The following is a 72089-nucleotide window of genomic DNA, read 5'->3' as shown; positions in this document are numbered from 1 at the left end:
CTTACAGGGACTAAATTCGACAAACTGCGAAAGTATGTCAATTTGTACTGTAACAGACCTTCCGGAACCTGATCATAAGTTAAGTATGCCCTAAATATTCTTTACATAGCTTAGAAATAGGCTTTGAGGTGTTTGGTGCGCAAAAATAAACTTTATGCTCATTCAGGGACTAAAAGCGTCAAAAAGTGCATAAGTTTGCATTTTCGCGCATATTTTACGTTCTGAATACTTCCGGACTTCCTAAGCATTAAAATATTTTATTTTAGTGTTTGGTATGATAAATTCCATTCGTCGCTTAATTTGGATCGTTTTTGCGTTCGTTACGACTCCCGTCGTAATTAAGCGAATAATGCAACCGTACGACCAAACGAACAGACATCCGTGATGTCTTTGAGCATATTTTAAGTTCCCTATACTTTAATATCATTTTAGAGCCTTGAAATGAGGTTAAACGGGTTTAAAAGTGCCAAAAAATCAAGTTTTACAAGTGTAGGGACCATTTTTGAAATTTCTGGCAGATTCAATGAACCTAGTCCATTTTGAAGTGTTAATGGTTTTCACCCATGGTTTTACAAAACCATGGGATGGTATTCAATGAACATAGTCCACATTAGGGGCTCCCATGGTTTTTGAAAACCATGTGCCCACATGTAAGGTCTAGATCAAATCACGTTTTTCGACGAGCGATCTTAACGGTTCAAGGAAATCTATAAATACCCCTCACCCATTTCATTCTTCCTCACATTTGAATCTGATTCTACACTCTCTAAGTGGAAGTATATGCTTCCTACCTGAGAGTGAATCGGGTTCGAATCTTGCAGGGACCTTCTGTAAGTATTCTTTCGCGTTTTTCATTCGTTTTAGCGTTAAAGTCAAACTGCGTTTGACATTCTGCATTAACCAGTTTATGGTCAATGCGAAGTTCGTTTGAACTTCATAACGTGAGCGTAATCACGATGGTTATAATCCCTAGTAACTATACCTACTGATTACCACGTTATCTAGACTTAGTGACGAGTCGTAGTTTCGGCCAAAATGCGTTTTCTCGCGTATTTTGTAACCAAACTACTCTAGGGTATTAAAACCGTTTGTTTTAATACCAAACCTGTTTTCTAACTTTACTAAACATGTTCTAGCATGTTTAGCTCATCGCTTTTAGATTTGTGCTTGTTTAGGGTCGTAAAGGTAAGCGATCTAATCAATCGCTTATGCTTACGAACCCGACCCATTGGTCGATCTTTAGGATCCGACCAAACACATTAGGTGACCATAGTTGTATAGGGAATAACCTTCCCAGGTTATACCTTATGGTCACGACGTTTAGTTAGTTATATGATAGGTAGTTTATATGCCTTAGGTTAATTACCAAAATGCCTTTTTTACGCATAAATTCATTTTAAGTCTATGTAACGAAATTTTTGACATCTAAACTGATTTAACAACAATATTAAACATGTTAAGGCATATCTTGCTTGTCATAGGACTAGTTAGGCATTCCAAACGCGTTTTACGCAAACGACGCGTTAAAGTGGCGTAAGCTACCTAAACGGGTCGTAATGGGTCAAAAGCACTTAGGATAGGTTTCGTTTTAGTACGTAGGCTTTGTTAAACCATATTACATAAGTTCCCATACTTATTTGGTTTACGAACCCTTGTACTACCCGATCCTCCGATAGGTCCGTTTATTAATGTAGATATCTATATAGGTGCCGTTTGATTCCGTGATCTTCTAGCTTTGCTTGGTGGTTATCCTAAGACTTCTAAGCACCCTCAAGTGAGTACATAGACCCCTATTTTACTGTTTTTCAAACATTTTGGGGTGAAACACATGTGCTTACTTGTTACTTTCGTGCTTTCCATGTTTTCATGTCATATACTTGCTATGTTCGTTAGTACACTATCAGTACATGATTTCATTATGTTTTTGCTATGTATGCCCATTGTGTGCATACTTAGTACATCGTTTTACATAACATTTCATGCTATGTATGTTCATCATACTTAGTACATTTTACATCACATGCTATGTATGCCCATTGTGTGCATACGTAGTACATCGTTTTACATTACATTTCATGCTATGTATGTTCATCATACTTAGTACATCGTTTTACAAGACATCTTATACTTGGTATCATGCTATGTATGTCCATCCGTCGCATACTTAGTACATTGTTTGTGCATTCTTACCTATGGTTTGGTTGTTACATATTTCACTTGCCATACATGACATTTTGTTTACACAATACTTGATTGACATTTGACAATGGTTTAGACATTGGCAATTAACATTGGTGGTTTATATGGGTAAGTGATTTGAGTAACGAGACGTGTGTAATATGATACAAGCATGGTGGATACGCCGCTGGTACTTCCTATATATAAGTGCTTGTATTATATTACATGGCGTAGCGTTATTTAAATCATTCATTTGGATTTATACATTTTTACACAAATAACATATTTTTCACAAGACATTGTTTTACAAAACAGTTTGTTTTATACAAACTCATTTTTACTTGGTTATTCATTTAACCTTACATCATTCTTTTAACTATACATATCTATCATCGATTTTCAAACGTTTTATAAAAGCAAACACTTAAATTGGATTCATGACAAGTTTTTGGTTAAACATTTTCTTAAACCTAAGTCATGGATCCTATTTTTAATAAAACCTATGTACTCGTCGGCATTTTTATGCTGACGTATTTTCACATGTGTTTCAGGTACAATAGTTGATGATATTTGATGATGATATTGATGCATGCTCACATAGGATTGGACGAGACCTTAGTGACATTAAAAGATGCAAGACTAGTTAATTTTTGTTATGTTTCTTTATTGTTAAGACATTGTAACTCATTTAATTCAATAAAACGAAATTTGTTTAATCCATGGTTGTGAAACAATGATTCTGTTACAACACTCCCCGACGTTTCCGCCACGTTTTGTTGTTTTACGTGGTCAGGGTGTGACAGAAAAGTTGGTATCAGAGCCAATGGTTATAGAGAATTAGGTTATTAGTAATGCTTTGACCTAGACTATAACCTTCCTAGGACCCTAACGCGAGTTTACTTGCGTTTAGTCATAAAACAATACCGTCACTTATCCTTAGTTGACAACCACAACAAGAACATAAATTTGATCTGCTTTGAAAACTAATCATCTGTTCTAGGATGATTGATTACTAGGTTTTGAACCCTTTGTTATAAGGTTTCGAACCCTTTAAGTTTTCAAAATTTCGTCAAAGTTTGGGTCTAAATAATGTGAACACGTGCAAACTGGAAGAGTGGGTGCCTGTACCCTGAGTTTTCTGTCTAAGGCTAGAGTGTTCGTACAAATCCGCAGTATCGGACCAGTCACTCTTACCTGGGAACTCTTGGGGTGAGTGTCCACTTATAGGCGAGCATGTCTTCGCGATACATTATATTGACCCGCTTACTTTGATTAGTCACTATCTCATTTGTTTGCCTTTGGTAACAAACAAATGGTCACAATCTTCATGCGTTGTCATTCTCTTTTGACTATCTTTTGCTTGTTTCCTCCTATGCCTTCCATTGTCTTCAAGATGCCTCTTCATCGCAACAATACTCAAATGTGTAAACCTGGTGCTGCAATTACCCAGCGAATAGGCGTCGTACTCAAGAGGACCGTTGATTTAGCTACCACCATGACTTGCCTCAGGGATGAAGCTGTATAAGGGAACTGCTCCTTGGTGCAATCAATGCCACCGTCATCATCCGAATCAAATACCCTGTTTTAAGTGTACCCACAGTGGACGATGGGGACATTTGGTTAACATGTGCCGCTTTGCAATCCAAAGCAAAGCTGTTACAATCTTGCTGCTGCTTAACCTTCAATTTCTGCTTCATATGTCGCCTTGGCATATCTAGCGCCTCAACCTCATGAACTTTCTACCTTGTGTATCGACGTAAGCACGCCTAGTGCAGCACCTCTCGTTACACAAACTCCAAAATCCATATAGGATCTTTCTATCCTCATAATTAGATCCTTGTGGGTGAGTAACTTCATCGGAGTCCTTAATTAAATTCTCTGTATGATTCAATACGTACATTACAATTCAATAAGGACAAAGCCGAATTCCTATTAAGATTTTTCTATCTTCATAGATAGATTCTTGAAAATGATTAAAGTGCCAAATGAAATCCACGGATTGGATTCCTGGTGTACTTTAAGTATCCGCGTCCAAAGATAACAAATTAATAACTGAGTTAAGCAACTATGTGATTATGTGCTTATGTGTTCCCTTTTATGCTTTTGGTGTAATCCAAGTTTTTGTTATCCAAATCCTTGTAGAATCGTCCATATCATTCGTATAAGGGATTCATAGTAGGATATCCAAAGGTACTATATTAAATCCTCAATGGGCTTTTACGTAATAGTAAAGACCCTTGGATTATATTGTACTATTCCATAATTAGACCCCTTGAGTGGTCTAGTTAAACAGATTGATCCAAAAATCTAGTTAGGAATATCATGTGATGATATAGCTGAAAGGACTCCTTGGTGGCCTAGTTAAAAAGATCATCTGTCGATCTAATTAAAAGGACCCTATGGTAGTCTAGTCACCCTCATCACAAGTTTGATATTCTTCCCCAAAACATTACAAAACAAACTGTGCGGACTGTGCAAGGAATTACGTAATTATGGATGCATACATAATTATGGAATTTAGTGCACAGAAACCACAGCAAGTTTTGTCGTGTATCTAGAGTTAACCCTGTTCATTTTCGTATCTGAAGAAATTATGGAAAATGACTCATTCCGTTCATTTTCGTATCTGAAGAAATTGTGGAAAATGACTCATTCCGTTCATTTTCGTATCTGAAGAAATTGTAGAAAATGACTCATTCCGTTCATTTTCGTTTCTGAAGAAATTATGGAAAATGACTCATTCCGTTCATTTTCGTTTCTGAAGAAATTATGGAAAAGGACTCATTCCGTTCATTTTCGTTTCTGAAGAATACCCATTAAGGAAAATGACTCATTTCGTGCATTTTCATTTCTAAAGGATACCCATTAAGGAAAATGACTCATTCCGTGCATTTTCGTTTCTAAAGGATACCCATTAAGGAAAATGACTCATTCTGTGCATTTTTCGGTTCTGAAAATTTTCCCTCGAAGGGAAATGAATATCCCTGATCTTTCCTTCATTTCCGTTTCTGAAGAGTCTCCGTTAAGGAAATGACAGGATATTGCCTTGCATATCTTTGGTGGCTTTTTGACACAAAGTCACAGATAGACTCCTACGAATAAATTTCGGGACGAAATTTCCTAAAGTAGGGGAGACTGTAACACCTGTGTCACCACCACCATCAAACAAATACCAAGCCAATGAAATATTGTATTTCATACTTGGGATCTGTATAAATATGTGTATCTTTTGCACGTATCAATTCTTGTTCGATTTCGGGCTTTAAATCGCTTTCTGGAAGGTTATACGCGATCTGATGCGTAAATATAACCAGTTTAATGCAACAAACACTCCGGAATAGTGAAATAGGCTTAACGTACCTTAAATAACCATTACATAACTTAGAAATAAGTTTTGGATGGTTTGGTATGCCGAAATCAAGTTTATTCGCTTACAGGGACTAAATTCGACAAACTGCGAAAGTATGTCAATTTGTACTGTAACAGACCTTCCAGAACTTGATCATAAGTTAAGTATGCCCTAAATATTCTTTACATAGCTTAGAAATAGGCTTTGAGGTGTTTGGTGCGCAAAAATAAACTTTATGCTCATTCAGGGACTAAAAGCGTCAAAAAGCGCATAAGTTTGCATTTTCGCGCATATTTTACGTTCTGAATACTTCCGGACTTCCTAAGCATTAAAATATTTTATTTTAGTGTTTGGTATGATAAATTCCATTCGTCGCTTAATTTGGATCGTTTTTGCGTTCGTTACGACTCCCGTCTTAATTAAGCGAATAATGCAACCGTACGACCAAACGAACCGACATCCGTGATGTCTTTGAGCATATTTTAAGTTCCCTATACTTTAATATCATTTTAGAGCCTTGAAATGAGGTTAAAGGGGTTTAAAAGTGCCAAAAAATCAAGTTTTACAAGTGTAGGAACCATTTTTGAAATTTCTGGCAGATTCAATGAACCTAGTCCATTTTGAAGTGTTAATGGTTTTCACCCATGGTTTTACAAAACCATGGGATGGTATTCAATGAACATAGTCCACATTAGGGGCTCCCATGGTTTTTGAAAACCATGTGCCCACATGTAAGGTCTAGATCAAATCATGTTTTTCGACGAACGATCTTAACGGTTCAAGGAAATCTATAAATACCCCTCACCCATTTCATTCTTCCTCACATTTGAATCTGATTCTACACTCTCTAAGTGGAAGTATATGCTTCCTACCTGAGAGTGAACCGGGTTCAAATCTTGCGGGGACCTTCTGTAAGTATTCTTTCGCGTTTTTCATTCGTTTTAGCGTTAAAGTCAAACTGCGTTTGACATTCTGCATTAACCAGTTTATGGTCAATGCGAAGTTCGTTTGAACTTCATAACGTGAGCGTAATCACGATGGTTATAATCCCTAGTAACTATACCTACTGATTACCACGTTATCTAGACTCAGTGACGAGTCGTAGTTTCAGCCAAAATGCGTTTTCTCGCGTATTTTGTAACCAAACTACTCTAGGGTATTAAAACCGTTTGTTTTAATACCAAACCTGTTTTCTAACTTTACTAAACATGTTCTAGCATGTTTAGCTCGTCGCTTTTAGATTTGTGCTTGTTTAGGGTCGTAAAGGTAAGCGATCTAATCAATCGCTTATGCTTACGAACCCGACCCATTGGTCGATCTTTAGGATCCGACCAAACACATTAGGTGACCATAGTTGTATAGGGAATAACCTTCCAAGGTTATACCTTATGGTCACGACGTTTAGTTAGTTATATGATAGGTAGTTTATATGCCTTAGGTAAATTACCAAAATGCCCTTTTTACGCATAAATTCATTTTAAGTCTATGTAACGAAATTTTTGACATCTAAACTGATTTAACAACAATATTAAACATGTTAAGGCATATCTTGCTTGTCATAGGACTAGTTAGGCATTCCAAACGCGTTTTACGCAAACGACGCGTTAAAGTGGCGTAAGCTACCTAAACGGGTCGTAATGGGTCAAAAGCACTTAGGATAGGTTTCGTTTTAGTACGTAGGCTTTGTTAAACCATATTACATAAGTTCCCATACTTATTTGGTTTACAAACCCTTGTACTACCCGATCCTCCGATAGGTCCGTTTATTAATGTAGATACCTATATAGGTGCCGTTTGATTCCGTGATCTTCTAGCTTTGCTTGGTGGTTATCCTAAGACTTCTAAGCACCCTCAAGTGAGTACATAGACCCCTATTTTACTGTTTTTCAAACATTTTGGGGTGAAACACATGTGCCTACTTGTTACTTTCGTGCTTTCCATGTTTTCATGTCATATACTTGCTATGTTCGTTAGTACACTATTAGTACATGATTTCATTATGTTTTTGCTATGTATGCCCATTGTTTGCATACTTAGTACATCGTTTTACATAACATTTCATGCTATGTATGTTCATCATACTTAGTACATTTTACATCACATGCTATGTATGCCCATTGTGTGCATACTTAGTACATCATTTTACATAACATTTCATGCTATGTATGTTCATCATACTTAGTACATCGTTTTACAAGACATCTTATACTTGGTATCATGCTATGTATGTCCATCCGTTGCATACTTAGTACATTGTTTGTGCATTCTTACCTATGGTTTGGTTGTTACATATTTCACTTGCCATACATGACATTTTGTTTACACAATACTTGATTGACATTTGACAAGGTTTAGACATGGGCAATTTACATTGGTGGTTTATGTGGGTAAGTGATTTGAGTAACGAGACGTGTGTAATGTGATACAAGCATGGTGGATACGCCGCTGGTACTTCCTATATATAAGTGCTTGTATTATATTATATGGCGTAGCGTTATTTAAATCATTCATTTGGATTTATACATTTTTACACAAATAACATATTTTTCACAAGACATTGTTTTACAAAACAGTTTGTTTTATACAAACTCATTTTTACTTGGTTATTCATTTAACCTTACATCATTCTTTTAACTATACATATCTATCATCGATTTTCAAACGTTTTATAAAAGCAAACACTTAAACTGGATTCATGACAAGTTTTTGGTTAAACATTTTCTTAAATCTAAGTCATGGATCCTATTTTTCATAAAACCTATGTACTCGCCGGCATTTTTATGCTGACGTATTTTCACATGTGTTTCAGGTACAATAGTTGATGATATTTGATGATGATATTGATGCATGCTCACATAGGATTGGACGAGACCTTAGTGACATTAAAAGATGCAAGACTAGTTAATTTTTGTTATGTTTCTTTATTGTTAAGACATTGTAACTCATTTAATTCAATAAAACGAAATTTGTTTAATCCATGGTTGTGAAACAATGATTATGTTACAACACTCCCCGACGTTTCCGTCACGTTTTGTTGTTTTACGTGGTCGGGGTGTGACAGTTACGGTATTTAAAATACCGCTTGGTCGGGCAATTGACCCCAACTCATTAGTAGTTCGGTGATTTCAATGTGACCCGTTTAAAAATTGGTTTTGTTGGCTTTACGATTTTGGGAGCTTAAGGACCATGTCCCGGATATCCTTGGCATCATTTTACGAAATGGCCACGGCCCCAACACACGGGTGTAGGCGTACACCCGTAATGTGTCTATATTATTAAAGGTATAACCGTTGGTTTTCCCGCCACGGCTTTATGCTTTGTGGCGTGTCTATTAACCTTAAACCCGGCACGACCCGGGTGACCGAACGCATAGTAAACATGTAATTCTTTTACAAGATTTAATTATAAATTATCCCAAGTTATAAGGAGTTTGTGCCTTGTGCATTCAAATCAATTTTATCAAACATTTTACAAAAGTGTCGGTTGAATGTATTTACCAGTGTAAACTGACGTATTTTCCCCAAAAAGATTGATGCAGGTTCTACTCGTAATAGGCTGGCCACTCCTTAGCATCGTTAGAGTCTCGCAAGCTTGGGATGCCAGTATCTGTTGAACAATACCTTATGTTTTATTTTGATCTCCTGTGGATTTGTTTCGACTAATCGTGATACTTGGATATTACAATCAGTGGTTGAAATATAATTTATCTTTATGCTTCCGCTGTGCATTTATATATTGTGTGGTTTGACTATATTGTAACTACGTCACGGTAATCCCCCACCGGGCCCACCGGTGATACACGTGGAAATCGGGGTGTGACAAGTTGGTATCAGAGCCAACGTTGAGTGAATTAAACACTATCCTTATGTGTTTAATCTCAATGACACAATTTGTCACACCCTGGCTTTGCGGAAGCGTGGTTAATTTGGTGTGACTTCTTAATACCATAGCTTAATCATAACAAGCTATATGAATTAAAAATATGCAAGATCATCCGTTAAAAGTAAAAATACCAAACATTGTCTTAACGGGTTAACACCCAACAACCATAACTTGTCTAAACATTACAAATGCAAACTTAACATAAACATGATTCAAGGACTGTGACTTGTCCAGGAAAGAGTCACAAGCCTCGAACCCTGGATGACCTCGGGCCTAATGCAGCGGAAAACAAGCCATACCGCGCCAGATCGTTAATTTCCTGAAATACATGTAAGTTGAAAAATCAACAATAATGTTGAGCGAGTTCATGCGAAAGTGCGTAAACAAACCTTTATCTTCATCAAAAACCTGGTATGTAGCAAATAAGGAAAAAGAGATCACCAATGGTTTGCAAGGCCATTGATATGTGTGAAGTGCAAGTAGGGATGACTCAAACCTAGCGGATTTATGCGTCGGGCACTAAGTCACCCCGAGGTCCGTTATGCTGGACCTGGGGCTGGGCTCGCTACACCCAGATAGATCTACCGCTCCTGTCCCTCGGTCCTACTACGAGGATTAATGGCCTCAAGTTGTGCCTACCCACTCACATGATCTGAGTAACAAACCTCCTTACGCTAACCATACCATGTATAAACATATTCATAATCATTGTAACATGTATTTCACCCCCGCAGTTTATAAAACTGAAAACAGTTAAGAGAAAAGGGGGACATGAACTCACAGTGAGTGCGTCACAATACCAAGTAATCCAAATATCCAACTGCTGCGCAACGACCTACATGTGCTAATTCTATTAGACGGATGGCCGTGCCTTAGCTTTATAGTTTAATTTTTCGGGAAACGGTTAGACAACCGTTCCGTGTATATACTTGGTAGAAGATCTCCTTCCCAAGGATGGGGGAATTAATACATGCGTGTTTATAATATTAAGTCTCACTTAATATATTTTATTTCTCATTCCAAAATATAATTATTTTTCTCAAAAATAATATATTTTCTTTTTACATAATACTTTCCAAAATAATACGTTGACAAGATACGCATTCATGAATATTTCTGTATAAAGCGTAAGTTACGTTTTGGCGATTAAGTGGTAATAGTAATTACCGTTGTAACTTATATGTTTGTCGTGTAGGCGTTTGTATTATTTTGGGTTCGACAAAGTTAGTAAATATTATTTTTACTCTAAAAATAATATTTATACATTTTCAAAATAATCATAAACAGTGTTGTGAAAAATATATTTATCGAATAAATATTCATCACGTTTAGTTTTTGTGAAAATCCCACCTCCGATTATTTAATAAATAAAGTCATGGCGAAATATAGTTTGAAAACATCTCAAAATAGTTTAACACTTGTAAATAATTCTAAGTGTTATATTTTTAGAAAATTTCGCCAGAGTTTCCCCTGTAACTGGAGGTGGCCACGCTTTCAAGCGTATCATTTTCTTTTACAAAATCATTTCAACAATTCTTCAAATCAACCAAATCAATTTCCAACACTTCAAACCAGTTTCAATACATCAAACGTGTAGACTAGTATGTAAAATCACAATATTACATGAACTTGTAGTTTTTCTAAAACTATTGTGTAGATCTCGTTACATTTAGTGGATCTATGTATAAAATAGTTTAGTCTTGCAAAAACCCCGTTTTTGGAACAAATCACTCTTTACAACTTCCCGACAATTTTTATAAAAATTGTTATTTTGTCGGATCTTTCGTTTCACAAGTGTTTATACACTTGTAGTTTATAAAAATCACCTTTGTAAACATGTTATCCAACTTATACAAAAACATGATTTTCTCGACACTTGGTTCTACGAATGTACCACTTGTACATACGTAGATCGGCTCGTTTTAAACACTATTTTGCATGTCAAAACACTTTTACACAAGTTCATGTTTCCCGTGTGGTGGAGTTTCACTTTTTAACCCTTGTACAAGAGAAACAAGTGTATGTCAAGATTCGGGATCTTAACAAAGTCGGGTTAAACGATGATAAGGGCCACCACATCGTAGATCGGGTCTCTACAATCAACATATTCAAATACTACGACATTTACACAAGACATGACCTTTTATCCAACGATATTCGAGTTTTTGTAGACTTTAAAGATTCAAAAGATGGGTTACCGACTTTTAACCGTTAAAAATCCTTTTAACCACTTTAGATACGTTCAAGAACTAGTTTTAAATGTTATACCTCTAGCTCGGGGCTAGGGAAGATCTTTGGCGAAAACGACGTGGATAAAAGCAAATGAGCGAGGTCCTTCAACTTCCGTTTGCTTCCGGCTTCCTCGTATGTGATCCCCGACACTAGTATATGCTCGGAATGGCAAGACACGAACCGAAAAATGGATGGATGGTTGTGGGTATGTTCGGCCGAGAGGGAGGGGCAAGGAGGGAGAGAGAGAGTTGTGTGAGTTTGTGTGGTGTGGGTGTGTGTTTATATAGAAAATTCAAGTGCCTTCGTCCATCGGTTTATATCGTCTAGATGTCCGCGTAATCTAATAAAATAATCAAAAGTTGTACTTGTCTTGTCCTCTTGGTTGGGCCGATCCCATTAGGGGGAATGCCATCCGGTTCGATCTCGATCGTTCAGTTAGTGTTTAGTTTGGTTAAGTCGGTTATTTTTAGAGATTAACCCCGTTAGTCGTTTAATGTGCTATAAAGCGGGTGTTAGGGTAATCAGGGACCCTAACTGGCTCAGAAAAATACCAATAATATTTCTGGCAATATTTTTATGTTCCGGGTATAGTCCGGTTGTTCGGTTGGATAGTAATCCGTTAATGTGCTTAAATAATCCTTTAAGCGTCGTAAATAATATTTTTAGCGACACAATTTATTCTGCAAAGTGTCAGGAATAATTCCTCATATTTTGGCACTTTATTAATTAGCTAGAAGCTAGTGTGTTGATAAAAGTGCTGTGTTTTGTGCTTAGAATACGTTTTAGGCACATCCAATCTCTATATCTTATTCCTAGAGACGCAATTATACAACCCTTGTATCCCTACACACACTACGGGTGTAGTAAGATATTTTTGGCTCATTCAGGCCTTTAGAGGCAGTGTCTGCCTGATGCTGGCTATATCAGCATGTCCAATAGGTTATCCGTTCAAATGCTACTGTGCTTTTGTGCATCATGTTTGTCACTAGAGTTCAGTAAATAAATAATGTAGTGACGGAAAAATCAAAGTATGATGCAAACATGTACAAGTATCAAAAATCAAGTAGCAGTTTATCAGAAATCTCAGTTAAGCACAGTAATTAGGCAACAATTAATAGTTAATTAAGTCGTACGGATACCTGGTTTAGTGAGGGTTGTCACATTCTCCCCCCGTTAAATAAATTTCGTCCCGAAATTTTAAATTCTGCTTGTAGAAGCAGGGTTCTCAGGAAATAAATGGGGGTATTTCTCTTTCATTTGGTCTTCACGCTCCCAGGTGAACTCAGGACCATGTCTAGCATTCCAGCGAACTTTGACGAGCTTGACACCGCTCCGGCGGGTCTTGTTAATTTTCCAATCCGTGACCTCGACAGGTTCTTCAACGAAGTGGAGCGTGTCGTCAATATGGATTTCGTCGGTAGGAATGGCAACGTTAACTTGAGTTGGACTTCTCTTCAGATTGGATACATGAAATGTATCGTGAACATTATTCAGTTCGGCGGGTAGATCCAACTTGTATGCTACGGTCCCAATTCTTTCCAAAACCTTGAAAGGACCAATGTAGCGCGGATTCAACTTCCCACGCTTCCCAAAGCGTGCCACACCCTTCCAAGGTGATACCTTCAACAAAACCATATCCCCAACCTCAAACTCTTGAGGTTTCCTTTTCAGATCTGCGTAGGTCTTCTGACGGTCACGAGCCGCACTGATGCGATCTCGGATTTGCGCAATCTTATCTGTAGTTTCCTGAACTACATCGGGACCTACCAATTGTCTATCACCTGCGTCAGACCAACAGAGCGGCGACCTGCACTTGTGCCCATATAACGCTTCGAATGGCGCGGCACCAATACTGGTGTGGTAGCTGTTGTTGTATGAAAATTCAACCAGGGGTAAATGCTTATCCCAGCTACCGCCTAAATCCATCACACATGCTCTCAGCATGTCCTCCAACGTCTGAATCGTCCGCTCACTTTGGCCGTCGGTCTGCGGGTGAAAAGTTGTGCTCATATTCAGCTTTGAGCCAAAAGCTTCCTGGAAGGATTGCCATATCCTCGATACGAACCTCCCGTCTCTATCAGAAATAATCGAGAGAGGTACTCCATGGCGTGTAACAATCTCTCTCATGTAGATTTCAGCCAATTTGCTTGTATGATCCTTCTCGCGGATAGGCAAGAAGTGTGCTGACTTTGTTAAGCGATCCACTATCACCCAGATAGTGTCATGGCCTCTTGGCGTCCTTGGCAACTTCGTAATAAAATCCATGGAGATTTCTTCCCACTTCCACTGGGGAATTTTTGGTTGCTGCAGAAGTCCCGAAGGCTTCTGGTATTCCGCCTTAACTTTGGCGCAAGTTAAGCATTTGCTCACGTATATAGCAACATCGCCCTTCATCCTAGGCCACCAGTAATAATCTTTAAGATCCTGGTACATCTTATCCGCTCCAGGGTGGATAGAGTACCGTGACTTGTGAGCTTCTTCAAAGATAACCTCTCTTAAACCACCAAACAGAGGAACCCAAATCCTTTTCCCAAAACACAATGTTCCTTCCCTGTTTGGCACCAACATCTTCTCCATCCCACGGAGATATTCTGCCTCAAGATTTCCTTCCTTGAGAGCTTCCTTCTGTGCTGCACGAACGCGCGAGGAAAGGTCGGTCTGAATTATCATTTCCATAGCCCTAACCCTTATGGGCTTGATTCTCTCTTTACGACTTAGGGCATCAGCGACCACATTCGCCTTCCCTGGATGATACTTGATCTCGCAGTCGTAATCGTTCAACAACTCGACCCATCGCCTTTGCCTCATATTCAACTCCTTCTGATTGAATATATGCTGGAGGCTCTTGTGATCTGTGAAGATTGTACACTTTGTACCGTAAAGGTAGTGTCTCCAGATCTTCAAGGCAAAAACCACTGCGCCTAGCTCCAAATCATGTGTGGTATAGTTCTTTTCGTGCTCCTTCAGTTGGCGTGATGCGTAGGCGATAACCTTCTGACGTTGCATCAACACACAACCCAATCCTTGACGAGATGCGTCACAGTATACCACAAAATCGTCGGTACCTTCCGGTAGAGCTAAGATCGGCGCGTTGCAAAGCTTATCCTTCAATGTCTGAAACGCTTCATCCTGTTTGATTCCCCAATCAAACTTCTTATCCTTCTGCGTGAGGAGTGTCAACGGTTGAGTGATCTTTGAAAAGTTCTCGATGAACCTTCGATAATAGCCAGCCAAACCCAAGAATTGCCGAATCTCGGTTGGCGTCTTTGGCGTTTCCCAGTCTTTGATCGCCTCGATCTTGGTTGGATCCACGTGGATTCCATCTCCATTCACCACGTGTCCAAGGAATTGCACTTCCCTTAGCCAAAACTCACACTTAGAGAATTTGGCGTACAACTGTTCCTTCTTCAGCAGCTCCAGAATGGCTCTAAGATGTTGCTCGTGCTCGGCCTTCGTCTTTGAATAAATCAAGATGTCGTCGATGAATACAATCACGAACTTATCCAAGTACGGCTTACAAACTCGGTTCATCAAATCCATGAACACTGCAGGCGCGTTTGTCAAACCAAACGGCATAACCAGAAACTCGTAGTGTCCATAACGAGTTCTGAAGGCTGTCTTCGGGATACTCTCCTCCTGTATCCGTAGCTGATGGTATCCAGATCGAAGATCGATCTTTGAATAGAAGCTTGAACCTTGAAGCTGGTCGAACAGATCATCGATTCTTGGCAGGGGATACCTATTCTTGATCGTCAGCTTGTTCAAAAGACGAGAAGCTTGGTCGGATAAAACCCTTGTCTAACAACTCTTGAAGTTGTGTCGACAGTTCTTGCATCTCAGATGGAGCGAGTCTATAAGGTGCCTTAACCACAGGCGCGGCGCCTGAAACTAAGTCGATGCGAAACTCCACTTGCCTTTGAGGTGGCAAGCCAGGCAAGTCTTCTGGAAAGACTTCTGGGTATTCCCTCACGACAGGGATGTCTTCGATCTTTGGCTCAGCAGCCTTCTTATCCACAATGTGTGCTAGAAAAGCAACACATCCTTTCCTCAAACACCTTCTTGCTTTCAGGCAGCTAATCATCCTTAACGGCGGCTCACGCTTCTCCCCATGAACAACAATGGTCTCACCATCATCGGTCGGGATACGAATAATCTTCTCGTGACAAACTATCTCCGCTTTGTTACTCGATAACCAATCCATCCCTACTACCACGTCGAAGCTTCCCAACTGGACTGGTAGTAGATCGAGAGCAAACTCACGCTCTCCCAGCTCGATTACGCAACCTCGAATCACCTCATTAGCTTCTACTAACTTCCCATTCGCTAATTCGATCGAGTATGGAATATCTAACTTACTAGCGGCTAATCCAAGCATGTTTCTAAATTCTAGCGATACGAAGCTATAATCGGCACCAGTATCAAACAAAACGGATGCATAGCGTTGGTTTACAGGGAACGTACCAGTGACAACGTTGGGATCCTGGCGCGCTTCCCTGGCTTCCATGTTAAACACTCTTCCGCGTGCCTGGTTTAATTCTGGGCAATTCCTCTTGAAATGCCCTTGGTCTCCACAATTAAAACATCCGGGCCTCTGTCCGTTCCCACCATTGTTTCCAACTTGATGGTTTCCCTGGTTCCGATTCATGGCGCCTGCTTGGTTAGCATTGTTGGCACGGTTCCCATCACCTCCCAGGTTTCCTTGTGGGCGGTTTCCATTACCACCACGGTTATTCCTATTCCCATTTCCTCCTTGGCCTCCCCGGCCAGCATTTGCCCAACAAAAATCTTTCGTGTGCCCAGTCTTCCCACAAGATTCACAAACTCTCAGACTGCAACGACCAGAGTGATGTTTTTGGCATGAGTTGCACTTGGGGTGTGCACCCATGTATCCCTTCCCTTTCTTTCTTCCACCAGCTGAATCCTGAGCTGGCGCACTCGATTCTCCCTTCTTAACCACCATCCCGGTGCTCTGCTTGAAACTCGAAAACTTTCGCTTATTACCACCAGATGACTCCACATGAGTCTCTTTCTTCTTGGGCTCAACCCCATCAAACTTGTTCAACCGAATCGCCTCTTCGGTGAGAGCCACACTCAGATCAATGGCTTCTGTGATGGTTGCAGGTTTGGAAGAAGTCACCATGCTGATTATCTGAGGAGCCAATCCCCAGATGAAGCGTTCAATCCTCTTGAACTCCGGTGTAACCATGTAGGGTACCACGTGCGACAAATCGTGGAACCTCTGAACATACTCAGCTATCTTGGAACCTTCCATCTTTAGGTGCCAGAATTCGGTCTCTAACCTCTGGATTTCAGCGCGAGAACAGTACTTCTTGCGCATAAGTTCTTTCAACTCAGTCTAGGTCAGTGCGTAAGCAGCGGCTTCGCCAAGGGTCTGGACCTGTAGATTCCACCAGGATAGGGCTCCATCCACAAATAGCCCTGAGATGTAAGTGACTTGTTGATCCAGCGCGCACTTGCTCATGCGAAGTACGGACTCTGTCTTCTCTGCCCAGCGGACGAAAGCAACAGCACCACCTGTGCCGTCGAAGTTTATGGGCTTACAGTCCAAAAATTGTTTGTAGGTGCACCCTGCACATATATTACATCATAGGAACAGCATTAGCATCTGCTAAAGGAATCCATTTAGGCCATGGTATGTCTTAATGACTTAGGGTTACCATGAGGAGGATTTTGGTTGCCGTTGATGTTCGAGCTACTTCCGCTTGGTCCTCCTTGCGAGGCAGCATATTGAGCAATGGCGGCAGCAATAACTTGCTGTAGTTCTTCAGGAGTAGTGGGCATCGGCTGAGGTTGTCGTCTTGGCGCCATCTTCTAAAGATGCGTACGTCGATTAGGCCATAATAAACATACGTATATAGTAATAGTATATAACATCTCATGTTATCAATATATCACACACAACATCCCATGTCCCAACATCCCATGTCACAAATATCATACACACAACATCCCATGTCCCAACATCCCATGTTGCAAATATCATACATACAACATCCCATGTCCCAACATCCCATGTTGCAAATATCATACATACAACATCCCATGTCCCAACATCCCATGTCACAAAACATAAATAAGCAATCAAGTGAATCAGATATGGTGAGAATACGGCGATTGTTATATATATCGAGACCATAATGCGGTAAGGGTATCAGTACGTCACTGTATCATACAATCACAAATCAAATAGGGCTACATCACCCCTGTCAAAAACAATATCACATCAGTGTCACATACATCCAGTACATCAACAAATATCAACAAAAATCAGTATCGTCAGATGGTCTCCAAAAGGCTGTGCAGTCACAATCGCGGTCGTCTCACCATCGTCTACCACTATGGCACCAATGAGCCCTATGCGGATGGGGGTGGAGGAGGGGGAAAGTGAGCGTAAAGCAAGCGGCGTAAATGAAGCCAATCCTCCTCCATCGCCTGCTGAGTGCGAATAACAGATGCAATATGCTGCTCCATAGTCGAAAGTCGGGCAGCAAAGTCAGGAGGTAATGATCGAAAGGGCTGAAAAGATGAAGATGTCTGACCAAGATATGGACCAAAAGATAGCTGAGCTCTCTCGAGCTCCTGGAGTCGCTGAGTATGGGACTCATGCTGATGGACAAAGGACATCAAGACGTCCTCAATGGTATGTCCCATATGGAATGGATGATATGGATCAGTGGGTGGCATCGGTGAGGAAGATGACCAAAGCAGTGGCATGCTGGTGGGATCGAATGGTGCTACATGAACAGAAGATGGAACAGGTGTCATCTGAGGTACGAAAGGCATAGGCATCGGTATGTGCCCAAAGGGGTGGGCTGAAGAGCCCTCTCCAGGCCCTGCTGGAGGTACAAACGGTGGGATCTGAAACGAAAAATCAGTATGATGTGCCTCAGTGTGGTGTGGTGGAAGCGGTGGAACATCCTCGTCAGCCGGTATCCAACCGTGCTGAGCCTCCTCATCGGGTGGATCCATATGCTCTGCAAATAGAGCGTGCTCAGGCTCAATGTGTACAGGATCAAAAGGAGCAATGACAGGATCAACATGATGGTCAACAGGGACGTCAGCAATCAAAGGTGGGTCAACAAAAGGATCAACAGCATGATCAGCAACTAACAGAGGGACATCATCAACAGGAAGATCGCCAACAGGCGGGTCAGCCAAAACGGGCTCAACAGGATCGTCAGCATGTACCAAGTCATGCTCATGTACAGGATCGAGAGCAGCTGCCTGCTCTGGGGCTACGGCAGGCTCCTGGTCGTCAAAAGCCATGTCAAAATCAAACTCTGGATCAAAGGGATCGATAGGATCGACGGGATCAACAGGGTCCTCCATATGATGGTCCATAGGAATATACTCAATGTCGCGGTCAGGATCAAATCCTGGAGGAAAAACGGGATCGGAGTCCTCAATAACGTCGTGCTCAAATACAAGGCTCGGAATGGGGGCGGCAGAAGATGCCTGATCAGGGTCCGAGTCATGAACAAAATGCTGAATGCTCACCTCGTGAGACGGAGCAGAAGCCACAGACTCAAAAGAGTCTGGGACTGGTGAGTGGACGGGCGAGTCTCCAGCTGGGGCATCAGCTATCATCAAGAGACCGCCAGCGGGTAAAGGGGCTGCATCAGGATCCTCGTCCTCAAAAGGCTCGTCCTCGTAGAGATCAATGTCGCCGTCAGCCTCGGCGTCTAGTAATAGCTCGTGTGCTGGGTATGAAGCAAGAGGAATCGGAGCTGGAATCACAACAAGGGGAAGATACTCAGCAGGATCGCCATCAATAGGCTCATAGGCACCCTCAGGTAAAGCGAAGGGCAAGGAGTCATCAGCATGCTCATCAATGCCGTCGGGTAGAGCGAACGGCTGGAAGTCATCATCATCCGTGCTCGTGTAGTCTGAGGTATGCACCTCACGCTCCGATGACACAATGTCATCCGACACTATGGGTAGAGGTCCAGTGGTATCTGAGTCTCCGGTGTCTGATGTATCCATGTGTCTGTAACACAATCACAAGTATGCACAAATAATCAGTAAATCAGGTAATCACATAAGTTACCAAATAATAGTCACATAATTCTCCTAGTCCCACTAGCCTCCCAGCCTCCCAGACTGTCCTTCCTAGTCCCACTAGCCAACTTTCCCAGCCTCCCAGACTGACTCCCTAGTCCCACTAGCAAACTTTCCCAGCCTCCCAGACTGACTCCCTAGTCCCACTAGCAAATTCTCCCAGCCTCCCAGACTGACTCCCTAGTCCCACTAGCAAATTCTCCCAGCCTCCCAGACTGACTCCCTAGTCCCACTAGACAACTACCTCGATCCATTAGATCGAGCCTCGGCCTCCCAGACCGAGCCTCAGTCTCCCAGACCGAGCCTCAGCCTCCCAGACTGAGCCTAATAATAAATAAAATATGCTCAACATTTGTTTATAAAAAGGTTTTGGATCTGAACTTAAGTGGTATGCAGTAAAAATGTTTTCGTGAGAGCCCTAGTGATCATAGTCTAGACTCGAGAAGGAATCCTAGTTCGCTATGATCAGAGCTCTGATACCAAGCTGTCACACCCTGGCTTTGCGGAAGCGTGGTTAATTTGGTGTGACTTCTTAATACCATAGCTTAATCATAACAAGCTATATGAATTAAAAATATGCAAGATCATCCGTTAAAAGTAAAAATACCAAACATTGTCTTAACGGGTTAACACCCAACAACCATAACTTGTCTAAACATTACAAATGCAAACTTAACATAAACATGATTCAAGGACTGTGACTTGTCCAGGAAAGAGTCACAAGCCTCGAACCCTGGATGACCTCGGGCCTAATGCAGCGGAAAACAAGCCATACCGCTCCAGATCGTTAATTTCCTGAAATACATGTAAGTTGAAAAATCAACAATAATGTTGAGCGAGTTCATGCGAAAGTGCGTAAACAAACCTTTATCTTCATCAAAAACCTGGTATGTAGCAAATAAGGAAAAAGAGATCACCAATGGTTTGCAAGGCCATTGATATGTGTGAAGTGCAAGTAGGGATGACTCAAACCTAGCGGATTTATGCGTCGGGCACTAAGTCACCCCGAGGTCCGTTATGCTGGACCTGGGGCTGGGCTCGCTACACCCAGATAGATCTACCGCTCCTGTCCCTCGGTCCTACTACGAGGATTAATGGCCTCAAGTTGTGCCTACCCACTCACATGATCTGAGTAACAAACCTCCTTACGCTAACCATACCATGTATAAACATAGTCATAATCATTGTAACATGTATTTCACCCCCGCAGTTTATAAAACTGAAAACAGTTAAGAGAAAAGGGGGACATGAACTCACAGTGAGTGCGTCACAATACCAAGTAATCCAAATATCCAACTGCTGCGCAACGACCTACATGTGCTAATTCTATTAGACGGATGGCCGTGCCTTAGCTTTATAGTTTAATTTTTCGGGAAACGGTTAGACAACCGTTCCGTGTATATACTTGGTAGAAGATCTCCTTCCCAAGGATGGGGGAATTAATACATGCGTGTTTATAATATTAAGTCTCACTTAATATATTTTATTTCTCATTCCAAAATATAATTATTTTTCTCAAAAATAATATATTTTCTTTTTACATAATACTTTCCAAAATAATACGTTGACAAGATACGCATTCATGAATATTTCTGTATAAAGCGTAAGTTACGTTTTGGCGATTAAGTGGTAATAGTAATTACCGTTGTAACTTATATGTTTGTCGTGTAGGCGTTTGTATTATTTTGGGTTCGACAAAGTTAGTAAATATTATTTTTACTCTAAAAATAATATTTATACATTTTCAAAATAATCATAAACAGTGTTGTGAAAAATATATTTATCGAATAAATATTCATCACGTTTAGTTTTTGTGAAAATCCCACCTCCGATTATTTAATAAATAAAGTCATGGTGAAATATAGTTTGAAAACATCTCAAAATAGTTTAACACTTGTAAATAATTCTAAGTGTTATATTTTTAGAAAATTTCGCCAGAGTTTCCCCTGTAACTGGAGGTGGCCACGCTTTCAAGCGTATCATTTTCTTTTACAAAATCATTTCAACAATTCTTCAAATCAACCAAATCAATTTCCAACACTTCAAACCAGTTTCAATACATCAAACATGTAGACTAGTATGTAAAATCACAATATTACATGAACTTGTAGTTTTTCTAAAACTATTGTGTAGATCTCGTTACATTTAGTGGATCTATGTATAAAATAGTTTAGTCTTGCAAAAACCCCGTTTTTGGAACAAATCACTCTTTACAACTTCCCGACAATTTTTATAAAAATTGTTATTTTGTCGGATCTTTCGTTTCACAAGTGTTTATACACTTGTAGTTTATAAAAATCACCTTTGTAAACATGTTATCCAACTTATACAAAAACATGATTTTCTCGACACTTGGTTCTACGAATGTACCACTTGTACATACGTAGATCGGCTCGTTTTAAACACTATTTTACATGTCAAAACACTTTTACACAAGTTCATGTTTCCCGTGTGGTGGAGTTTCACCTTTTAACCCTTGTACAAGAGAAACAAGTGTATGTCAAGATTCGGGATCTTAACAAAGTCGGGTTAAACGATGATAAGGGCCACCACATCGTAGATCGGGTCTCTACAATCAACATATTCAAATACTACGACATTTACACAAGACATGACCTTTTATCCAACGATATTCGAGTTTTTGTAGACTTTAAAGATTCAAAAGATGGGTTACCGACTTTTAACCGTTAAAAATCCTTTTAACCACTTTAGATACGTTCAAGAACTAGTTTTAAATGTTATACCTCTAGCTCGGGGCTAGGGAAGATCTTTGGCGAAAACGACGTGGATAAAAGCAAATGAGCGAGGTCCTTCAACTTCCGTTTGCTTCCGGCTTCCTCGTATGTGATCCCCGACACTAGTATATGCTCGGAATGGCAAGACACGAACCGAAAAATGGATGGATGGTTGTGGGTATGTTCGGCCGAGAGGGAGGGGCAAGGAGGGAGAGAGAGAGTTGTGTGAGTTTGTGTGGTGTGGGTGTGTGTTTATATAGAAAATTCAAGTGCCTTCGTCCATCGGTTTATATCGTCTAGATGTCCGCGTAATCTAATAAAATAATCAAAAGTTGTACTTGTCTTGTCCTCTTGGTTGGGCCGATCCCATTAGGGGGAATGCCATCCGGTTCGATCTCGATCGTTCAGTTAGTGTTTAGTTTGGTTAAGTCGGTTATTTTTAGAGATTAACCCCGTTAGTCGTTTAATGTGCTATAAAGCGGGTGTTAGGGTAATCAGGGACCCTAACTGGCTCAGAAAAATACCAATAATATTTCTGGCAATATTTTTATGTTCCGGGTATAGTCCGGTTGTTCGGTTGGATAGTAATCCGTTAAAGTGCTTAAATAATCCTTTAAGCGTCGTAAATAATATTTTTAGCGACACAATTTATTCTGCAAAGTGTCAGGAATAATTCCTCATATTTTGGCACTTTATTAATTAGCTAGAAGCTAGTGTGTTGATAAAAGTGCTGTGTTTTGTGCTTAGAATACGTTTTAGGCACATCCAATCTCTATATCTTATTCCTAGAGACGCAATTATACAACCCTTGTATCCCTACACACACTACGGGTGTAGTAAGATATTTTTGGCTCATTCAGGCCTTTAGAGGCAGTGTCTGCCTGATGCTGGCTATATCAGCATGTCCAATAGGTTATCCGTTCAAATGCTACTGTGCTTTTGTGCATCATGTTTGTCACTAGAGTTCAGTAAATAAATAATGTAGTGACGGAAAAATCAAAGTATGATGCAAACATGTACAAGTATCAAAAATCAAGTAGCAGTTTATCAGAAATCTCAGTTAAGCACAGTAATTAGGCAACAATTAATAGTTAATTAAGTCGTACGGATACCTGGTTTAGTGAGGGTTGTCACACAATTGCACATACTTGAGTCTAGACAAGAACATAGGACAAATTCGAATTGTTATTCCAGTTTGTCTTTTATTGTATATTGTTGATTTAAAAGTTTTGAAAGCAGGAAATTATGCCACCAGCAATTAAAAGAGGAGGAAGAGGCAAAGGGCCGATCACTACTCACAATGATCACGAGGCCGGACCTTCGAACATGCGAGCTCCTTCCAGCACGAGGAGCGAAGAACCTCAGAGACGTAGAAGAAACCTCTTTGAGCCCGCAAGACGGTCTACCTCACACAGTTCGACACCTTCATACCGTCACTCTTTGGGACCAGATTCGGAGAACAATCCCAGAAACCCTCAACCTTCGTTTATACCTCTCCAGCGATCTGCTTCGCACCGTTCCTATGGAGATCCTACTCCTTTCTTTCAAGGCCGATTTAACCCGGTTGATTATGTCCAAGAACCAATAGGTTATAACCCTTTAGGACCTGAAGACTATTTCTCTGAAGATAATGCGGTAGATATGGATGAAGACACGGATCCCATAGAACCTGCAAGAGGTACTCCCAACCATCCAATCGAGATCTCTGATGGGTCATCCTTCCATGGAACACCCTATCAAGGTCCCGACAGTTACCAGGCGAGGTTTAACGAGTGTGATTGGTACTTCACACCTTCTCATCACTTCTCGCCTCATGAGCAACAGCAGCAACAAGATCCTTCCGAGGATTCGCGTTTCGTGGCAGTTACGCCACCGCCTCCTCCGCCACCAGTTCAACCAGCACCTCCTGATCCGCCAAGGCGTAGGAGATCAGGCGCGCGAATGTCTACCCGAGGGGGGAATTCCACTTCAGCACCCCTCGCCACTCGAGTGCAAGTCACTTTCCGCCAGTGCCTGAAGAACCACAGTTAGGGGAACCTTCTGGTCACCCTGCAGAGGTGAATTCTGCACCAGTTGCACCACCTCCGCCACCATTCGGATATGACAATCCGATACCAGCGTACGCCGGTTCCATCGCGTACAACCCGTTTGAGCAGCCGACTCACACGCACTACAACTATAATTATGATGCCGACCCATACGTGGTAGCAGCTAATTACAATGCCCTCCATCCCGACAGACCTTATGGAAACCTTTGGAGACCAGATTACTCAGCTCATGGGTATCCAGCACCTCCTAGACCTCCGGTTCAGCAACCGTCGCAGCAGCCACGTTTTTCCCCACCGGAGCAGGAAGAAATCCTCCACCGTCTAAACCGAGTGGAACGAGACTTTGAGCAAGAACGTAAAAGTAATCGTGGATTCCTCAAAGGCCTAGCAAACCTACTAAAAGGGATGAAGAAACGAGATCATTAGTCTCTTTATGTACTATAGTATTTACTATTACAATCATGTCCCTGCGAGGACATTTGTCTTAAGTATTTTAGTCCCTGCATGGACATTTATCGCGTTTAGTCCCTGCGTGGACAATTTCATTTCAGTCCCTGCGTGGACTTATCTTTTAGTCCCTGTGTGGACATCTATCTATGTATTTGGTCCCTGCGTGGACTTGTTTTCTGTAAACCTCTGCGTAGGTACTTATTTATTTAAAGGTCCCGTTCAGGGCAGTATGTAATCATTGTTATGATTAATGGAATATATGTAATAAATTTCATTTTCATTTATATACATTGTTATATGAAATGAATCAAAGATCATTCTTTTTTTTTTAAATTAATCTGCCTAAATAAAGAATCTAAATGGTGAAACCTAGCCTGGTGTCATTATAAGACCCGGCCAAGATGGTAAGACTCAATTAAAAGATTCAGATTCCAGTTAACCTCTGTAAACACGTTAACATCCTTGGCAGATGTGATTCGTTAAAATCACACGCGTCATTCTTATATAAGAATCCTCCAAAGGATTCCAAGACCCAAATTAATGATTTATAAATCATGGGCTAAATCGTCAATAAAGATGACCATTTATTAAACATCCATTGGTGATGTAGTGCCTACGGGCCAAACTTATTAAGCATCCATTAGCGATGTAGTGCCTACGGGCCATACTTATCGTCATATAAGACAAAAGACAGTTGTAGTCCGTGACTCCTTGTCAAGAAAAAGTAAAAGGACTATGGTTCAAACCTTCATGCCTTGATTCTCTGTAATCCCGGTTTATAATATAAAAACATCCTGGTGACTAGGCTTTGTGCCACTAAGTATATTGTTTGTAAATAGGATAAGTTATATTCAAATCCTAAATAAAAGTGAGTAACAAATTAACCAAATATGGTCTATGTTTACCATGGTTAATGAATTGCCATAAAAGACAATTCCATAATAAACTCCTAAATAAAACTTTTTCATTATCTTCTGTGGCAGATTCGAGTTACAATGGCTGAACCAAGTGGAGTTAATAGTCATTCGAAGGAGGATGACAATGATAACGCTCAGATTCATTTAACGGGCGCTGAATTGAAAGATCTAGTAGACGGCGCTGTTAAGGCAGCCTTGGACCGACAGTACGAAGAATACACCGAGTCCCGAAGCAGAACCCTATCTACACCACACTCAAAGCCAAAAACCCACTCTAAATCTCACAGCAAACCACCCTCGACTCCGTCTAAGCCTAAAAAGGACGACGATAGGTACTCATCCAATAAGAATAGTGTCCTCCCTAAGAAGAAAGTGGTCGATGATGCACCTCGCGCCAGGGGTTGCACGTATAAGTATTTCGTATCTTGCAAACCCCGAGATTTTACTGGGGAAAAGGGCGCGGTGGATTGTATGACCTGGTTAGACGAGATGGACACTGTTGTGGACATCAGTGGTTGTGCTGAGAGAGACTTGGTGAAGTTTGTTTCACAGTCGTTCAAGGGTGAAGCCCTAGCCTGGTGGAGATCTCTGGTTCAAGCCTCTAGGAAGGCTGTTTTGTATAGCATGACATGGGAGGAGTTTATGGCTCTCATCAAGGAAAATTACTGCCCTCAGCACGAGGTTGAGAAGATAGAGTTTGACTTCTTATCGTTGGTCATGAAGAACCTGGATTACCAGGCATATCTCACAACTTTCAACACTCTGTCGAGATTGGTTCCGTATCTTGTAACACCGGAACCCAAACGGATCGCGCGCTTCATTGGGGGTTTGGCCCCAGAAATAAAAGCTAGCGTGAAGGCTTCTAGGCCTGCTACCTTCAGATCTGTGGCAGATATATCTCTGTCACTCACGCTTGATGCAGTGAGGCAGAAATCGTTGAGAAATGCCGATAGCGAAAAGAGGAAACGTGAGGATGATGATTCACGTAGATCCAGCAAGAAGCATCCGGGCAATCGTGATCACAAGAGGGGGTCAGAGAACAAGAAAAATGACCGATAGTCGGGCGATAAGCCCTTGTGCAAGGTTTGTCAGAAGCACCACTTTGGAAGGTGCAGGTTTGAAAAGAAATCCCCACCGAAGGCGTGTGGGATATGCAAGTCCTCTGAGCATAGGACTCCTGAGTGCAAGAAACTCAAGGATGCAACTTGTTACAGTTGCAATGAGAAGGGGCATATCAAGACGAACTGCCCGAAGATAGTGAAAAGGGCTGAAGATGGGAAGAAGACCAATGCGAGGGTCTTTCAGATGGATGTTAAGGAGGCTATCCAGAACGACAATGTCATAACCGGTACGTTCCTTATTAATGATGTTTTCGCAAGAGTCTTATTTGATTCTGGAGCAGATAAATCCTTTGTGGATGATAAGTTCTGCGAGTTATTAAAATTGCCTGTTAAAACCTTGAATGTAAAATACGAAGTAGAACTAGCTGATGGGACTATGGGAACAGTCTCAACTGTTTTAGATGGATGTGTTATATCCATTAGGAATCACTCATTTCCTTTATCCCTGTTACCCTTTAAATTAGCTGCTTTTGACGTAGTATTGGGTATGGATTGGTTATCGCATAACCAAGCCCAAATCGTGTGCAACCAGAAACAAGTGGTAATCAAGACTCCGTCTGGAGAACCACTTACCATCCAAGGAGATACTCGACATGGATTGCCTACACATGTATCTATGTTAAAGGCATCCAGATGTTTGAAGAAAGGATGTGTCATTTATATGGCACAGGTGACTATTGGGGAGGAGAAGCCCAAGATTGAAGACATTTCAGTCATCTCTGACTATCCTGATGTGTTCCCAGAAGAACTGCCTGGTCTGCCACCAATTAGGCAAGTGGAATTCAGTATAGACATCATCCCAGGAGCCGTGCCTATCGCGAGAGCGCCTTATAGATTGGCACCCACGGAAATGAAAGAATTGAGGACGCAGCTAGATGATCTGCTGGCCAAAGGTTTTGTTAGACCAAGTTCATCTCCTTAGGGAGCGCCAATCCTGTTCGTCAAGAAGAAAGATGGTTCGATGTGTCTATGCATCGATTACCGTGAGCTGAATAAAGTTACGATCAAGAATAGGTATCCTTTGCCCAGGATCGACGATCTGTTCGATCAGTTGCAAGGAGCGAGCTACTTTTCCAAGATTGACCTAAGGTCAGGGTACCATCAATTGAAGGTCAAGGATGAAGACGTGCATAAAACTGCATTTAGGACTCGATATGGTCACTTCGAGTTCCTAGTGATGCCTTTTGGGCTCACCAATGCACCTGTCGCATTCATGGATCTCATGAATCGCATTTGCAAGCCTTATTTGGATAAATTTGTCATTGTCTTCATCGATGACATCCTTATCTACTCGAAAAGTCAAGCTGACCACGAAAAGCATCTTCGATGTATTCTCAAACTGCTTCATCAAGAAAAGCTTTATGCCAAGTTCGCTAAATGTGACTTTTGGCTACGAGAAGTCCAGTTCCTTGGGCATGTAGTCAGCGAGCGTGGTATCTGGGTGGATCCCGCTAAAGTTGAAGCCGTCATGAATTGGCAGGAGCCGAAGACACCTACGGAGATTCGCAGTTTCCTAGGTCTAGCAGGATACTACAGACGCTTCATCGAAAATTTCTCAAGAATTACTGCACCCCTAACTTCTTTAACTAGAAAGAAAATAAAGTTCAATTGGGGCCCTAAGCAGCAAGAAGCTTTTGATATCCTCAAACAAAAGCTGAGCAATGCTCCAGTGTTGACATTGCCAGACGGAATGGAAGAATTTGTCGTATATTGTGATGCATCGCACACCGGTATGGGTTGTGTGCTTATGCAGAGGGGCAAGGTGATTGCCTATGCTTCGCGACAATTGAAAGTGCATGAAAAGAACTACACCACCCATGACTTGGAGTTGGGTGCCGTTGTATTTACACTAAAGCTTTGGAGGCATTACCTTTATGGCATTAAATTTGTGATCTATTCTGATCACAAAAGCCTTCAGCATCTGTTCAATCAGAAAGATCTGAATATGAGGCAGCGACGTTGGATGGAAACTCTGAACGACTACGACTGTGAAATAAGATACCATCCAGGCAAGGCCAACGTAGTCGCAGATGCCTTGAGCAGGAAAGAAAGGGTGAAGCCAATAAGGATCAATGCCAAGTGCATTGAAATCAAGAACAATCTGAATGAACGATTGTTAGCTGCACAGAAAGAAGTTGTGTTAGAAGCTAACTATCCAAACGAAAAGCTAGGGGTAACTGAGGAGCAGTTATCTTATGGCAAGGACAGAATTCTGAGATTGAATGGGAGGATATGGGTTCCTGTTTATGGAGGTCTTCGTGACGTTATCCTTCAGGAAGCCCACAGTTCCCGATATTCCGTTCATCCTGGTGCTGATAAAATGTACCAGGACTTAAAGGCAAATTTTTGGTGGATAGGCTTGAAAAAGTCTATAGCCACCTATGTAGCAAAGTGCTTGACTTGTGCACAAGTAAAAGCCGAGCATCAAAAGTCGTCAGACTTGCTACAACAGCCTGAGCTTCCCGAGTGGAAATGGGAAATGGTGACGATGGATTTCATCACCAAATTACCAAGGACAAAGAAGGGAAACGATACAATATGGGTAATAGTGATAGACTGACCAAGTCAGCACATTTCCTACCCATAAAGGAGACTCATAGCTCCGATATATTAGCCCAGTTGTTTGTAGACACGATTGTAGCCCTTCATGGAGTGCCTGTGTCTATCATCTCTGATAGAGATACCAGATACACATCACACTTCTGGAGAAGCTTCCAACAATCTTTGGGTTCACGTTTGAATTCAGTACGGCTTACCACCCTCAGACAGATGGACAGAGTGAGCGTACGATCCAAACGTTGGAAGACATGCTTCGTGCATGTACAATCGACTTAGGTGGCAGTTGGGATAACCACCTACCCTTGGTCGAATTCTCCTATAACAATAGCTACCACACAAGCATTAAGGCTGCACCTTTTGAAGCTTTATATGGTAGAAAATGTAGAACACCCGTTTGCTGGGCAGAAGTTGGAGATGTCCAAATGACAGGACCTGATATAATATTTGAAACAACGGACAAGATTGTCCGAATTCGCGATCGATTGAAAGCTGCCCGGGACAGGCAGAAGAGCTACGCAGATTTGAAGCGTAAGCCTTTCAATTTCGAAGTAGGCGACAAGGTTTTGCTTAAGGTATCACCCTGGAAGGGGGTGATGCGATTCGGTAAGAAAGGCAAGTTAAGCCCGAGATATATTGGACCTTTCGAGGTAATCGAACGTGTCGGATCGGTTGCCTACAAATTAAACTTACCGGAGGAGCTCAGTGGTATCCACAATGTGTTTCACATCTGTAACTTGAAGAAGTGTTTCACCGATGAATCACTGGTTATACCGCATACAGATGTATACATCAACGAGAGCTTAAAGTTCATTGAAAAACCTGTGTCGATCGAGGATCGACAGGTTAAGAAACTTCGCAGGAAGTATATACCTATAGTGAAGGTAAAATGGGATGCCCGTAGAGGTCCCGAGTACACGTGGGAGGTAGAGTCCACGATGAAAGAAAAGTACCCTTATTTATTTCAATGAATCTCGAGGTCGATATTTCTTTTAAGGGGGTGAGGATGTAACACCTCGAAAATTTATGTCCAATAAATAAGCGACATGTGTCACTTACGACAAAAGTATGATAAACCCGGATTTAATTAAAGATGTACGGTAGGATTTTTGAACATGTCGACATGTTAATTTAAACCTCTGAACGACTTCAGTATAAATCCCAAGACCCTAACATGATTAATAAACATCTAATATACCTTAATCCGGTGATTACTAAAAATGATGGATGCCAAATTTGTAAGTATGGATCCTATGGAAATAATGTACATTAAATCTTCATTCATGAATCTTTACCATTATTCAAACAAATGATACATGATGGAGTAGACATAACTGGTACAAGCATGGGTTAAAGGCATTGTGCTGAAAAATTAAACCAGAAATCATGCTTTGCAAGTTGTCCATTCAAATCATGAAAGGTTATTTTTTTTGCTTCTGACAAGGGCTTACGGACCGCAAGGGTCCTGCCTTAAGGTCCGTAAGGTGCGAAAGGGTAAAACATTTTTCTGTCAAAGGCTTACGGACCGCAAGGGTCCTGCCTTACGGTCCGTAAGGGGTGCCCAGCGACAGCAGCTTGGCTGTTGGCTGTTACAAACGTTAAACCGACTTACCAAGATATTTTCAGCAACATGGGCGACCCCTAACAATTAGTAGGCACTAGTAAACACTTGTAAATGATCTGGACACAATCATAGACCTAGTTGTCATGATCTAATTCATCCAAGGGTGCTATAAAAGGCCATTCATGTTGTAACAATTGTCCACACCTCATTTCTTCACTCCTGGAGCTTTTTGGATCACAAGAGCCCTCTCTAAGCATCCCTGGTCATTCACTAATACTTCAGTAAGTGTGCTTGATCTTTCTTGGTTAAGTTTTGCTTAGTTTTAGCTTAAAAGTCAAGCCGTCGTAATTAACGGTTGACTTAACGACAAATCACAAGTGGTCCGGTGGTTTGTCGAATCAAAGGTAGTTATATGTTGGTAATTATGTGGGCATTAAACCCCTAAAAGGGCACCCTCTGATTCCCACTCTAACTAGTCCGAATGTCGAGTCAAACTTGCTTAGAAAAAGTCAACAGAATACTATTTTGCGATTTTATGCATAATCAGTAATGTAGATGGCGTGTAACCTGTTTTAACACTCATATAACATGATAATAAGTATATTAACTAGTCTAAGCTTGTTTGATCCGGCCATTTACTGTTTTGACCCGGTTTGGAACCGAAAGTCGCAAAACTTTGACTTTTGCTTTGACTTCAGTTCTTACCCGTTATGGTATGATTTAGATATACCTTAGGACTCTCCTAGGACTAGGTTACATGATGGTATAACCCTCTGTGACCGGTTCGTTGTTTGTCCGAGTCTTTAGCACATTTCCGCTAAATGCTTAAAAGTTGACCGTAACGCCCTTTTTACTTTAAAACGAGAATTTTGGACACATGAAAGGACAATAACCTTATTTATTGATTTCTAAGCATGTCCCTAAATTTCACATCAATCCGAGGTCCAGAATAGGAGTTATGTTAAATAGCGCAATTACGGAAACTTTAGTAATTAAACGGCGCAATTAGCATAACGCCTATCTAAACCCAGATTTCGACACCAAACCTTTTACACACTGATGTAAAATAATATTTTGGAATTTTTAAAGATTTTTAATTATTTTTAACCTGCTCATAACCTGCGGTTATGGCACCAGTTCGGTAAATACCGAATATACCCTTTTCGAGCATAACTTGAGTTCTACAAGGTATTTTGACCCGATTCCAGTTGCTACTGATTTTAAATAATAAATAGAATATTTTGGACTTTATAAACTGTTCGGAAAACTCAGATTTCTTGTAGAACTCATAAACCTCTTTTATAATCTTTAAAATGACCGAAATACCCCTACGGGGCATATAATGGATTTAAACTCGTTACGGGCATTATGGAAGGTATCCTACTGATACCACAACCTCTTTAAAGCACATTGACTTAGGAAACTTGTGTAGGACTCTTACGGTTACCCGTTACGCCTTTTGCACGCACGGTTCGGCTTATGTAACTAGTTTACATAAACTAGCCGAAACGGGTCAAACCTTATCATTTTTACTTCGAAATCCAAAGTGTGGTTATATTACCCATATAAAACAAGTCTTCAAACTTGTTGGGGTCCAAACACATTCCATTCCCGGTTTTCGCCTTTCACGCGATTAAACCGTAAATATCCTTCGAAACTGACCGATCTAAGCTAAGGCTAAATTAAAGACCCGTTAGGATTCTAATAGGTTGTTTAAACCTTCGTTCCAGAGTAGGAGACCAGTAAAAGAAACTTGCATTTGTTTATTAAGGATATTACTTGCTCAGGTAAATACTTTTAACTTAATTTATGTTATACGGGCTTGGGTTACGGTATTTAAAATACCGCTTGGTTGGGCAATTGACCCTAACTCATTAGTAGTCGGGTGATTTCAATGTGACCCGTTTAAAAATTGGTTTTGTTGGCTTTACGCATTTGGGAGCTTAAGGCCCATGTCTCGGATATCCTTGGCATCATTTTACGAAATGGCCACGACCCCGATACACGGGTGTAGGCGTACACCCGTAATGTGTCTATATTATTAAAGGTATAACCGTTGGTTTCCCGACCACGGCTTTATGCTTTGTGGCGTGTCTATTAACCTTAAACCCAGCATGACCCGGGTGACCGAACGCATAGTAAACATGTAATTCTTTTACAAGATTTAATTATAAATTATCCCAAGTTACAAGGAGTTTGTGCCTTGTGCATTCAAATCAATTTTATCAAACATTTTACAAAAGTGTCGGTTGAATGTATTTACCAGTGTAAACTGACATATTTTCCCCAAAAAGATTGATGCAGGTTCTACTCGTAATAGGCTGGCCACTCCTTAGCATCGTTAGAGTCTCGCAATGTCACACCCCGATTTTTGATTTATGCGGAAGCGTATGGCGAGGTGTGACGAGAGCGGCAATCGTTACAATCAATCGAGTAAACAACATATTTGAAACATAAAAGATGTTCATCCATACATTTGATTCGAAACCATAGTTTACATTACATATGTCTTGTTTGAAACTTGAAACAACAACTTTAACTACATTATTCAAAGTTCAAAACATAACAACCGAAAACGGATGACATCACAAAAGCTTGCGTTCTTGATAACCACTTGAACATATTTTTCCAAAGCCGTCCACTAATCTCCTGTAATACATGTTAATTTTGAAAACGTCAACAAAAGTTGAGTGAATTCATGTTATTTTGTTTTTGCATCAAATGAGTCTCCAAAACATTTGAAGTAATAAAATTCGTTTTTGTATAGTATGATAAAAAAAATTGTATGATCATTAGTGTGTTGCAAGGACACTAATATGTATGCCGAATAGGAGGTAACCAAACCTTGACAATTTATCGTGTGTGTCAACGACACTAGTTTGGACACAAAGGCACTCTTGACGATCGTGGTTATCGTTGTCGTTAAGAGTGGGGCTTGCCAAAACCCAAATAGATCTATCCGTTTGTTCCTCGGTACTTGTTTATTCATTAATGGCCCCTTTATTTTAACACCTATCCGCATGTGATCAAAATAGTTTCATTGTATTATCATACTATTTGTAACATGTATACATCCCCGAAGTTTAAAACTATAAACATTCAAAGTAAAGGGGGAAAACATGAACTCACTGATTTGCGTTCCGTGCAAATCTCTATTCGATTCCTTGTTCGCGGTTCGTTTCTTGACCTACAAGTGTTCTAATCTAGTTAGACACTTAGGTTTGTTTTTGTGTATCATACAAATATTCTATCTCTTATTTTGTTTTTGTGTTTTTCGTATATATATAACTTCCTTGTATATATATTTATTTTATTTGTGTTTGAATGGGCTTAATTTTATTTTTTATAATTTAAGTCCATTTTGGGTATTTGGTGCTTATGGGCCTAGCCCAAATAAATTTGTTTAAAAATGGGTCAAGCCCAAATTTAATTTGTAGGAGTGGGCCTTGGCCCAAAACATTTTATAAAGGTAGGCCTAGCCCAATTTAGTTTATAGTTGTGGACTTAGCCCAAATAACTTTTGTAAGAATGGGCATAGCCTAAATTGTTTTCTAAAAATATATGTAGTCCATAATAATTTGTAATATTGGGTTTTTAGCCCAAGTATTTTGTAAAGTGGGCTTTAGCCCAATTTTGACTAAAAATACATTTTAGTCCATTGTTTTGTAAAAGTGGGCCTAGCCCAAATTTTATTTATGAAAATGGGCATTAGCCCAATTTTTAATTTATGGACTACTTTTTAAAATGCAAAACTTTGGGCTAGTAAAAAATATTAATAGTAATACTTGTATTTTTATAAAAATCTAATTTTTATAAAAATCATTACTTATGCCATAGTTGAACATTTTAGTGCATAAACTTGTGTGACGGTTCGTATTTTGTTATAGTCGTTTATTAATTGTCGGTTTTATTTATTCGTATCGTTTGTCCCGCTGTGTCGTCCGTCACGTTTTACCATTTGCTTTGTTTGTGCCATTTTTGTTTGTCCAAAAGTCCATACAGTCCAATAGTGTCCGAATTTGTCCATTTGTATTTTCGTGTCCAAGGATGGACATTTTATTTCGTTATTCAAGTTCATATATATTTTTGGTAATTTTTGTGGATGTGTAGTAATTTTGTATTTGTTCCTACTAGAACTAACACATGATGTACACATCAAAATATATAAACTTATGATACTTGATGAATATTTTTGTAAGTACACATTTTATCCAAAAATATATACTTGTCATTTTTATTTAGAAATCTTTTTATAAAACATGGATTTATGACTTTGTCCAAAAATTGTTTAACCATGTTTAAAGACCTCAAATAACAATTTTAGTCACAAACTTCTTTGTTAACAACTTTTAATACATCACAAAATTTATAAAAATTTTGCCATAGTTTTGTTTGAAATATGGAATTTTCCCCAAGTTTATACGAAACTTGTTTTCAAATTATTTCAATACAAAACATCATCAAGTATCAATATCTATCAAAATTTGTCAACAAAAGTAGCATGAACATGATATTGTTCTTAACTTTCCCAAAAAGGAAACTTTATTTCTTATTTTTACCAAAAATTTGTAGAGCGAGATTTTATGAAAAACTCTTGTTCTAGATGTCTTACAAAGTCATTTGAAGCATAAACAAGTATTCAAAATGTTTACTACTAACATATTTCTAGCTTTTGATTCTTTCCAGAAATGGAAACTTTATTCAACAAATTTTTCAAAAATTTATTTTCTTGTTTTTAAATGGTTTTTCACATTTTACTAGCATGCATGTTCATCAAAAACTCATGTTCATCACTTTGTTGATGAATCTTGGTTGATCCTACATGCATGTATGTAGATCATATTTTTGAGTAGAAATAACCAAGATTCAAGTTTATTAGCCTAGATTTCTCCAAGTTCATCTCATAATCATAGAAAAATCATGTTTAAAAATAATGATGTTTAGTTGTTTCTTGTTATTTTTCAAGTGGGTTTAGATGAACTTGTAAAAAGAAATCAAGAATAAAAGTAAGACTAGTGTAATGTTCTTACAATTTTTGCTAGGAAATAAGGATGAAGATAAGAAAAATCTTGTTGATCCAAAGCTTCAAGTTTCACCAAAAAGGCTCCTAATAGCTTTTCTAAACACCCTTGTAGCTAGTTTCATCCATGGACCTCCATAAGTGTATGAATTCTTGAGTTTTTAAAGATTGAAATGAAAGTGTTGTAGGGTGTTTTGGTTTGAACGATTTTAGAGAGAGAGAGAGAGTAGGAGATGGAGTGTTTTGATGGTTTTGGGAATTATGGAAAAATGGTAGAGTGTAAAGGTTTCTTTTTGATTATGATCTTCCAAAGACACTAATCCTCCATTTAGAGTTCCAACACCACAACTTAGAAATGTGAGTGGCAAGGGGGACCCACTCCAATTCGTGAATTATGAAGGGGGGAAGAGTTTTTGTATTTTTTTTTAAATCTTGTTTAATCTATAAATTTTAGGAACTTTAATAACTTTGATATTTTATATAAAAATATCTACAAAGGTTTAGGCTCTAATATTTTAAAGTAGTGTGACACTAGGTAAAACTAGTTCACCAAAATTTTTAGTTTGTAATTCGGGTGAAAAAGTCGGTTCGGGTCCTGTACCGGGTTAAATACTGACACCGTGTTTTGTTTAGATAAATACATGACAAAAATTAGTTTTGCACATGCTTTATCATCCGAATAATTAATACAACTTTTTGGACTAAAAATTTTATTATTTTTCACGGTTCCGGTACCGGCTTTACTAACTAGTAGTTTACTGAACTAGCCGTACAGCTTAACGCAATAAGATTCGATTGCGGATTTTGTGTCATTTTTAATACCCATTATATTATTTATGTCAAATAATATTTATTTTTGGGTTTTCGGACAGTTACTGTTTTGTTCTGCGGAATGCTGTACACTTCCGCATGATTGCTGTATTTTTCTGCGGACGTAGACAATTTGGTTTTTAATTGGAATTTTGTAAATAATAAGGCACATATTATTTTTTTTTTGAACAAAGCTTTTTATAGAATATTTGTGTAGACATATCCGTATGTCTTGTTTTTATCGTGTCAGACTGTACCGCGACTAGTACTGACAAGTATTGTTTAACCGCGTTCCTATTGTTAGTCTAGGATATTGTTTCCAATCGCAACGGATTTGTTATCATAATTTACTATGATTTTTGTAATTCCTAGACTCTCAAGACTTTAATTAATTAAAATCAAGTCGTATACGCGAAAATAAAAATTTAAATAGTTGTTCAGGTTGTACGGAATTTTCGGAATTTTGCCGATTGTCACATTCTCCCCCTGTTAAAGAAAATTTCGTCCCGAAATTTTAGGTTGCGTTACTCTTCGTTGGGACTTTCTTAAACAAATGAGGGTACATCTTTTTGAATTTGTCTTCTCGTTCCCATGTGAACTCGAGTCCTCGTTTCGAGTTCCATCGGACTTTGAATAGTTTGATACGACTTCTCCTCGTTTTGTGAATCTTTGAAACTAGAACCTCAACAGGTTCTTCGATGAAATGGAGTTTGTCGTCTACATGGATTTCGTCCGGGGGAATAATAAGTGTGTCATATGAAAGACACCTTTTCAAATTCGACACATGAAAAGTGTCGTGAACGCTACCGAGTGTTTCTGACAGTTTTAACTTGTAGGCGACGTTTCCAATCTTTTCCAAGATTTCGTATGGTCTTATGTATCTCGGGCTAAGCTTCCCTTGCTTACCGAATCTAGCTACGTCTTTCCACGGCGAGACTTCTAGCAACACCTTGTCTCCAACCTCAAAAGACAATGGTTTACGACGTCTATCCGCGTAGCTTTTCTGTCTATCTCGAGCCGCCTTGATACGGTCTCGAATCCTGAATATTAGTAGTTTCTTGAACTAACTCAGGACCTAACATTTGTTTGTCGCCTAGTTCCGCCCACATAGCGGAGATCGACACTTACGGCCATATAACGCTTCGAATGGTGTGGCTTTAATACTCGTGTGATAACTGTTATTGTATGAGAACTCCACTAACGGCAAGGGAGTATCACAATTTCGACCTAAGTCCATCACACAAGCACACAACATATCTTCTAAAGTTTGAATCGTGCGTTCACTTTGACCGTCAGTTTGGGGATGAAAGGTCGTACTCAAATTAATTGGGAATCCAAAGGCCTTTTGAAAAGACTGCCAAATCCTTGATATAAAACAACCGCCTCGGTCAGAGATTATCGACAAAGGTACACCATGTCTTGCTACAATTTCTCTGAGATAGATTTCAGCTAACTTCTTAGTACTATCTTTCTCACGAATAGGTAAGAAGTGAGCTGACTTGGTTAATCGGTCGACGATTACCCAAATCATGTCGTGACCACGGGAAGTTCAGGGTAATTTAGTTACGAAATCCATAGAAATATGTTCCCATTTTCAATTAGGGATTTCGGGTTGTTGTAGCAATCCAGATGGTTTTTGGTACTCGGCCTTAATTTTAGCACATGTTAGACATTTTCCAACATATGTCGCAATATCACCTTTGATATTAGGCCACCAATAAAATTCCTTGAGATCGTGATACATCTTATCTACTCCAGGATGTATCGAATATTTGGATTTATGAGCCTCGTCAAGAATTAGGTCTCTAAGACCACCAAAACGAGGAATCCAAATTCTATTCATGAAATATAAGGCTCCGTTCTCGTTTGGCTCTAGTTGTTTTTCCATACCTCTAAGCATTTCTGCTTTGACATTTTCTGATTTTAATGCTTCTTGCTGAGTATCATGAATTCGAGAGGTAAGGTCGTTATGAATTGTGAGTCTTAAAGATCGCACACGCAAAGGTTTAACTCGTTCCTTTCTACTTAATGCATCCGCGACAACGTTCGCTTTGCCCGGATGATATTTGATCTCGCAATCGTAGTCATTCAACAATTCGACCCATCGTCTTTGGCGCATATTTAACTCTTTCTGGTTAAATATATGTTGAAGACTCTTGTGATCCGTGAATATCGTGCATTTGGTACCATAAAGGTAATGACGCCAAATTTTTAGTTCAAATACGACTGCACCTAACTCTAGGTCATGGGTGGTATAGTTCCTTTCGTGTATCTTTAGTTGGCGTGATGCGTATGCAATAACTTTTTCCCTTTGCATTAACACGCATCCTAACCCTTGTCGTGAGGCATTACAATAGACTACGAAATCATCCGTACCGTCTAGGAGTGACAGAATTGGTGCATTACAGATTTTGTCTTTAAGCAGTTGAAAAGATGCTTCTTGTTTCTCTCCCCATTCAAATTTCTTATCTTTTGAGTGAGAGAAGTAAGGGATTGTGCATTCTTCGAGAAGTTCTCAATGTATCTTCGATAATAACCGGCCAATCCTAGGAATTGACGTATTTCGGTCGGTGTCTTTGGTGCACTCCAATTCTTTATGGCCTCAATTTTCGATGGATCAACATGTATGCCTTTCTTGTTGACTACATGTCCGAGAAATTGAACTTCGCGAAGCCAAAATTCGCATTTGGAAAATTTCGCATACAGTTTCTCCTTTTTCAACAACTCAATGATAGTTCTAAGATGGTGCTCGTGTTCGTCCTTATTTCGTGAGTATATCAATATATCGCCGATAAGCACTATCACGAATTTGTCAAGGTAGGGCTTGCACACGCGGTTCATTAAATCAATGAACACTGCTGGTGCATTTGTTAAGCCAAACGGCATGACAAGAAACTCGTAATGACCGTAGCGAGTTCGGAATGTCGTTTTTGGAACACTTTCTTCTTGAATCCTGAGTTGATGGTATCTTGATCTCAAATCGATCTTCGAATAATAGCTCAATCCTTGTAGTTGATCAAATAGATTGTTAAACCTCGGTAATGGATACCAATTCTTGATTGTGAGTATATTCAACTCCCGATACTCTATGCACATCCTAAAACTTCCGCCCTTCTTCTTCACGAATAACACTGGAGCTCCCCAGGGTGAGTAGCTTGGTCTAATTAAAACCTTTGTCCAACAACTCTTGAAGTTGTGTGGACAATTCTTGCATTTCCAAAGGAGCTGACTGGTATGGAGACTTTGCCACAGGTACGACACCTGGAATTAAGTCTATTCAGAATTCGACTTGTCGTTGTGGAGGTATTCCTGGCAAATCTTCAGGAAAAACTTCAGGGAATTCCTTAACAACCGGGATTTCTTCAAGTTTTAGCTCCTTGGCCGTTTTGTCAACTATGTGCGCTAAGAATGCTATACATCCTATTCGTAGGCACTTTCGGGTTTTCATACAGGAAATAATTCGTAAAGGCATTTTGTTTGTCTCATCGTGAACAAGAAGTGTTTCGTTATTAGGAAGGAGAATTCGAATGATCTTGTCGTAACATACGATTTCGGCTTGGTTGGTGGATAGCCAATCCATTCCAACTACGATATCAAAACTACCTAGTTGAACGGGCATTAGGTCAATTTTGAATTTTCGTCCTCCTAACTCTAAGGAGCATCCTTTAATAATGTTATCAGATTCAATCACCTTTCCATTTGCTAATTCGATAGTGAACGGAATATCTAGTTTAATTGACTTTAGTCCAAGCATATCTTTAAATTCTAAAGATATAAAACTAAAATCTGCATCGGTATCAAACAAAATAGAAGCGAAATGATCGTTGACAGGGAACGTACCGGGATCACGTTTGGATCCTGTCGTGCCTCTTGAGGTCCAATTACAAAGGCTCTTCTGCGGCATTTGTTCTCTTTGGGACAGCCCTTCCTGAAGTGTCCCATATCACCATAGTTAAAACAGCCTTGGGTTCTCCCTCATTCTTTATCGTTACCACTGCCTCCTTCTTTATTAACCACCTCGTTGTTACCCCAACATTTTTCTGTGCGGTGACCCATTTTCCCGCATTTATCACAGTTGGTGGCTTGGCATCCACCATAGTGGTGATAACCACACTGTTTACACTTAGGTGCATTTCCATTATATTTCTTACCACTCGTTTCTGTTGTGGCAACGAATGCCTTGGTTTTTCTTACTCGTATGGGTTTTCTTATGTTTGTTGTCCGACATAGAACCTTTCTTGAAATATGAATACTTTCTCTTGTTGTTACTCGAAGTAGACTCCATATGTGTCTCCTTTTTCACCGCACCTTTATTCAGTTTTCCCATCCTTACTACATCCTCGTAAGACTTAAGGCAAGAGTTATTGCCTGAGCAATTCTCAATATGGTTCCTCCAGTTTCGCCATTGTTTGCAGTATGGTTTGCTTCATGTTGTACGATTACTTCTGCAACTCACTGGTTCAGTAGAGCATCAAGCTCAGCTCGTGTTATAGGTAAGGGTTCCGTTTGGGCTTAAAAAGTGTTACTTCATTCTGGTGCCATGATTTTCATATATATATATATATATAGATATATATATATATATATATAATATATCGAAGAGATTTGACATGAATGAAAATAAAAACACATCGTCACGCACTATGATCATAAGGTCAAGATAGATCATAATGATACTTATGCAAATGTTTCGCCCCATATTCATCACATCCTTGTAGGGACGTAAAATAAATTACAATAATGTGTCCATAAGAAAATACCAACTTATATATGCCTTGTCACCTTTTTAAATTATTTTTGTGAAGAAAACAAAAATAATCTCGGAGTTACATCACTTCGGTCGATACAAGACATATAGTAATATATAAAATAAGGTAAAGTCTTTTCTTCACATTGTTCCTTGCTTGATATTCAAGTCTCCAAATCTTCAACAGTCTTTAGTCGTTCACAAAATTGGGTATACTTCCCAAAAGATAGTAATTGAACATAACTACCATGGTATGGGATGTGAAATTAAAGACATAGAAATTAGACTTGGAAGGCACGTAACCTCCTCCTCGAGACCAAAAATGTGCCTAATGGTGGCAATCGAGTGGTTCTCAAGGGTATGAATGTGTTCCTCAAATGATAGAGGCGCTTTGTGGAATGTAGAGTGTGGAGGTACTGATAGGGGAAAAAATGATAGTAATGGGTCATTCCAGGGGAGGTCGAGTAGCAGAAATCTGAGTCTTAAGATCATGGACACATCGAAAGGAAAAAGTAAGATGAATCTTGGAAGATAAAACTCATAGTTTATAATAATAAGCGGAAAATGGCGTGGAAGATAACGATTAGATGGGCTCATGTCCGGTAGTGGAGGTTGAGAATGTGCATCGGAATAGTAAGGTGGAGAGTCGTGGGTGATAGGATGTATGTGTTGCCCATATGCCTTAGCAGAACAACCATCTGTTTAGGAGGGGAAAACCAAGCAGTTACCTCTATCCTTACAGTATGTATTCCATACTCTATGGACCTTGGTCGTCCAAAGTAAGGAAAGTCCTTCGTCGCATTAACTCATGTGACGAATACATTGGTATTGTTTGAACTCAACGAATTCCAACAAAGTTGTTATGATTTCTATAGATGTCGAATGGAATATGGTAAGAGACTTGCGCCATGGCTCGTGCCATATTACCCTTTGAGACAAAACGAATGTCAAATAACGGATTTTATCGCAATAACTCCAATAAATATGATAAGGTGTTATAGGCACCGTGAGATTAACCCAAATGTTGGAGTTTTAGAATGTTTGAGGAAAATCCTTCCTAGATGGTTTTCCTAATTTGTTTGCTTAGATAACTTGTCTCAACTGACTTGTGATATAGATCGGATGCTAGGCACGAAATCAATACGTGTACTTTTTAATGTATTGTGGGGAATCATAGTAATCACCTTAGTTAGCGTTCTAAGAAATGGAAAAATTGAATTCTTAAGTAACAACTCAAGAATTTTGAACAGGTAGTGATCATTAGTCTGACTCGCAGGGCCCACCAGGATTCCCATCCACTGCAAGTTATTATTATGTGGGCCCCCATAATAATAAATTGCCTTGTATGGTCACCCTAACGTTCCTTCGTTCAAAACAGACGATCAGTCGGAGAGGGGGACATGATTGTCTAATTACCTTTAACACAGAATGGACCTTCATGATGGTCCACGCGTTAATACTTGTAGCCATCGCTCGCGGAATGGCACGAAGTTAAGAAATAGAAGTAAGAGGATTCATAACAATAATGGCTGAATGGGTACCTTCAAGATGAGTGTTTCATCTTCCTTGTCTTGACAAGAATGTCACCAATCATGATTAATATGAACCATAGGGACCTCGTTCCTACTAATAGAGTATTCATCCAAGGCTACCACCTCCACCTAATTGTCATCTTCGAGGTCAGGCATTTTCTGTATCTGAGGGAAAACAACCATCTTTTATGGAATGTCGAGCTCAGGGTTTCACTTAGGGACTACGCCCTACCATGAGCTCATCAACAGATGCGAGGTCAATACGCTTGTTATGAGAGTCCAGAATAATAATAGAATTTGAATACTAAGAGATCATGGTCGTGGCAAAATAATCCGTACAACGTACACATGTGAACAACTTATAAATAATCGATTTTTGGACAATTGTACTTTTGTTTTCATCGTTGTTTATACCGTATATCGTTTCCAGTTCGACTTATTGTTATCGTGTCTAAACCCCATAGACTTGTACCAAATAAACTAGTCTTTGGTATCATCGTTTCGAACTATCGTTTAATACTATCACATAGTATCCTTGCATTATCGTTTTGTATTAGTGGACGCTTTGTAAAAATATAATGTAGAACGCTTGTTGTAAAGAACATCGTTTTGAAATTGTAGACTAGACTCAAAAGAATCTTAGTTCACTACAATTGATGCTCTGATACCAGGTCTGTCACACCCCGATTTTTGATTTATGCGGAAGCGTATGGCGAGGTGTGACGAGAGCGGCAATCGTTACAATCAATCGAGTAAACAACATATTTGAAACATAAAAGATGTTCATCCATACATTTGATTCGAAACCATAGTTTACATTACATATGTCTTGTTTGAAACTTGAAACAACAACTTTAACTACATTATTCAAAGTTCAAAACATAACAACCGAAAACGGATGACATCACAAAAGCTTGCGTTCTTGATAACCACTTGAACATATTTTTCCAAAGCCGTCCACTAATCTCCTGTAATACATGTTAATTTTGAAAACGTCAACAAAAGTTGAGTGAATTCATGTTATTTTGTTTTTGCATCAAATGAGTCTCCAAAACATTTGAAGTAATAAAATTCGTTTTTGTATAGTATGATAAAAAAAATTGTATGATCATTAGTGTGTTGCAAGGACACTAATATGTATGCCGAATAGGAGGTAACCAAACCTTGACAATTTATCGTGTGTGTCAACGACACTAGTTTGGACACAAAGGCACTCTTGACGATCGTGGTTATCGTTGTCGTTAAGAGTGGGGCTTGCCAAAACCCAAATAGATCTATCCGTTTGTTCCTCGGTACTTGTTTATTCATTAATGGCCCCTTTATTTTAACACCTATCCGCATGTGATCAAAATAGTTTCATTGTATTATCATACTATTTGTAACATGTATACATCCCCGAAGTTTAAAACTATAAACATTCAAAGTAAAGGGGGAAAACATGAACTCACTGATTTGCGTTCCGTGCAAATCTCTATTCGATTCCTTGTTCGCGGTTCGTTTCTTGACCTACAAGTGTTCTAATCTAGTTAGACACTTAGGTTTGTTTTTGTGTATCATACAAATATTCTATCTCTTATTTTGTTTTTGTGTTTTTCGTATATATATAACTTCCTTGTATATATATTTATTTTATTTGTGTTTGAATGGGCTTAATTTTATTTTTTATAATTTAAGTCCATTTTGGGTATTTGGTGCTTATGGGCCTAGCCCAAATAAATTTGTTTAAAAATGGGTCAAGCCCAAATTTAATTTGTAGGAGTGGGCCTTGGCCCAAAACATTTTATAAAGGTAGGCCTAGCCCAATTTAGTTTATAGTTGTGGACTTAGCCCAAATAACTTTTGTAAGAATGGGCATAGCCTAAATTGTTTTCTAAAAATATATGTAGTCCATAATAATTTGTAATATTGGGTTTTTAGCCCAAGTATTTTGTAAAGTGGGCTTTAGCCCAATTTTGACTAAAAATACATTTTAGTCCATTGTTTTGTAAAAGTGGGCCTAGCCCAAATTTTATTTATGAAAATGGGCATTAGCCCAATTTTTAATTTATGGACTACTTTTTAAAATGCAAAACTTTGGGCTAGTAAAAAATATTAATAGTAATACTTGTATTTTTATAAAAATCTAATTTTTATAAAAATCATTACTTATGCCATAGTTGAACATTTTAGTGCATAAACTTGTGTGACGGTTCGTATTTTGTTATAGTCGTTTATTAATTGTCGGTTTTATTTATTCGTATCGTTTGTCCCGCTGTGTCGTCCGTCACGTTTTACCATTTGCTTTGTTTGTGCCATTTTTGTTTGTCCAAAAGTCCATACAGTCCAATAGTGTCCGAATTTGTCCATTTGTATTTTCGTGTCCAAGGATGGACATTTTATTTCGTTATTCAAGTTCATATATATTTTTGGTAATTTTTGTGGATGTGTAGTAATTTTGTATTTGTTCCTACTAGAACTAACACATGATGTACACATCAAAATATATAAACTTATGATACTTGATGAATATTTTTGTAAGTACACATTTTATCCAAAAATATATACTTGTCATTTTTATTTAGAAATCTTTTTATAAAACATGGATTTATGACTTTGTCCAAAAATTGTTTAACCATGTTTAAAGACCTCAAATAACAATTTTAGTCACAAACTTCTTTGTTAACAACTTTTAATACATCACAAAATTTATAAAAATTTTGCCATAGTTTTGTTTGAAATATGGAATTTTCCCCAAGTTTATACGAAACTTGTTTTCAAATTATTTCAATACAAAACATCATCAAGTATCAATATCTATCAAAATTTGTCAACAAAAGTAGCATGAACATGATATTGTTCTTAACTTTCCCAAAAAGGAAACTTTATTTCTTATTTTTACCAAAAATTTGTAGAGCGAGATTTTATGAAAAACTCTTGTTCTAGATGTCTTACAAAGTCATTTGAAGCATAAACAAGTATTCAAAATGTTTACTACTAACATATTTCTAGCTTTTGATTCTTTCCAGAAATGGAAACTTTATTCAACAAATTTTTCAAAAATTTATTTTCTTGTTTTTAAATGGTTTTTCACATTTTACTAGCATGCATGTTCATCAAAAACTCATGTTCATCACTTTGTTGATGAATCTTGGTTGATCCTACATGCATGTATGTAGATCATATTTTTGAGTAGAAATAACCAAGATTCAAGTTTATTAGCCTAGATTTCTCCAAGTTCATCTCATAATCATAGAAAAATCATGTTTAAAAATAATGATGTTTAGTTGTTTCTTGTTATTTTTCAAGTGGGTTTAGATGAACTTGTAAAAAGAAATCAAGAATAAAAGTAAGACTAGTGTAATGTTCTTACAATTTTTGCTAGGAAATAAGGATGAAGATAAGAAAAATCTTGTTGATCCAAAGCTTCAAGTTTCACCAAAAAGGCTCCTAATAGCTTTTCTAAACACCCTTGTAGCTAGTTTCATCCATGGACCTCCATAAGTGTATGAATTCTTGAGTTTTTAAAGATTGAAATGAAAGTGTTGTAGGGTGTTTTGGTTTGAACGATTTTAGAGAGAGAGAGTAGGAGATGGAGTGTTTTGATGGTTTTGGGAATTATGGAAAAATGGTAGAGTGTAAAGGTTTCTTTTTGATTATGATCTTCCAAAGACACTAATCCTCCATTTAGAGTTCCAACACCACAACTTAGAAATGTGAGTGGCAAGGGGGACCCACTCCAATTCGTGAATTATGAAGGGGGGAAGAGTTTTTGTATTTTTTTTTAAATCTTGTTTAATCTATAAATTTTAGGAACTTTAATAACTTTGATATTTTATATAAAAATATCTACAAAGGTTTAGGCTCTAATATTTTAAAGTAGTGTGACACTAGGTAAAACTAGTTCACCAAAATTTTTAGTTTGTAATTCGGGTGAAAAAGTCGGTTCGGGTCCTGTACCGGGTTAAATACTGACACCGTGTTTTGTTTAGATAAATACATGACAAAAATTAGTTTTGCACATGCTTTATCATCCGAATAATTAATACAACTTTTTGGACTAAAAATTTTATTATTTTTCACGGTTCCGGTACCGGCTTTACTAACTAGTAGTTTACTGAACTAGCCGTACAGCTTAACGCAATAAGATTCGATTGCGGATTTTGTGTCATTTTTAATACCCATTATATTATTTATGTCAAATAATATTTATTTTTGGGTTTTCGGACAGTTACTGTTTTGTTCTGCGGAATGCTGTACACTTCCGCATGATTGCTGTATTTTTCTGCGGACGTAGACAATTTGGTTTTTAATTGGAATTTTGTAAATAATAAGGCACATATTATTTTTTTTTTGAACAAAGCTTTTTATAGAATATTTGTGTAGACATATCCGTATGTCTTGTTTTTATCGTGTCAGACTGTACCGCGACTAGTACTGACAAGTATTGTTTAACCGCGTTCCTATTGTTAGTCTAGGATATTGTTTCCAATCGCAACGGATTTGTTATCATAATTTACTATGATTTTTGTAATTCCTAGACTCTCAAGACTTTAATTAATTAAAATCAAGTCGTATACGCGAAAATAAAAATTTAAATAGTTGTTCAGGTTGTACGGAATTTTCGGAATTTTGCCGATTGTCACACGCAAGCTTGGGATGCCAATATATGTTGAACAATACCTTATGTTTTATTTTGATCTCCTGTGGATTTGTTTCGACTACTCGTGATACTTGGATATTACAATCAGTGGTTGAAATATAATTTATCTTTATGCTTCCGCTGTGCATTTATATATTGTGTGGTTTGACTATATTGTTGGCAACTACGTCACAGTAATCCCCCACCGGGCCCACCGGTGATACACGTGGAAATCGGGGTGTGACAGTTCGTTTGGCCGGACGATTGCGTTGTTCGGTTAATTACGACGAAACACGAACGGACGCGAATAACGATCCAAATTACGCGACGAATGGAATTTTATCATGCCAATCACTAAAATAAAATATTTTAATGATTACATAAATTTTTGGATGTCCGTATATATTCAGAATGTAAGATATACGCGAAAATGCAAACTTATGCACTTTTTGACGCTTTTAGTCTCTGTTTGACCAAAAAGTTTATTTTTGCACACCGAACCCCTCAAAGCCTATTTCTAAGATATGTAAAGGATATTTATGGTATGTTTAACTTATGGTCAAGATTCGGAATGTTCGATACCATACGAATCAGCAGATTTTTGCAGTTTGATGCAAATAGTCCCTACAACTGAATAAACTTGATTTCGACACACTAAACCCTCCAAAACTTATTTCTAAGTTATGTAAAGGTTATTTAAGGTACGCTAAGCCCATGTCACTGTTCTGGGGTGTTTGTCGCATTAAATTGATTATGTTTACGCATCAGTTCGCGTATAACTTTCTAGAAAGCGATTTAGAGCTCGAAATCGAACAAGGATAGATATGTGCAAATGATACACATATTTATACAAATCCCGAGTATGAAACACAATATTTCATTGATTTAGTATTTGTTTGATGGTCGAAGAGACACAGATGTCACAACGGAGTCACTCATCGTTTGTCTACTGCGTACCATCCACAGACGAGTGGTCAAGTGGAGAACGCGAATCGTGGTATCAAACGTATCCTAGAGAAAACCATTGGTAAGAACATGAAGGATTGGTCCGACATGCTTGACGATGCATTGTGGGCATTTCAAACCGCCTACAAAACGCCATTAGGAACCACACCATTTATGATCGTCTATGGAAAAGCTTGTCACCTTCCCATAGAGCTAGAGTACCGAGCACTTTGGGCATTGAAAACCGTTAACCTTGACATGACCGAAGTCGTTAGGAAGCGTTTCTTTCAAATCCATGAGCTTGAGGAGCTTAGGGATGCGGCTTATGCTCGATCGTTGGGAATTAAGGAGAAGATGAAAGCTTCACATGATAGGAAGTTAAGAAAGGTCAAAGAGTTTAGCAAGGGTGATAAAGTACTTCTCTACAATTCAAGATTGAAGTTTTTTACGGGGAAGCTGAAGTCGAAGTGGTCGGGGCCGTATATGGTTCATTACGTGTTTCCGTACGGAGCGGTGGAGATTATGGACGAGTCAGATGGCCGGAGTTGGAAGGTGAATAGCCATCGTTTGAAACACTACATTGGAGGAGCAATAAACAAGAACGAGATGGAGGAAACTCCTCTCGAATTCCATCAAAAGCCACCACTTAGTGTTTTGGGTGAACACCCAAGTGTAGAGTATGTACCGTTTGTAATTTCGTTAATTTTCATATTTTTTTCGTAGCTTTTTGTGTCTTTGTTTCGTGTGTTTTAGTAATTTTGCAGGAATAGTACCAGTGAGGAGCTGAAATTGCGAAGAAAATGACATTCCAGATAAGTCCCAACACTTAGGAAAATTTGGGATGGTTTTCGGAAGGATTGGTAAGACTTGAAAAAATTTTTAAGGCATAAAACATGAAAATTTACACTACCTTCTGCCCAAAACACGCCTTCGCGTCGCGCCACACCAAACACCTTACCCTGTGGCATAGCACGACCAAACGGTCCAAAACTCACAATCTGAACCCACCTGTGGCGTCGTGCGACCATAAAGGACCTCACCCATCGCGTTACGTGACCCCTCAATTTGACTCCTCATTCTGAACTATGCTGTGGTGTTACGCCACAGCTTACATATTTCAACGTAGCGGTACGTGACCGCTTCACAGGTTGTTTAAAGTCCCTTTTTCATCAGTCTTCCCCAAAATCAACCAAACCCTTTATCCCCTACCCCCACCGCCGAACCACCCATAAACCACCATATCTCCTCTGATTTTCTACCATTTTTCCACCTACGTGACCGGATTTAAGTGCTGAACAAACCCCCGCATACAGAATCATCATTTATCTGCTAAATCTCTTCGATTCGGGACTTATCCTTCATGAAAATTTTTGGTTTTTCTTACAAGTTTCAGCGAATCAGGTATGTGTTCTTGTTATACTCTTATTTATTTACTGATTTGAGTTGATTCTGAGTTTTGTGAAGTCTAGTTGTGTCATCTTGTTTGTCGGTCCTTTTGTCGGGTCAGTTGAGTCGTTTTAGTCGGGTCGCTGTTCAGTAAATTTCAGTTCGGTCCGAGTGTTGGTTTGCTTTGCTGCGTGTTAAGTTTGTCGTTTCTGTGGTCAGTAACTAGGTTATGTAGTGTCAAGTATGGTCAGCTTTGATGTGTTTGGTATGTTCACTTTGGTTATGTTCGTGTCATCTAAGGGTGCGGATGGTGTCGGGTTGGGATAATGGCCATTGCCTTGCTAAATTTTGAATTGTAGGGGATATTGACGCGTAAAGTTTCAACCTTGCACAATGAAACAGAATTTTTGCAACGATAAACACCTCCTTTAATTAGGCGGAATTTTTCGACGTTAAAATCTGTTTTCAACTAAAAAAGCAACTAAATTTAAGCAAGGTTGGACATCAATGTCGTCTTGGTTAGGCACTCATGTTTAATTGTGGACAATTAAAATGCCGAGGGGGGTAGTGTACATTGAGTCCAATTTAGTGTCGTTTTAGTCTTTTTAGTCAATTTTTAGTCTATATCGAGTCTAGTTTGTCGATCTTGGGTTTACTTGCACGTAGAAGTGATTTAGGCTCGCCCGTACTCAATCTCCATTCGGGCGAGTTTAATTATCACTTAGCATTTGTAAAAAGTAACCCATCGGTTTTTAATTCAACTTTATTTTCAGAATTAGCCGCAAATGAAATGCCATACGGCTATTCTAATTTTTTCGAAAAAAAATTTATAAGACCCAAAAAAATATAACAAATTTCAAAAATTCGAAAAAAAATTAAAAATTAAAAATACCAAAAATAGTTTGTTATTACTGATTGTTTGCTTGTTTTGTCTTGTTAAATATCTGTTTTGCAGAGATGGCTAGCAGCTCACGTAGGGGTGCGGATCAGACAACACCCCAGCAAGATCCGATTCCACAGGAGACCCCGATTATACAAATAGGTGCTGATGATCCAATGCTGAGAAAAATTAAGTACCAAAGGGCTCATAAGCTTATTCCAACACAGAGAGTTAATCGACTCAACCACCCGTTGCTGCAGTTCGAGCCGAATACATCTGAGTGGGAGAAATATGATAAGTTGAGAAATACGGATTTGCTTCAGCATAGGGTAATAGACTGGACCTGGTTGGAGGAAATAGGTTCAAGGCAGGTAGTGTTGGACCTCCTGGGTCCAAAGTTGACTGAGGCATTAGAGTGTACACAGGATCAGTATGAGGAGTTGGTACTAGAGTTTCACAGCACATAGAAACACAAGGAAGGGAAGTTCGATGATGAAAAAGTTGTGTCTTTCAGTTTGGATAGGCAGGTATTTGAGATTAATAAGGCAAGTTTTGCCATTGTTTCGGGGTTTTATACTGAGGAGGAGGTGAAGCAGCCCGGATTTGTGACTAATCTACAAGGTGCATATTCGACGGTTAGGGATCATAGTGTTGGAGGAGCTGAGCTGCGTAATTTCTGGAAGACAATTTCCATCCACCCATTCACAGTTACAAACCTGATTACTTCGGTTCGTAACCCAGTTTATAGGTATCTTTTGAAGATTTTGTCTACTACGTTGGTGGGGCAGAAATCGGGGGAAAATAAGGCGAATTGGATCGAGTTGTTCATTCTCATGTGTTGGGTGGAGAACAGGGAGATGAACTTAGCTACGGTGTTAGAGGATTCTTTCAGTAGGGGACGTAGAGGTGGTCATCATGCTGGGTTGGCTATAGGCCCATATATTACTCGGATTGCATAGAATTTGGGGGTGTTTAACAAGTATGTCCCCCAATTTCTACATGAGGGGCCGAAGAGGATGACGTTCGGGATTAAAGAGTTGCAGCAGGCTGGGGTAGTGTCATATACGGAGCCCTACGGCTGGGAGCCGATTAGGCAGGGTCCGCAGGTGCAGCCGCCAGAGGGACATCCAGCTGAGGATGTGATGATTCAGATTGACCCTACACACCGCCAGCGGCCACCACAGCGACACGAGCGGCCAGCGCCACAGTAGCCCCGCAGGCAGCCACCACCTGTGCCTCTTACTTTGGAGTTGTTCTCTGGCTATTTTAGTAGCTGCTTTCGTTCGCGTGTCTGAGATTTGGAGTTGTTTGCTGAGGGCGTTTCGAATTGGAGGGCTTACGTGGAAATGACTAGCACTTTGACAGTCTCACATATTCAGCTAAGTCGTTTCCCTTGTATTTTTGTATTTATTTATCTATTTCGTTTGCAGTTTTTATTTTTAGGTAGTTTGTTGAGTCGTATTTCTGTTTTTGCATTAGGGACAATGCAATCTTTAAGTGTGGGGATGGGATACATGTAAATATTCGAGTCATAAATTGAAAATACAAAAAAATTTAAAAATCCAAAAAAATTGAAAAATCAGAAAAATGTCTTTCGAATAAAAGAAGTTTGCAAATTTATACGGAAAATGGTAGAAAATATGAGTTTTTGCTTGGGTTCAAATGACAATAATATGAGATTAAATAAATCGAGCTTGTTTCTAGTTAGGGATATGTGAATAGGCCTGGGTTTGGTTTTAGGTCCCTTTGAGTTAATATACCTTAATTGTCGGTCTACTAGTGGGTTTTCGCCTGGGAAATATAGGAAATTGAAACCGCCAATAAAAGTATAAGGGGCACCGTTATAAGTTAAAACCGTTAGAATTTTGTAATCAAGAAAAAAGAAAAAAAAATAGAAAAAAATGAGCTAGAAACTGAATGAAAGTAGCACAGTTCTATGTAATATAGGTTGGGGAGAGCGACTCTACAACCGGATTACCGCTAGGATGTGTGAAATCGAACTTGCAAGTAAAAAGTACTGAAGCCTAAGTAATCTGAGTTGGGGATAGTGACTTTACAGCCGGAATGCCTCTGGATTGGGGAAAGCAACGTATACGCTCGTTAAAGAAAAAAAGAAAAAAGAATGAAAAGAAAGAAAAAAAGTGATCAAAGAAAAAAATTAAAAAAAAATTGATTTTAAATTCTCTTGGTTTTGATATAAGACGGTTGGGAATTGGTCTAGTGATCGTTCCTTTAGTTCTATAAGCTTGAGGCGGGACTAGGTGGACCGTAGATTCTAGCGTGAGACCCTAGGTAGATTAACCGCACTTAAACTAAATTCACATGATAAGGGTTTAAGACCGGATTTGGGTTTAAAGGGACAAATATATTCGCAATCGTGGCTAACGCATGTTTTGGTTTTAACTAAATATAAATAAGCTCTTTACTCGAGTAACTATTCGTCTCTGATTCCGTTGCATAATTCTTTTTCGAGGACGAAAAAAGAGTTAGTGTGGGGATATTTGATGTATTGCAAAATACATCTCTTATTTGTGTACAGTTTGTATAGTTTTCCGTTATATTTCGTTCTGTTTTCATAAGAATGTGCATACTATTGATCAAATCGAGTCTTGCATGTATTGGTGCTTAAATTTGCTGAAAATTGAGTAAAAACGAGCCACAATGCTGAAACACCAAGTCCCGGAACGAGTTGAAAAGAGTTAGAATAAATTTTGGAGTTCTTGGGATGCTAGAGCTGGAAAAAGAACGTGACAGTCTGTGAAAATCACACCGTCGCACTACGCCACAAGGAAACAACAACACCGTCACGCCCCGCCACCATTTATTCAATATTTTTTTATCATTTTAGGTGTCGCGCTACGCGACTGCTTAAGAGGATAACCGTCGCGCGACGCGACGGGGTATATTGACGGCACTCATTCGTTGTCAGCTAGGGTTACGTATAAAAACTCAAGAAAATCATTACTAAACCCTAGTTACGAATTAAGGAGATCATAGGCGATTTTGAGAGCAATCTTTGAGCAATTTTGAAGGTTTTGAAGCATAGGAATCATTGGTACGGCAGGACAAAGAATTGAAGACTTGCTCGGGTTTTCCAATTCCTTGTTTGTTGATTTCTTTCTCGAAACTCGTTGTCATGAATTCTTACTTGAACATCTTTGATTTGTTTTCGTTATTTGATATGCTCGGCTAAACATTCTAAGCCACCTAGACTATGATGAATGGACTAAAATAAAGGTTGAACCTTTTTCATTAATTGCATGTATTTTATGGGTTAATTGTGTTTAGTAAAGGTTTAGTTTATTGATTTGACATGTATGCGTACTTTAATTTGGTTTATTATTATCAATCGCTTCGTGTGAATCTTGGTGGTTGTCTGCTACGGAATAGGTTTATGCTAGATCTTAGACTGTGTGTTTTTGACCTTTAGGGGAAATTGGCCAATAAACCCTAGAAGTGATTGTTAGTAATTTGCTAGGTTTTTAGTGCTCTACTAGTCCTTACAGCTGGAAGGTGCGGGGCTATTGATAGGTCTTACCCGGCGAATTGCTTTAGACAGTCTTTGGAAAAAGTCGTGCCTTAGTTGCCCGTCGGTTTATTAGTCTATCAAGTCAAGTTAATAAATCCAAACTACCCTAGATATATAATTGGAAAAGAGTAGGTCAATATTAGGGTACTTACACAATAATTAGACAACTGGAAGAAAGTCTAATAACCGATAGGATTAACGACCTAGGTAGTGCCATAAGTTTCACCTCGAGAAGGGTTGAGGGGCTTAGTTGCTGTCTTAATAGGTTTAGTATCATAAGATCCCGGTTCCATAAATCATGCATTTAACTTAATTGGTAAATTCTTAAAATCAATCCAGGATTCTAGTCTAGGTGGTTCTCATCATCATATAAGAAGAGTATTCGCCTTACTTCGTATTAGCTTAATTCTAGTTTAATAATTAGTTTAAATAGATTTCCTTAGATTTTCAGTAACCCCCCCCCCCAAAAAAATTAAACAAGTTAAGTTGTGTCTGTCAGCATCTGTTAGAGTCTAGTTAACGTGATTTATAGAGTCTCGTGGTTCGATATCCGGACTTCCTTAGGTCATACTACAGTGATCGGTACACTTGCCGATTGTGTGGTTTAGGTCGAGTATAGATTTAAAGCTTTTTAGTGTCTAGCTTAGAGAGTCTAATTTGGTTAATTTTAATAGTCTGTTTAGCACACATCACACTTATTCATCTAATGAAAGCAATAATACAAAAAAAAAAAAAAAAAAACATAAGTACAAAACAATCATAGAAGTGACTAATTACAATTCCGTAAACCTATTTTTTCCAGATAAGGTTTCTAGAAACCTAATTTTCCAAATAAGCACAATTGTTCACATAATTGAGAGTAACAACTTGAAGTTCGTGACCATGAAAGCGAGAGGCATCTCAATTTAGGGGTTCGCAATAGAATCTACAAAAGCCAATAAGCACTCTAAATAATAAAAATCATATTAACAATAAAGAGTATATGAACAATCTAAACATTTGATGAAGAAACTTAAGAAAAAAAATAATTAAAACGAAAATTAGAAATTTATTTCTTTGAACGATATGTTTTCCTTCAAAAAAAAAAAACTAAAACAAAAATTATGACAGTGAGTCGATCACTTTTAAGTTGTGAGTTTCAAAATTGCATATACAATGTCACCATTTGCATCCTTTAAAGCCTTGGACGCATTTTATATTGAGACTCCAGCTTGGGTCACAACCAACTCAATTTCATTGGCCTCTACCCGAGTCTCATCTACATCATCATCACATTGAGTCATGGTTGTTGGCTCTGGGGAACGTTACTAAGGTTAGGTGCCTTGAAATGCTTTGCTGCCCGACTCTGCAACTGTGAATTCAGATCCTCTATTTTCGCTTCACCAAACGTCCAAACATTACATATATGTGTCTAAAGCAAGAGACTTACAAACATCTGCTTTAAGATCACAAACAAAATTTGCAAAATGATGACAGTAATCATACACAAGCAATAATTATCATGGAAACTAATAGTAGAAAAATGGCAAAATGAGTGTCGTCAAGATAACCATTGTTTTAATACAAAAATACTGTGAATAAGATTATAAAAAAAATAACGTTCTCCATAAAGGGTCACGATTCCGATAAAGTGATTGACCACAACTCTTCTATAACTTTTTTCTAGATTATAAATTTCTTAGTGTTAATAGATATTTTAGGGGATTATTTTTTTGGTCCAGTTACATGTGGGGTTATATTAAACTTACATTCATGCTCTTTTTCCTGGTAACATGACTAACTCCAAGAATGGGCTTCATTCCAAGCTTTAACTTAGCCTTCCGCCTTTTTTTTCTAACTTCTGCTTTGCTTAGACCTACCACTTGCATCTTCCTTGCCTGCTTACATAATATATCATGTAGTTTATTTTTTTGTCACATGAATATATTGTGGGTATTTATTCAATAAAAAAAGAATATTACACTTAGTTTATAACATATTCACGTGAAAGAATGACAACCATTATCCACAAGAACTTCACCCATTGAATAGAAAATTACGGTTTAATATTTCTAGACGGAAGATAAAACGCATCACACTTAAGTTACAGAATAAAAAGGCAATATAGAAGACAGAACAAAGATTAAAGATACAAAAACCTGAAGAGAAAAGCTAACCATTAGCCATATCAATAGATTTTGCATGCTCTTGAAGTTCATCCTACATATCTGCAAGGATAAGTAACATCATATACTTATTAGTAAAGTAAATACTACATATATGCATACTTGTATATCTTATGTTTTTAGTTATTACATTTCATAAACTATAGAAGCTAACCAACTTGTATAAATGTATGAGTATCACACAAAATCAAAATCTGAACCCTGGCACTTATTCATCTAATGAAAGCAATAATACATAAAAAAACATAAGTACAAAATGTCACATCCCCCGACCCCACCCTGGGAGCGGGAGCCGCGAACCAGTCAGATGGTATCTGTGTTTATTAATTTGGCAGCGGAAATTTTCGTCAGGACCGTAGTTAGGAAATATTTTTATCAGACTTAAACACCAAAATCTTTAAAATAGAATACTGGGATAAAACCCGATTTTCATTTTAGTACTTTTTATAGGTAATAACCATAATTATTGAAAAGAATTCTCCTTTTTAGTTAGGTAACTTTTATGGACACTTTTCTAAGCCTTCAGTGCTCTCCAGCTGGCTTTTATTGGCTTCACACTAAGTTACCTGAAACACGTGTTTAAAACATTTTATCAGCAAGAAATACTGGTGAGTGAATCCCAGTTTAATCAAAACAGGTCTTATCAGTCTACAGCATTGAGGGTGGTCGCGCAATTACATTTGTTTCCATCTACTTTAATTACCACCCACGGTACTATCAACCTGACTTGTGGTCATGTTACTACTCACAGTGTAGTAACAAATTTTGTATACAAAACCCCAACATACCGACGATAATTGTAGAATACAAATACTCAATCACTGTTAATTATAATTTAAAACATTGAGGCTTTGTAAAATAGTTTGCAAAAAGGAGGATTAACTCACATTGCTACTTTAGGTTTTTCCTTTGTGACTTCCTGGTTATAATCTATTTATTAAACAATGCACACGTGTTAGTATAATAACCCAATTTACATTAGTTATACCCTCCCCGAGACAGAACTCCAACGACTACGTCGGGCAGAGCCTCAACAGCCGTTACGGAGCACTAGATCAATCGGGCAGCGTATCTAATACGTAACCGGGGATTAAAATACTTACAACGAGGCAGAGCTTCGCTAATTAGGGGGTGTTCGGCTATAGTTTTAGCCTATTAGAATTTGAGAGGAAATAAGAAAGTTGAACGATTGAAATGGCTGCTTTCTGTTCCTTTTATAGCTGATCCAGGAGGTTCTCACGCCCCGCGAGAGATACACTAATGGCCTTCGCGGCCCGCGAGGGATGTAGGGTAGGCTATAGGGTTGGCGAGTCACAAGTGTAGGGTTGCCGAGTGTTATGCCACGTGGCGGGCTGGGATGCCGCCTAGTGGTACTGGGTCGCGGCCCGCGACGGCTTACCTTAAGGGAGTCGCACCCCGCGAGAGCCTCCCATTTCTTGTTTTATTTGGTTTTTAATGAAACAAAGGTATTCCGGGGTCGTTTGCATATACGGGTGTATTTTAAGATGTATAGGGGTGTTTGTAAGGATTTTAGGAGAGTTGTTATATTTTGGGTATAACTTCTGAACTATTTAAAAATATATGTAATGCACTTTTGTTAAGTATAGTAACCCAATCAACTTTATCAATATGTCACGAGACAGAACCCCGACGTACTTAGTCGGGCAGAGCCTTGACAAGCGTTGGTGGGTCCTAAATCAATCGGACAGGGTATCGATTCAGTGATCAGGGGTTACAATACATAAAACGGGCAGAGCTTTGTAGGATTTAGGGGTGAATTACTAAAGAAAAAGGAATTCTTAAAGAGAAGGAGAGATCAAGAGAAAAGATAGAGGCTGAACAATTAGAATGGTTGAAAGTATGTTCTATTTATACCAAATTTGGTTAGCTTAAAGTTCACGCAAGTTTGGTCTGTTGCCTTCAAATTGAGCCACGTATCCCCCCATTAAATTCCTTCAATTTTCTTTTGACTTCCACGTCTAGTACTTCACAAATTTTCAAGTCTCATGCATGCATTTCAATTTTGATATGTTGGCTTTTGAATTATTATTGTATTATTATTTTATTTAATATATATATATATATATATGTTATAACTAATTTAACTGCTTCACTTATTTGGCGCTTGTAACTTCTAAAATATGACGTTTTATAAAATGATGAATATGTTATTAAAATGAGAATATTTTTATCTACACTTTGGCCTAAGTTTCACTAAAAACGGAGTAAGGTTAATTATAACGTATTTTTATTATTATAATTATTAAACAGTTCCTACGTTTGCCAAAATACTTCATATTTCTATAGGTCAACTTTACCCATGATCTATCCGTTTAATAACATAAGTTTTTATATATTTTATTTTAAATTTTATAAATAAAAAATTTTGGGAATGTTACACAAAACAATCATAGAAGTGACTAATTACAATTCCATAAACCTATTTTTTCCAGATAAGGTTTCTAGAAACCTAATTCTCCAAATAAGCACAATTGTTCACATAATTGAGAGTAACAACTTGAAGTTTCTTCTGGTGCATTCGTGACCATGAAAGCGAGAGGCATCTCAATTTAGGGGTTTGCAATACAATCTACAAAAGCCAATAAGCACTCTAAACAATAAAAACCATATTAACAATAAAGAGTATATGAATAATCTAAACATTTTTACGGATTCATAAATGTGTTTTAGTTACATTTTTGAGGTTATAACAATGAATTGAAAATCTGAAGAAACATTTCAGCAAGTAACGAATGGAATAGGGGATGATGATACAAATAGAAATTTATACCTAAATAAAACTAACAAAAGGCACAAATCTGATGCGATTATGTTCATAAACATCACAAAACTCATCACCGCTAGCGCATATCACATAAAATTCACTAAATCTGATGCAATTAAGTTCAAAAACATCACAAAATTCATCATTGATAAACCAAATCATATGAAATTCATCATATCTGATGCGATTAAGTTCTTCAACAAAATTGTAATGAGATTAATAGATCTGAGATGAAAGAAATCTTACAGGATGAAAGGTGGTCTGCGGCAGGAGGTCAGCTGTTGGATTGTGTGAAACCCTAGAGAATATATCTTATATGTGGAACACAAGCTTGCAATGACTTTACCTCAAATAAATCAAAGTCAATCAACAGAAATCGAACATCCAAATACCTGTTAGATTGCGATGAAGGTGAAGAGTAGAAAAAAAATAGATCTTTGATGTAGGAGAAGCATCTTACAATTGACTGAGAATAAAGGAGATAAGCAAGATAGAGAAACGGCTGAATATTTCGGGGAAATGATTAGGGTTTGTAAGAATACATGGAACAAAAAAACCATGTTCAGAATAAGGAGACGTGGATAGGCTTAATGACGAACACGATAGCAAATGAAAGGAGAAGGGGACATGTGTCTCAGATGAATGTGGAGGGGACAGGTGTTCCAACCTTTTGTTCTTTTATTATAGATAGAGATTAAGGAAAAAAGAAAAATATTAAACATATTTGAAGGGTAATAAGAGCTTTTATACTTTTTTGTTGTTGCATTTTGAAAGCATTTGTGGTGTGATCTGAAGACTTTAATGCGTACGCAACTGTTTAGATGAACCTAAAAGCGGTAATATTTTAACATTTAGAATAATTAAATAACTACATGCCAAAATAATTACTTGTAGATTATGTTTCTTTTAAATGGAGGAAATTCTATGAAAAATAGAAACAGACCAGCAGAGCTGTAAAACCTAAGACAATCGGGAGAAAATAAAGCGACAACAAACGGACCAGCTTTGCTGTAAAACCCAAGCTATAGATTATTTAACATATATCCTTAGAGAATTTGGTCTACGTTATAGATTTAATGCATGTATTTGGGTATCCATGTAACTTTCTTTTTTCACATGTGAATTTAAAACATACCCGCGAGCCTATACCTTCTTATTAGCATGAAAATTATTGAAAGGAAGGCACAACGTCTTAGGTCGTGACGAGGAGCCATAAAAAGAAACAGGAATTAAGATGGTTATGATCATTTTAGGTTAAAGATGGAATATTAAGAAATTTATGAAAATATATAATTCGAGAGCATTCACACAATTACAATAATGGAGTGATAATCATCAAAATATGTTATAATAGCCGAAGGGATATTGTCCTAAATGTCATGTACGTCATGCGCGCACAGGACTATACCCACACTTAATTGTCAAAGACACTCAGCTTGTTGCAAGGTTCCCGCGGGGTCCTCATGCAAACGCACACCCATGACAGCTCATAAAGTACAACTAGTAGCCTAGTACAAGTAGCAGCAACATACAACCAATCAACAAGCGGCAGGCTCTGCCACAACCAATCTCCACAATGATCAATCGTGTAGGGGACAAATAGTACAAAGGGACAATGACGTGTAACCAATCAGGATGCGCCACTCACTGCTCCATGATCTTCACTAACAGCTGATGACAGATGTGACAACAAGTACATATACCAAGCGACGTGTAACCAATCATGATGAGCCAGTATACCCACACCTCTGCAAACACTGCCTGTCGTAACAGAGGGGACCGAATAGATATTCCTTGACAACGACAGCCGACCCATTAGCCCATCAGTCCAACTCCTTCTCTAACCCTTCGACTATAAACACCAACATCTACCAAACATTTAAAGATCCGATTCCTTATACCCTCAAACTTAACTCACACTTCTTTTCTTCCTAGAAAGAACAATACTCCTTCTCACTCCGGATGGTGGTTACGAGAAAAACCCCACATCTCCTTCTCGTAACGAGCTCATGGTGTTTTATTTTGTAGATCATCTAAGCTATATCGATTGAAGAAGAGACCTTGAAGTTAACCCCCCGGTCGAAATACCTACTCTTGGGTTCATTCCCCGAAGGACTTTAACCGGTTTTTCTTTATCGGTGTCATCCCATCTACTAGAACAAAACTTTCTTCATTCCTTCCGATCATATGGCTGATAAAACTCCATATCCTCTTCCACTGTATGGTTCCGGTTCGAAGTATGCAGTCGTTGGGGCCACCTTGCACGACCCTGATCCCAACAACTACAAATACGACCAGGAAAACAACGTTGTGGGTACCAACAACAAGGTTACTAGCAACACCTCACAGACAAACCAATACATATCCTACAGTTTTCGCCATGCGAACACGCAGGCGCAACATGAACCAGAGTTTCCAAAGGGGGAAACCCCTAAAACTTGGTTTACCAAGCTGCAAGCAGCACTTGCTGACAAATACGCATTGTTGTGTGCGCAAGCACAACAGAGAGCCCATCGAAGGCACTCACCTTGCAATATGAATCTCCTCATTGCATCCATGGACCACTTGTCATCACGAGCGATCACACGAGAGGAGGCATGCAAGAGCATAAGAGCAAGACGCACAGGGACACTGGGAGGTACCATGATGACAATTGTGACCATCATTGTACACACAGATAAGTTGAGAACTGGGAAGTGTGCCCCAATGAGTTCGACCCTAGATACCATGAAGGTGATAGTACTAGTGTTTACACCACAAGAGTGCAAAGTAGTCGCGTAGTTTATAAGCCACTCATTGCCCCTACATATAACCATGACGTAGATGAAGACTACACCATGCCTTATAGGCAAGCCACTGTTGCAGAACAATCCAAGTTCTGCAGAACACTAGCTTTGGCCCCACACCACACAACAAAGCTCTCATCGAATGTTGTAAAGTATGCAGGTCTCATCGATCCGAAGTTGAAGAGAGAGAAGAGGTCTGGAGAGGATGATTGAGAGAGATGATAACTGAGGACAGGCGGCGGAGATGGAGCGGAGGAGATCGCAAGAGAAGACGGTGGTTCTAGCGGAGGAGGAGACGGAGAGAGAAGAGAGGGAGGTGTGGTGAGAGAGGAAGGATGAGAGAGAGGGTAGGGATGGGTGGTTAGGTGAGAGGGAGACGGTAGAGGATGACGGAGGAGGGAGGTGGTGGAAGATTTCTTGGAAGAGCTTGTTATAGAGGATTATGTGGGGAAATGTTTTAAAAACTGAATAACAATATTTAGAGTAAATGAGTTTTTTTTTTCAGAATGGATCAAAATAGCATCTGGAAACATTTAAATTGAAAATCCCCAAAATACCCCTGGTTAAAGATGGGGTTTTTGGATGGAGTTAGGTTATGTGATCAAAATGGCAACAAAAGTGAAAAGTCAGGGACCCAGAGGAGAAAAAAAACCATTTGGACTAATATGACAAATTTAGACAAACCTCAAGGACTACAATGACAATTTACTCTTTAAAAAACTTCTAAACCATTAGATACAACACCTAGGCTGTAAACGAACCAAATGTCCGACGAACAGTTCGTGAACCATTCGGCGGGAAGTTCGTTTGTGTTCATTCGTTGATTAAACAAACGAACACAAATAAGAAATTTCGTTCGTTTAGATAAATGAACAAACATGAACAGAGGGCGTGTTCGTTCATTTATGTTCGTGAACGTTCGGTAACATGTTCGTTTGTGTTTGATAATTCATTAGTGTTTTAGATTTTATATTTTATTTAAATACGTTAAAATTCCGACAAATAAAATATTTAATAAGTGTCAATATATCATATATTTTGTTCATGATCGTTTGTTTGCGTTCGTTTGTTAGCATTTGTGTTCATGAACATTAGTTTGTGCTCATTTGTGTTCATCATCGTCCGTTTTCATTCGTTGCCTAAAATTAACAAACAAACACAAATGAACACGAACAAGTTCGTTTCCTTAACAAACAAACACGAACATAAAATCTCGTTCGGTAAGCGTTCATGAACAGTTCTTGAACACATATATTTCTTAACAAACAAACACGGACAAGGACTTGTTCATTTTCATTCGGTTCGTTTGCAGCCCTAACAACACCTATATTCAAAGATAAGTTGCTAGTTTATAGTATTTAAATAATTTTTTTCATTAATAGTAAAGCTCAAAATAATTTTAAACTCAAATTTAATTATATAAGCACAAAATCATTTCAAACTCAAACTTAATTATATCAAATTTATAAAAAGATTTCATTGCGATTATCATTTGTCAATATACAATTTAATCGGTCTATATATTTATTAAGCCATTATAATTTAATCGGTCTATATATCATCTCATCTCCTTATCTAAGCCATTATAAAATACACATATTTATTAAGAAATTCAAAGGTATCCCTTTTTATTGAGTTTTATTTTCTGAATACAAGAACAGAGAGTATGACTCTGTTTATATAGAATACAAAGGACAAAATAAAAAAAGGAATCAACTATTATGGCTAAAATTAGGGAGAGGAAACATGGAATAAAATTGGGGAGAAGATTATGGAGAGAAGATTATGGAGAGAAGATTATGGAGAGAATGTTTCCATATAATTTCAAAAGCCAATACTCCCCCTCAAGCTGGAGCGTGAAGGTTGACAATGCCCAGCTTGTTGAGTAGAAAGCGAAGTTGTGAAGCTCCAAGTCCCTTCGTAAGAAGGTCAGCAAGTTGAAGTTTCGAGTCGATGGGCATAGGAGAAATTTCTTTGGATTGTACACGTTCTCGAACAAAATAGCAGTCCATCTCAACATGTTTAGTGCGTTCATAGAAGACCGGGTTGTTGGCAATGTGGCGAGCAGCTTGGTTATCGCAGAAAAGGGTAGTAGGCCCAAGTTGTGGAAGGCCCAGTTCCTTCAAAAGCCATCGTAGCCAAATGATCTCGCTAACAGTGGTAGCCATGGCGCGATATTCAGCTTCAGCCGAAGAGCGTGAGACAACCGACTACTTCTTGGTTTTCCACGAAACTGGAGCACCTCCGAGCAGTAGCATATATCCAGTTCGAGAACGTCCAGTGAGAGGACAACCGAGCCAATCCGAATCAGAGTATGCAACCAGATTAGTGCCACCTTCTTTTGGTAGGAGTATGCCTTGACCTGGGGTCGCTTTGAGATATCGAAGGATCCTAAACACATCATCCAGGTGGTTCTGACGAGGGTCCGATACAAACTGGCTAAGGGTGTTAACCGAGTAGGCTATATCTGGACGAGTGGCCTGAAGGTATAATAATCGACCAATGAGCCGCCGATAGTTACTAGCATCAACCTTAGATTCTTTGTCGTCCATAGTAAGCTTTAGATTTTGTTCAATTGGAAAGAAAGACGGCCAACATCCTCCCATACCACTATCTTCCAAGATGTCAAGAGTATACTTTCGTTGGCTCAAAACAAGACCACGAGAGGTTTTTGCCACTTCGATGCCAAGGAAATACTTCAGTTCACCTAGGCCTTTGATGCTAAACTTTTCATGCAAACATTGCTTGATTTCTTGTATCTTCTTGGAATTATTACCAACCATGATAATGTCATCAACATAAATGAGTATAGCAATAAATGTTTCAGTGATTTTGTAGAAGAAGAGAGAATGATCCGATTTGGATGAACAAAACCCGAGGCCAAGAAGAACCGTGGTAAATTTTTAACACCAATTTCTTGACGCTTGTTTCAGACCATAAAGAGATTTTCTTAAACGACATACCCGATCCTCATTCTCTTTAGAAAAACCTTGCGGTATTTTCATGTACACCTCTTATTCTAGATCGCCATGTAGAAAGGCATTGTTGACGTCAAGCTGGTGAATGAGCCAATTGTTTTTAGTGGCCACGAATAGTAATGTTCGAACAGTCACCAACTTTGCTACCGGAGCGAACGTGTCATGGAAATCTTCTCCTTCAATTTGAGTAAACCCCTTTGCTACGAGGCGGGCTTTGTATCTTTCGACATCCCTATTTGGTTTATACTTGATCTTGTAGACCCATTTAGAATCAATAGCTCGTTTTCCTTCCGGTAAGGATTCAAGAGTCCACGTGTTGTTTTGCTGAAGGGCTTGAATCTCTTTCTTCATGGCTTCAATCCATCTTGGATCTTTCATAGCTTGCTTAAAATGTTTCGGCTCATCAGCAGTAGTGATGGCCGCCAAAAAAATTTTGTGAGCATTAGAAAATTTTTCATAAGAAAGATAATTGGCTATAGGGTGTACCGTGGAGGTGTCTTGAGTTGTTGCGGTATGTGTATGGTCGACCGAAGGGGGAAGATTCACAACGAAATCGTGAAGCCGTTTGGGTTGAGTTCGATCCCTCTTTAGTCGTGAGGTTTCAATATTGGTATGTGATTCACGGTTTTGGTGAGAAACCTCTTCACGATTTATTGTTGGATCACTTTCACCATTATTTTCTTGAGTCATATGGGCATCCTCATGTCCCACGGTTTGTGGGCTGGAAATAGGCCCATCATTAGGCATTTCATTAGAAGTAACATATGGTTCTTGATGTGGGCTTTCATCATCGTGGGCTTGAACAGGAATGAACATATCTTCATTATCATGGGCTTGTGCTGGAACAATATCGTGGGCTTGAATGGGAAATGTGAATGTATTTTCATGAAATTTCACGTCTCGTGACACAACAATTTTTTTGCTTTCAATGTCAAATATTTTGTAACCTTTTACTCCTGGAGGATAGCCCAAGAAAATCCCGGGTCTCCCCCTCACTTCGAACTTGTCACCCTTTGTTTCAATACTCCAAAAGTAAGTTAGACAACCAAAGACCCTCATGTGGTCATATTCGGGTTTTTGGTTGAACAACAACTCATATGGAGTTTTGTCACCAAGAGTTTTAGAGGGTAATCGATTGATAATATATGTGGCCGTCAGAACACATTCCCCCCAAAAACGTTTTGGCAAATTAGCTTCAAACCGTAAAGCCCGAGCCGTATCAAGCAAATGTCTATGCTTACGCTCAACAACTCCATTTTGTTGAGGCGTATGTGGACACGTGGTTTCTAACAAAATTCCTTGTTTAGAGTAAAAATTCAACATAAGGTTTGATGTGAACTCCTCACCATTATCACACCTTATTCTCTTGACGTTTTTGTAAAATTGGCTTTCAATCATCTTGCAAAAATTGACCAAACAAGTACTAGCATCACTTTTATATTTAATAAGAAAAACCCAAACACTTCTACTAAAATCATCAACAATGGTCAAAAAATAATTTGCCCCAGAAAGTGAAGGAATGCGATATTTGCCCCACACATCGCAATGCAATAACTCAAAACATCATTTGGTTTTAATTTTACTTAATGGAAAAGGCGATCTCGTATGTTTAGCCTTAGAACAAGAATCACAAACATTATTTCTAAGATTAAAAGAAACACCTTTGAGAAAATCAACCTTAGCAAGTTTTTCTTGAGATGTATGTCCCAACCTTTTATGCCATCTTTCAACCGTAACAGTCATAGCATTTCTCTCTTTCCCAAACATCCCCATTCGGTATAGACCTCCTTTACACTTACACGCACCAATCAAGTTCCTCGAACGGAGACCCTGCATCACACAAAAAACCAGGAAAGAAAGTCACAGAACATTGAAGATTTTTAGTCAAACGACTGACGGAAAGAAGATTGCAAGTAAACTTTGGGACATGCAATATTCCCTTTATTTTGGTGCCTCCTGGTAAAGTATAGTCACCCTTTCCTTCAACCGGGATCGCATCACCATTAGGAATAACCACAGGCATTTCATGAGGATCCTTTCTTTTGTTTTCAAGAATATTGTTTAGATAAGTTGTGTGTTCGGTGGCTTCCGAATCCATAACCCAATCATCCTCATCATCATTAAATCTACCCGTCATGTGTCTTTAATCGAGCAGTAGGATCACTGCTCTGATACCATTAAGAAATTCAAAGGTATCCCTTTTTATTGAGTTTTATTTTCTGAATACAAGAACAGAGAGTATGACTCTGTTTATATAGAAAATATAAAGGACAAAATAAAAAAAAGGAATCAACTATTATGACTAAAATTAGGGAGAGGAAACATGGACTAAAATTGGGGAGAAGATTATGGAGAGAATGTCTCCATATAATTTCAAAAGCCAATAATTTAAGCCATTATCACCCTATCTCCTTATTTAAGCCATTATTATAAAATACACATATTCAAGCCATTATAAAATACACAAAGTAATATTAAGGTTTTCAACTTCTTAATCTTGTCCGAAGTCCGAAAGAAATACACAGAAAGAAATACACAATTTCAACTTTAAAACTCAACCAAATCACATGTCTAAGGTTCATATCGTATGGACTAGAATTTTAGGATAGAACTAGTAATAAGACCTGTGCGCGTTGCAGCGCGGTTACTTCGCAAATATCGAACAGATTAGTCCAACTGTTATGTGATGTGTTAACCATATGAAAACGCACGTCCTGACGTATCCGATTGAACTCAATGTAACCTATAGTTGCATTGCGATTGGATCAAAACGTAACGCAAATCGAATTTATATCGTACAATCATAATGTATTATACGCGACCTGACTAACTCGAATTTATATCGTCAAGCCAAAAACTCTCGAGGTGGTGAAGGTGGCATTTACAAAGTTAATAAAAAGTTAAGTGGTTAAAAATACATTTCCTAAACTTAAGGGCTAAGAAAGGGTAAAGATAAAATTTGATAAAGTTTTGGGGTAAGTAGGAAACTATAAAAAAGTTGGGGCTGAAAAGGAAACTATCACAAGTTGGGGTGTCAAAAGCAAACTATTTGTAAAATGGAGTATTAGTTTAGGGACTAAATTTGCCATTTTATGAGACTTCGAAGGTACCAAAGTCAAGGAGATAAAATTGCAACGTCGTGAAAGTATGAGGGAGGGGGAGGCAAAGCCGGTGGGGTTTCCATCGACTTTGTCTTCTAAGAGAGTGTATAATTTCTTCGAACATGTTTTTTGAAGGCTTAAAAGGGTTTTAAGGTCAGTTTCGAACATGTTTTTTGAAGGCTTAAAAGGGTTTTACGGTTAGTTTCAAGTGATGGTTTTTTATATATTTATATGAAAGATAAATAAATTTACTGAAATGGTTGCTGAAATATTAATTAAGTTATATGAAAATGGACAAATCAAAGACATATTTTGGAAGGATTTGCAGATGAAATCTTTAAAGCATTATCCTAAGACTAGAAGGTATGGGGGCCGGCTGAGGCCCGGCTAGGACCGGCGCCGGTCCCCCACACCGCCCCCCTGGGGCTCGGCTCGGCACACCCGGCACCCCACAGCCGGGGTAGCCGGTCCTCCTTTCTTCTCTTGCCTCTCACATATACCTATACATACATACATACATATATATACATAAAGGGGTTCATCCCCCCCCCTCTAGGTCCATCCACTCCGAGCCATTCCTACGTGGCGTCGACGTGGCGGCTCATCCCCTCCAAGCCCATCCTCTCCATACCCTTTATTCTAAAGGAAAGCAAAAATAGGGTGCCGAAATACGTGAAACAGTAAAAGTTGTTTCTGTTTATTATGAAAATGGTACGATCTCTCCCTCTCACGGCGACGTGAGATGATGTGATATACAAGCTTTTATTTCTCAAGTCCCTCATCCCGTAATTTAAATTCGTAAGTTAATTCTTATTATATTAAACATTTTATCAACTATAAAAAACATGAATAATAATAACTAGTCTTAACCTCCAGCATTGCAGGCGAGGGCATAAAACCGTGTTGCCAACGTTGCGGAATGTGGGGCGTGAGGCGTAAAACTGTGCTAAGTAGCAATCAAACGGCGGCCAGAATCGGAAAAAACGTTAAACAAAATCACGAATTTTTAACATCGAGTGACTCACGTGGCATAAAATAAAGACGAAGTTGAATGTATACCAACACGTATTGAAATTTTGATGGGGTAAAAAACTATGAGAGACTAAATGTGACCACTAAACATCGTGGTAAATAACAACCAAACGACGAACAAACTCAAGAAAAAAAAACGTAATAAATATCTAACAACACTAAAACTTTATTAAAAATGAAAATAATAAATTTACCGTACATAAAGAAAGAAAGAAAGAAAGAAAGAAAGAAAAAACAAAACAAAACAATAAAAAAACAAAAAAAGCCATGTTAGGAATTTTTAGTGTAAAGAAAGAAAGAAAAGAAAAAAAGGAAAAGACAAAACCCAAAAAAAAGACCACTATTCCTCAAAGATTAATAGACAGGATCAATAACAACCAAACAATGATCAAACCAGAGAAAAAAACATAATAAATATCTAACAACACTAAAATTTTATTAAAAAATGAAAATAATAAAGTTTACTGTACAGACTGAAAGAAAGAAAGAAAAAACAAAACAAAACAATAAAAAAAACAAAAAAAGCCATATTAGAAATTTTTAGTGTAAAAAAACAAAGAAAGAAAAGAAAAAAAGAAAAAGACAAAACCCAAAAAAGGCCACTATTCCTCAAAAGTGTTAGAAATTAATAGATATCATCAATAATAATAATAATAATAATAATAATAATAATAATAATAATAATAATAATAATAATAATAATAATAATAGCAATTACATATCTTTCTAACACTATTTTATAGCAATTACATATCTTTCTAACACTATTTTATGTTATTATTATTATTATTATTATTATTATTATTATTATTATTATTATTATTATTATTATTATTAGACATAGTAAAACTGAGACTTTTTTTTTCTAAGGACCACAACTAATGGAAAATTTTTCTTCTCATCCCCATCAGGACCACAGTCCACAACCAATGAAAAAGAGTAAAAAATCGATTGTGCCAGATCGAAAATAAAATTGGACCATCCGCATTTGGAGAGGTCAATGAGCCTTAACGCTAAACGTGTAAGTTTTATACCTTCTAAATCCTGGATTTATCAGTATTAGATTGAATTATTTCTATGGAACATTCAAAATTTGAACCAAATTATTCAAAGAGAAACAAAAATGAGAATGCATGTCTCTATTATGAAACCGTGTACCAGGTAATGATCAAACACTTATGTTTTTATAGTTGGGGAACCATCACAAAATTTAGTTAAAACAATATAACTTTTTCGTGAAAAAGTATATGTTACTTAGAAACTTGGAGGTCAATAATAATTCTCCGACAACAGAAAATTCGTTCAATGGTAACTCAATTATCATTGATGATTGTCTGCTTAATACTAACATGGTTACTCCTTCAATAATAATCAAGTTAATGTTGATTACCTAAGTTTTTGCTAATGACTAGTTATTGCTAACAACAATTGTTGAGTGCCCAAGTTACTAACGATATATAGCATGCTTATTATTGATGTAGTTAGTACCAACAATATACCTTTTGTTGTAGTTACCACTAATAAGACACTTGCTTCTGAGATCGTTGCTACTGGTGATCGGTTACCACTAATGCTTAGTTATTGCTAACGCGCAACTACTATTGACAAACCATTCAGCAAGACCTGATCAAAAGTAATATCGAAAGGCATTTCAACATGCATGGTAACTAAATGACCCATTGAAAATGAGCTACAAAGTACAACACTTTGTATTTGTTAGGATGACCTATCGTGTCGGGTTGATAGGTCAACTAAAAACGACCCATATTTTTATTTGTGTCAAAAACATTAACCTTCGCCTGCACATACATAAAATCTTGTAATTTGAACACGTTTGGTTTAACCCATTTATTTGAACGTGCCAAATGGGTCGTGAGTAATAGTCAAGTTGTAAACGTGTTAATCGGGTTGGTGGGTTATAAAAAACGAGTTAAACATGATAGTGGATCTACTTGTTTAACTAAGCCTGCTAAAAGGTCAACATGAACACAACACATTTATTTAATCAGCTCGACTCAAACACGACTCGTTTTCTAAAAGCTTAGATATACCAACCCAAAACCTATATATTTTCGTGTCGTATGAACTTATCACTTTCTAACACGTGTCATATTAAAAAATACTTTTGTAACACCTTGTTTGATAAGAAAATATTCCGACTATTCAAACACTCAACTATTCAAATAAAATGATAATGATAATGATAATAATAATAATAATAATACTATGGGCCATAACCATTCCTACAATCAACCCAACATAAAACACCATTGCAAATCCTGCACATCTATTAGACCCAACAAAAGCCCATCATTAAGCCCAACAAACCCACTCATTTTTATCATATATCACAACCTATTAGGGTTTCATCCCTTCAACCCTCTCTGCCCCTTCAACCCGCCGCGCTTCATCGGAGCAACAAATCACCGGTAACCTTCGTTTTATCTTCAATTGATTATTGATTCTTACTACAAACATCTTTAATATGTTCTTCTTTTCGTCATACATTAATTTTTACTTACATTTATCGAGATTTTGTATGTTAATAAGTTGTAATATATTTATTAGTGTCTGCAAATTGCTGATTTCGCATTATTCTGTGAAGTTTTTCGAATTTTTAGCCGATTAAGAATTGTAGCATTTTGAATTAGTTTAGTTTGAGCT

At 38.4% G+C, this 72089-nt stretch overlaps 1 protein-coding gene and 3 long non-coding RNA genes across 7 annotated transcripts in view; 1 reads left to right on the top strand and 3 right to left on the bottom strand.

Annotated features, from left to right (window-relative positions):
• Positions 1-33543: 33543 nt before the first annotated feature.
• Positions 33544-36492, bottom strand: LOC110891846. 2 transcript variants are annotated; one of them, XR_004873142.1, is made up of 4 exons: positions 36142-36492; positions 34241-34298; positions 33956-34123; positions 33544-33760 (listed from the first exon to the last, which is right to left on the bottom strand). It is a non-coding gene; the product is annotated as an uncharacterized LOC110891846 (long non-coding RNA). The 2 variants fall into 2 exon arrangements; XR_004873141.1 differs by lacking the exon at positions 33956-34123.
• A 7479-nt stretch (positions 36493-43971) lies between these two features.
• Positions 43972-46916, bottom strand: LOC110891847. 2 transcript variants are annotated; one of them, XR_004873140.1, is made up of 4 exons: positions 46570-46916; positions 44669-44726; positions 44384-44551; positions 43972-44188 (listed from the first exon to the last, which is right to left on the bottom strand). It is a non-coding gene; the product is annotated as an uncharacterized LOC110891847 (long non-coding RNA). The 2 variants fall into 2 exon arrangements; XR_004873139.1 differs by lacking the exon at positions 44384-44551.
• An 8690-nt stretch (positions 46917-55606) lies between these two features.
• On the bottom strand, positions 55607-58566 carry LOC110891848. 2 transcript variants are annotated; one of them, XR_004873138.1, is made up of 5 exons: positions 57847-58566; positions 57631-57673; positions 56717-57309; positions 56327-56455; positions 55607-56013 (listed from the first exon to the last, which is right to left on the bottom strand). It is a non-coding gene; the product is annotated as an uncharacterized LOC110891848 (long non-coding RNA). The 2 variants fall into 2 exon arrangements; XR_002565603.2 differs by having other exon boundaries at positions 56735-57309.
• A 13144-nt stretch (positions 58567-71710) lies between these two features.
• The window catches only part of LOC110889794 (60S ribosomal protein L6), a 3307-nt gene continuing 2928 nt past the window's right edge, over positions 71711-72089 (top strand). Inside the window, exon 1 of the mRNA XM_022137359.2 lies at positions 71711-71854. The gene's annotated coding sequence lies outside the window, so the exon portion shown is untranslated. The remainder of the gene's footprint in view (positions 71855-72089) is intronic.

Source organism: Helianthus annuus, chromosome 11 (assembly GCF_002127325.2).
Source record: "Helianthus annuus cultivar XRQ/B chromosome 11, HanXRQr2.0-SUNRISE, whole genome shotgun sequence".
NCBI classification, from domain to species: Eukaryota; Viridiplantae; Streptophyta; class Magnoliopsida; order Asterales; family Asteraceae; genus Helianthus; species Helianthus annuus.
Note: the sequence above shows the minus strand (reverse complement) of the source record. Positions and strands in the feature narration are given on the sequence as shown.